The sequence below is a fragment of the Lytechinus pictus genome, chromosome 7 (assembly GCF_037042905.1).
Source record: "Lytechinus pictus isolate F3 Inbred chromosome 7, Lp3.0, whole genome shotgun sequence".
In the NCBI taxonomy this organism is placed as follows: domain Eukaryota; kingdom Metazoa; phylum Echinodermata; class Echinoidea; order Temnopleuroida; family Toxopneustidae; genus Lytechinus; species Lytechinus pictus.
The window spans coordinates 41,918,633-41,990,721 of record NC_087251.1 but is presented as its reverse complement, the minus strand read 5'-3'; the positions used below and the strand labels follow the sequence as shown (position 1 = coordinate 41,990,721).

The following is a 72,089-nucleotide window of genomic DNA, read 5'->3' as shown; positions in this document are numbered from 1 at the left end:
AAGCATAGAACACGTGCCCATTTCAAAAGGACTTAACAACTCTTGAAACTTTGTCATTATTGGCTGCTGAGCCCTGTTAAGGACCATGGTAGATGCCCTTATGACAAAGTTACAGTAGCTGTAACTCTTTATGACACTGGCCTCAGAACTTTTGTACAAAGAAAACCTGTGAATGTTTTTAACTTCTCTAACAGTTTGGATTGATTGATTAAACATCAACATCAATTGGTACTAATTACTGCAATATACAGTACATGAGCAGAAATATGCAACTGAAATACAACCGAAGAGTTGCTAAATTGAATGAAATACCCGATGGATAAATCTTGAAATGATTTAGGATGGTAAATAGAAATGAATGCACAGATGTTCGATTCAACCCTCATTTACATTTTAATCACCTTGAAGAGATTCTAAATGCCTCGACAGAGAGAGAGAGAGACACTCTTTACTGAAATCAATACTTACTGATTTGTACTATGGGTCTAATTGCCAATACCCTGAACAACAAGTAGAATATTGTCATCCTTTGCCTGCACCTAAAGACAAAAGAAAAGAAGAGATCTTTGAACTTCGATGAAATAAAATTGTTCAAATGAACATGATATATACTACCAAACTGAGCAGAAAAGGAGAATATTCCTTATATATTGCAGTAAGAAAATAGATAATGGCTTATAGCAATATATGAGCCTATAAAACTGTAAATGCTGAATCAGATATACACCTTCATGAATTGATAAGAATAAATGCAACAAAATGTAGTATTCTTTTTATGTAGCTTGTATGTCACTAACAAAAGATACTCCAATGGAATGAATACCCATTATTTTCAAATTTACTTCAGCTTGGGGTTTTCGGAACTCATTAGCATTGTAGTGGCTGTGAAAAAACATGCACGCGTCTTGCTAGATAGATTCATATCGGGCTAGTACTAGCAGCTGCGGGCACGGGGAGCTTCGACCGACCTGGCAATCTATTGCTCCTCGATCGCCGCTCCAACCGGCCGAGTAGTTCATGATGGGCACCCCATGAAACGAGACAGCAGAAATTTGAGGGCCTCCGGAATGGGAAAAAAATAAGAACTTTTACGGCTTTGTGAATCGGTGATGCTCTGGATCTAAAATTTAGACTGAAAATGGGGGTCTCAACCACGGCAAATAAGTATCATACATTTATACTAAGAGCCCCTCCCCCCATCCAATGATATCTTCAAATGGAATCCTTGATTTTGATTGGCTGATGAGCAGTTACCATGGTAGTTACTATTAGATGGCAAAGTAAAAATAAGAGTAACTTTTATCCAACACGCCCCAGAACTGTAACAGTTTCACATTCACATTCAAAGTATGAAATACTATGATGCAGGTAATCTTGAAACCGCTTTCTTGAAAACACAGTATAATCATGCTAATAAATCAAGGTATGGTTCCAAGGCTGATGACCCTGAAATGAAACATGTTTGCAAAGATGCAGGTACATGCAAATCTAGTGTGCTCCTTCAAACTAAAAAATAAAATAAATCAGAAAACACTACAGTTTGTGAGTTGAGTTAATTGTTTGTAGATACCAAAGTCTTATTATTTGTCAAAACAGACTGGATTAGAAATTATGCACAGCATGTACTAAAAGGAATATGGGGTGTAAAATGAAATTAGTCATAGTACATTCAAAGGAGTCAGCAAACAATGACATAAAGAATTACAAAAAATATATGTGAAGTTTTCAGGCCTCAACGATCAAACTGAGAAAAAATGAGGGTCTATGGTTATTTCTGATACGTTAAAAAAAGTAGCTTCAACATGATGAATATACGGTACTAGTAAATTTGATTTCAGCATAAACACGTTTTACCTAGAACTTACCCTGGGTTATAACATGGTATAGGGCTCAATATGTTTACTAACTAACTTCTCAATGTGTACAGCAGGATATTAGGGGTGGATCCAGAATTTCAAAATGAGGGAGGGGGGGGGGGCAAAATATTCTTCTTGAAAAAAAAACACACACACACACACACCCACCACCAATATTGGAAGTTATTACTTAAAATCAGCCTTCCTAAAAAAGGGATTAGAAAGGCAAAAATATAAAGGCAAATATAGTCTTATTAAAAAAAACTGCCTATTTCCATTATCACTTCATATTGGAGGAGTGCCCCTGGATCCAGCTGAGGATGATATGGACATTTCTTGGGGCAGGAAAGGAAAACATTCTTTATTTCCTTTTCAAGGTGTTTTCTAGTCACCAGCAATAGTATATAATATTCAACTAAAAGAAGGCTCATCAATTACCAGTAAGATTAATTATAAGTGTGCTGCATAAGTAAGCTGAATATACATTACATTTCTTCTGTTCTGTATACAGCTGCTTAAGAAAGTGCAGGGTAACAGAGATCTTTTACACACATACGCACACACAACCAAAACTTTTATATAAGAAGTCAGAAACATATCTTGACTTTTTTTCATTAGTTTTCCAGTGCCCATGTACTTAATTATAACTCTAATCTATAGACAGAAGTTCTTGAAATAATGACCTATTCAATTATACTGATCTACTGTCACTATAGACCTACATGTAGTTGATGTGTTCAAGAGTTTTTTTTATTCAAGATGATAATAGTTTTGTAAGTAAATGGTCAGACACATAAATTTATAGCTACTCAGTTCAGATTCTTTGTATCTTAACTTCTGATACCTTACTAATATTCTAGAGTGTATTCTATATCATATAATTTTTTAAAATATGAATCTCATATCCGTTTTCTTGCGTGCCAATTAAACTTTCTTGGACTTCGGTTGAACTTCTCTTAAAGGCTGCTATGTTGAACATTCTGGTAAATCCAGATCAATATACTGCCTGTACAGACCAATCACAACCAGTCAACTATAGCTATGCTAATTATACCAGGAGTCCATTAGACCAGGTTTAATAATCAATAGTAGGGTAAGACAATTCCACGACAGCTGTCCCCCACTTTGACACTCTTGAGCCATCCCCTCCAGAATGCTCACGACGACAAAAAAAAATTCAATAATTTTTTTGGAAGCAGATTCTCTAATGATGTTGCACTCTATTAAAGTATTAGTATCTTCATTGATTACTTGCACTCGTACGACAGACAAAAGTAGTTTTATATATGCTCTAATTTAGACCTAGTTATCATAGCTGAGATGATAATTTTGTGGAAGATTTAGCATAACATCATTCTTCAGGCACCGAGTACACCCCTAAAAATCATTGATAAATAATCTGAAATGAATAATTGAATAAACAGAGAAAAACCAAGAAAGTATAATGCTAAAAATGCATCAAAACTAGATGTAAAATACTAGTTATACAATTGTCAGTATTTGCTTATTTTGACAAGAGTGATATGCACCTCATATCAGCAGTATACTCATCTCTGCATGAACTTTTCATATCAACATACAGTAATATAATTTAAATCTATGATTATGCCAATGAAATATATCATTTATCTATGTAGGAAAAAAATATATAACTGAGAATTCTGATTTTATTTTTTTTTGTTGGATACATTATACACTGTAAGATCTCAAGTTTTTTATTCAAACTGGAGAGAAAGGAAACTAAATTGAGAAGGAAGTGAAGTCTTGGAGTTTGTGCACATATGTCAATATATTAGTGACTTTTTTTTCTCTGATCTGATATTATACTTTTATTCCCCAAGTGTAGATTAAGAAATTGCATGACAACGGTCAATGCTACATTCAGAAGAGAAAGTGAAACAGATTTTGTTTTATTTGCTTTCTTTAGGGAGACTAACAAAGCCATTAGCATTTTGTTTACAATTGGAGAAATGAACCAGAATCAAGAAAGAAAATAAACGGAAACATGCATTTGTGTCAATATGCATGCTACAGAATCTCCACTAAGTTGAATAAGGCAAGTGTTGTGTGTGGTATACTTTTAAAAGTGCACCAGGCACCTTAATATGTTGCCAAGTTAAAAATAGGTTTTTCATTAATTAGGTGATCGACAGATCAACTATTAATTTTGTACGAATTTTCTTTTTTATTTATTATTTATTTATTTATTTCTTATTTTTCCACCCTTTTCTTGTTAGCGTAAAATCTCAAAATCTACATCTTCAATTTTCTTCAAAGTATCATCAGTTATGGGGACTTATCCTGTCATCTGTATGAAACAGGTTCAAGGTCAAAAGGTCATCATGACGTCATCTAGACGCCATTTTGTAAAATCACATTATCAATCATATCTTCATTATTAATTATCAAAATTAACAATATTTACATCACATTAACTTCAGGTAAAGGGTCAACTGCCCATGTCATCAAAGGTCATGTAAAGGTCACGACGTGCGCGTATGCGCGCGTCAAAATTTTAAAATGCTCAAAATCACTTTTTGACCTAAGTAGGGTACGAATCAGGTCATTTTAAGCATTTCAAAAATTTGCGCACGCGCACGGGTACACGCGCGTTCTCGTGCGTAATGGCACTATAGAGCATAGGATCGCCATTTTCTTTATATCAATGCAATGATAATATAATTCTGAGTAATTTGATACCTTGATCAACCTTCTACGACAAGTAATAACGGAATTAGCCTCCATCAAAGTTTACAGCACGCATGCGCGCGCGCACTAACCATAGACAATATATGTGCAAAAACATGCCTATACAAAATTCATTATAGCTCTTCAGGTAGTCCGTTGACCCCCAATTTTTTTCATATTCGAATAGAGTATGGATGGGAGATATGATTTCATGCCACATTTGACCCTTAATTTCATCATGATGTCATCAAAATGGCGTCGGAACTCAAAATTTCCATTGTGCTACTTATGACGTCATCATAATTATGCAAATTTGACTCTAACTCCTTAAAAATTTGTCAATTTTCGCTCAGCTTTTTAAATGTTGTAGCTGAGGACATACTCTTTCTAATGTGATGGCTATATTTACATTTAAAGGAACGGATCATCCTGAAAAATAGCAAGTTATAGAGACATGTCAATTTCGCTCATTTTGTGTGCAATCTCTATGGGAAATGACTTTTTCTCAAAACTGGATGTTACATTCTTCTATTTCGCGAGCCATATCTCCATTTCTTTTTGTTGGTTTTCTCTGAGCTTGGAATATGTTGTAGCTGAGATTGTAAGCTATCGTTAATGTGGTCTCCATTTTCCGATCAGATGCCGGGATCATGCCCGTATTTCTCTTGCAAAATTGGATTTGAGATCCTCTTAATTTGCTTATGTGTAAAGTCTATGGGAAATAGTGCTTACGGTATGTGTAAAGTCTATGGGAAATAGTGTAGCTCAGTTGATAAGGCATCAGACTTGCGTCCTTAGGGTCCAGGGTTCGAGCCCAGGGGTGAACATGAGAATTTTGTTTCTTTTTTGTTTCTTTTCAACATTTCACAAATGGTCCTTTATGACCATTACAAGGTATATAAGTTAAAAAATTGCACAATAAAATAGTTTAAAACCCTTTTAATATAACATGTACATGTACCATGTGTATCACCTACACCTATTTCACAAAACTTCTCATTTCCCTCTTTTCAAGAGTATTCAACATGTTCTTTTCGTAATAAAAGTTCAGTTTTCAATATGATCATCGTATTGATCTCAATAAACATGGTGATTGTATTCGTGATCACGAAAATCAGAGACAGATCACCTAATTCGTCCTCATGTTCACTTTTCTGTTTGGGTTAATATCAAATTACATTTAAGGCTGAAAATCGACATTATTTAGCACACCATCTTCAACTCTCTCTCTCTCTCAATCCATCTTACCCACTCTTCCTCCCTTCACTCATCCATATCCCCCCTTTCTCTCTCCCTCTGAAACACACAGACAATAAGGTATGAATGAATAGTCCTTCGTTCTATCTATTTATCTCTCTCCTCCAGGCTCCATCTCCCATCTCTTCACTCAATGCATACACCCTAAGTAAAACTCATTTTTAATAAATACCATAGAGTATCTTATTTTGTTTTATTTCTCAGGAAACTTTAGAAGGAAGGAAACAAACAGGAATGAGTGTATGCGCTGTCAGGTAATGTATGACTGGTAATGATTCATGGTAAGACTCCCTGACCTTACACACCCTGTTCCCTCATTTCAACCAGCCCCCACCTTGATTGTAAGTAACAATCTTAACGAACTCCCTGACCCCTTTCACATCTTCACTTCATTCAAGAAACCTTGGAACCCGGGGGGGGGGGGGGGGGGGGGGGGGGGCGCACTTCCATTGACGAGTGGATACCATGCGCGATCACGGGGTCTCAAAAAGCACCCTTAACAAGTATTTTCCATATTCTAAAAATGCACCCCTTAACAAGTATTGGCGTGTGAAACCCATAGAGATATTAGTATATATGGTGAAACCTACCCTTAACAATTATTGAAAGCAAAACGATACCCTTGGAAAGTATTGCCTGCATTGAACCACTAAACAAATACAGCAATATTTTAGTTATGTGACGGACGTCGGTCGTCCAGCCTCCAAAACCTCGCGCAAATTGGACTCTAAACACGTAGTGTTGTCGGGGCAAAAAGTACATCCTTTATAAAACATTTTAGTCTTTTTTTATTCCCTCGCAAGTTTGACCCTAAACAAGTATCTTTACTAGCGAAATAGATACCCTTTTTTCATTATTTCAGTGTTTTTGACACCCTTATTACGTTACGTACGTAACGTGCCCTATCTTGAAAAAGACATCCTTTTTACATGTTTTATTTGGTCGCAGATGGTATCCACTCGTCAATGTAAGTGCCCCCCCCCCCCCGGGGCTTGGAACAGCTGCAGGGAGTCCTCACACCTCACACTACTCCACAAGAAACAATCAATTCTAAGATGACACACTTTAAACCATCTTCCCCTCTTCCACAGATGGCGAATTCATAGAGAACACCCCTCCCATTTTTCTTTTAGCTAGTCAATTATAAAATAATTCAATAATGTTGTCGAGATTAGGATAAGGTTAAGAACCATGAGAAAGTAGAATAGTCTGCAACAATAAAATCTATTTAAAGTTAAAACAAATGATCTGTCATGCTTGAAGTTAGTACAGTGTATATATAATTTCTATCCCCTCCTTTTACAGCTCAATGAATAATGATTACACATGTTAACTATATTGACTTGAGTAAATCATTAGTTGCAGAGGCTCAAACCTATTCTGAGCAGTCTGAAATTTATCACTCATTGAAGTTGAACTTCTGCTGCTGCAATATTGTGTATCTGTTGACTAAAAATTGAATTGATATTCATACATGCATTAATTTTTCATCATTTAAAATTCAAATAAATGCCTTTCCAAATTTTATTTAAGTACAATATGTTAATGGTTGAATTATGTAACTTTGTTTGTCATCAGTATCCATAGACCATAGATACTTATAGTAAAGCACGTTTCTCAACAATACAATTTTTTTTAAATCACAATTTGGTTTAAAATGTCAGATAATATAACATTATAAATTATTAGCTACATTTTCAATAAAATAAAGATTAATGTGAATCATAAAGTGAAAGATGAAATATTGATTTTTTTTTAATTTATAAACATGTTGAGCACAATAATTCTCATAAAGGACTATGATAATCACAACATAAGACAAAGAACACTTTTCTCAATAATTTGAAAAATGTTTTGTGTCATGCTCTGGCAAATACAATACCCTATTATTCGTTTTCTATATCAAGAATAAACCAATTACCACAGGCATAATACCCGTCTTGCAAAGCCATCGTTTTTTCATGGGGTTATGGGCACATAATAAATCTTTTAAAAATGCATGATTAATTCATCTCTCCTTTTTTAAATTTTGCTCCCTACCCAACCATCCTTCTATCTCTTCAGATTTGATATTAAACTTCAAACAGAGGTAAGATAATGAAAGACCCAAATAATTCTCTTACAATTACCCTTGGACAATGTAACGAAAGAGCCACTTCCTTTACTTCAATCTCAAGCAATCGAAGTAATATATATTGCCATTCTTTCTGTCTTTGTTGCATCTTGGTATTGATGAATCAAAACAAGGAATTGGGTCAGTATAGTTATCACCATTCGCTATACAGCTCACTTACATCTACACCAACCGATCCATCACGTAATTTGACAAAGTCAGGTAGTCTATGCTTCAGACATCAATTTTTAACATTGTTTCTTTGCAAACTGTAATGAAGGCTATAAGTGTTGAAGGTGTATATATATGCATTGCAAATGATATCATAGACATAAAAGAAAGTCTTGGACTTGGACATGGTTTATGATTCCTAAAAAGCAGAATTTTTATGCATTACATACTGTTGATAAATATTCAAGTATAATGTACGGGTATGGCTAATATCTCGTTACTAATGGCAATGATGTACAATTAATTGTAACTTGTACCTATACAAATGTATCCAGCAGGTCATGATAAATAAATAATTCTTTATTATTATAATATATTCTTGCTTCTGCTGTCGTTGAGCGTCTGATACTCCATCTGAAAAACATAATACCCTCATTTCTTATGCCCTTGAACGGTAGACTGTTCATTTTGGATTTTGCAATTGTTGAGACTACAGCCTTCAAGGAGGAAACGCTACTGTTGCATGAAATGCAACAATGGATAGTGAATACATGAATAGCAAAGTGGAAAATTATATAAAGGCATTCATTTATGATAGCTGCAGGAAGAGACATGGTGTGAGGAAATGCTGGTTTGAGAAGCTGATAATAAATGTGTTGGCATAAATTGGTTTAAACATGTGGAGAGAGTCCAAAGAATTGGAGAAGGGGAGGGGTAAGAGGGAGAAGCGAGGGAGGGGGAAGGAGGAGAGAGGAAAAGGACCCAGAAGAGGAGAGGGGGGTTGAAGGGGGATAAAAAGGGGTCAGGGGAAAGTGAATAGCAATGCAATCATCCAAATTCTAAGCCATTGCTGGGAAAAGTTTCATTATTAAAACGAAGAATTGTAAAGCAGAAAATTATATAAAGGCTTTCATTTAGGATAGCAGCAAAAAGAAGCACAATGTGAGGAAATGCTGGTTTGAGAAGCTGATAATAAATGTGTTGGCATAAATTGGTTTAAACATGTGGAGAGAGTCAAAATAATTGGAGAAGGGGAGGGTAAAGAGGGAGAAGCGAGGGAGGGGGAAGGAGGAGAGAGGAAAAGGACCCAGAAGAGAGGGGGGGGGGGGGTTGAAGGGGGATAGAAAGGGGTCAGGGGAAAGTGAATAGCAATGCAATCATCCAAATACTAAGCCATTGCTGGGAAAAGTTTCATTATTAAAACGAAGAATTGTAAAGCAGAAAATTATATAAAGGCTTTCATTTAGGATAGCAGCAAAAAGAAGCACAATGTGAGGAAATGCTGGTTTGAGAAGCTGATGATAAATGTGTTGGCATAAATTGGTTTATGCATCTGAAGGGAGTTCAGGAATTAGGGAAGGGGTATCAGGAAGTCTGGTAGAAGGGAGGGAGAGTGAAGGAGGAGAGAAAGAGGGATGGGAGAGGAGAAAGGCTGAGGAGAACATTGGAATAGCAGGGATAGAAAGGGGATTATATAATATTATTCCTATAATCATATGAATTCTAAATCATATCTGGGAGAAAATTCATACTTGCATATTTTGTGATTTTACAAAGCATGCATTTATTATTGTTATTTTTTTTACTTTTAAGTGAAACTAAAATAATTCAGGCATAAAAGCATTAGCTTTGATAAAAACTCAATAATTTGAATTAAATTGGAGTATCATCCAACATTTTGATCTTCAAAAAGTTTAGACCATTTTTCATCCATTGATATTGGAGGGGGGGGGGATAAAAAATTAATTTGCATTTGAAAATAACAACCCCCTCTCTCGATAATATTCTTTTAGAAAAAGGCCCCTGTAGTAAAGCACTTAATATTGAAAGTTAGTCATAATACATCAAAACACTTATTTCCTGATGATCATTACGCAATTCAATATAAAACAGCTAATGAATAATTGATCACAGAAGAAAACACTAACATGATAATAAAATATGTCTATTGACCCAAAATGACCTTTGACCCTGATCAAGTGACCTAAGACATGTGCAAAACAATTATTCATACTTGATTACCAATACGTCGATGTTTCATGAGCTAGATCCATAAACTTTCTAAGTTATGATGCCAATTCAACACATACTCCCAAAACGGCCAGACTTTTTTAGGCATTCATTATGTAATACCCTTTAAATAGTTAAACAACTAAGTTAAAAACACCAAAGATAAGAATAATTGGGCGGCACATCCGGCTCGTGTCCCCCCCCCCTTTTTGAGAGTCATAATTAAAATGTTATATGCCATTTTTACCCAAGTGTGCCCCCCCCCCCTTTTGAAACCGAGGACCTCTTTTTTTTTCTTGCTTTCCCAAACTTTGTAAATGTTTGAATCATAATTATGATTATATATACTAACAATCTTTATCTACTTGGGGATTAGCCCCCAAAGAAATTTATCCATTCCTTTCCAATAAAATGAAGAAAAAAACATGTATTCAGTTATAACAAATTAATTAACAATGCCATGAATAATATATTATAAAGACACTCGTAAACAAATGTGGTGATCTGCACAAAGGGTTAAATGTAGATCTTTGAATAGAAAAAAAAAACACTTCATGTAGGGATGTGTAAAATATATTACTACTATATCTACTGTACAATATTATACAGATATAGACTAATTGGGTGTGTAATATACTGAGGGAAAATATGATCACGAGGGAAAATATAAATCCTTTAGGAGGACCAAAGAATGTTTTTTTACACACCCCATCAGTCAATATCTGTTATATTAGATAGCTCGAATGATGAAGAAAGCTCTAAAGTTAAATCTAAACTTAAAAAAGTTAGGTCTACGGTGCGTGCAGTAGATCAGTTGTGTATGATATTCACAGTGATTGATGGAACTGGTTTATAAGTAATGTTAGTCAACGCATTGAATGCCCATTTTCTAATCAAAATCAAGTTTGTTTAGGCCTAACTTATTAGATCTAATTTAGTCCAGGTCCAGGACCCATGTCAGATCGAGAATGCATGTTGAGCCATCATGAGGTGCAGATTCTGATCTAATTGGGGATGAGATAAACATGACTAGGTAAGATCTAGATCTATGTCAGACTACTGTTGGTGATAGTCCTGATCTTTCTGTTGTCAAACCAGGGCCAGGACCAAATCTAACTGTTTTGCTAACACTAACTTACGTTGTCGTTAGCAAGATTTAGATTTCTCTAACTTTTAGACTCTAGCCTTGATCTATATCTAACACGTTAAAAAGTTAGACCTAACTTAGATCTTGGCCTAGGCCTAAATCTAGATCTAGTTACCCAATTTCATCGTCCAAAAGCTTATCCTCTTCCTCATTGCTCATCAGACATCACCACAAATTTGTTGACGTTAGACCAATTAAAAACTAAAAGTTTAAAAGTAAGCTAAGCTTCAGTCTCTATCTGCTAAACTAACTGTTAATTCATTGACTCCACTCACCAATACATATCCAGAAATTGTTAAATAAATCCCAGAATTTCAGAAATGATGGTTATTCCTGTCTACACAAATAACTGAAGAAGTCCTTAAAGGTCAAGTCTGCCCCAGAAAAGTGTTGATTCAAATAAATAGAGAAAAATCAAACAAGCATAATGCTGAAAATTTGATTAAAATCGGATATAAAATCAGAAAGTTATGACATTTTAAAGTTTCGCTTATTTTTCACAAAACAGTTACATGCACAACTCAGTGACATACAAATGAGAGAATCAATGATGTCCATCACTCACTATTTCTTTTGTTTTTTATTGTTTGAATTATACAATATTTCAATTTCTACCAATTTGACATCAAGGACCAACTTAACTGAACCATAAAATAATATAACAATGGTAATGCCACATGTTCAGGGAGGAATAAAACTTTGTATCACAGGACAATGAGGAGAAAATTAGAATATTTCATATTTCATGTAATAAAATACGAAAGAAATAGTGAGTGAGTGATGTCATCAGTCCCCTCATTTGCATACCGACCAGGATGTGCATATAACTGTTTTGTGAAATTAAGCGAAACTTAAAAATGTCATAACTTTCTTATTTTACATCCGATTTTGATGAAATTTTCAGTGTTGTACTTGTTGGATTTTTCTCTGTTTATTTAAATCAACTTTTTGTTGGGGTGGACTTGTCCTTTCTGTTAGATCTATACCTAACTTGTAGTAGGCTCGTCGTCGTCGGACTTAAATTCTGCGGTACGGTACGATCGAAGAGTGTTGATCGGTTGCAAACGATCGCTACTTTAGTCCCACGTATGTTATTTCCGTGTAATTTGTAACATCTAATCCACAAGAGGGCGCCATACAAGTAGAAAAATATATTCGTGGACCGGCTGGTCAATATATTCATCGAAGGTGGACCGGCTGGGAAAATACATTGATTTTGATCATATCACGTGATGCGCTATGGACCAAAGAATTTTTTTTTACACATCCCATCAGTCAATATCTGTTATATTAGATAGCCTTTAATGATGAAGATAAAGATAGGCCTAAAGATGCGTGCAGCCAGTTGTTTATGATAGCCACAGTGATTGATGGAACTGGTATAGATCTAGATCTAAGTAACATTATTCTACTACTCAGTGAATGACCCTTTTCTAATCAAATCAACTTTGTTTAGGCCCAGCCCTAGATCGAAGTTAGAGTCCAGTCCAGGTCCATGACCCAAGGCAGACCGAGAATGCATGTTAGGCCATGATCAGGTGCAGATTTTGATCTAGGGTCTAGGCCAAATTGGGGATGAGATAAAACATTATCTAACAGTTAGGTCTAGAAGTCTAGACCTAATGTTAGATCTAGACCTAGTGTTCTAACGTTAAGTCAGACTAACTTAGGTTGCGGCGTAGGCCTAGATCTACTGTTGGCGGTCCAGGACCAAATCTAACAAATGACTCGTTAGCACTAGATCTAAGTTAGATCTAACTCCGTTTGTCGTTAGCAAGATTTAACGTTAGATTACTCTAACTTTTAGACTCTAGCCTATAAACGTTAGATCTTACGTTAGGCCTAACATGTTAAAAAGTTAGACCTAACGTTAACTTATACTAGACTCTAGATCTAACGTTAGACCTAGATCTAGACTAGATCTAGGCCTAAATGTAGATCTAAATACCCAATTTTATCGTCCAAAAGCTTATCTTTTTCCTCATCAGACATCACCATAAATTTTGACGTTAACGTTAGATCCTAGGCCAAATCCAAAACTATAAAAGTTTCAAAACTGCTAAAAACATTGGCTCCACTATTCAATACCGGTACAAAGTCAAAGATCTATCCAGAAATTGTTATATAAATCCCCAGAATTTCAGAAATAACGGTTATTCCTGTTTAACGTTACACAATTAAGTTAGGCTCCATTTTAGTAACTGAAGAAGGCCTAACGTTGAACCTAACTCGTAGTAGGCTCCTAGTTGTCATTGTCGGACTCACTTAAATTTCGCGGTCCGGTTCGAAAAATTTATTGATATCGAGTGTTGATCAATTACAAACGATCGCTACTTTAGTCCCACATATTTTATTTCTGTGTAATTGGTAACATCTAATCCACAAGTGGGCGCCATACACGTAGATAAATATATTCATGGACCGGTTGGTCAATATATTCATCGAAGGTGGACCAGCTGGGAAAATACATTGATTTCGATCATATCACGTGACGCGCTATGGACCAATCGTGCTTGGCTATCTAATATACTGGATTATATGTACTACAAATGTAAAATTATCCCGAGTGCGGGTTTATTTATATGAAATAGACCTGCACGAGGGATAATTTAATATTTGGAGTTCATATAGTCCAGTAATATTGTATAATAGAACGTTCACTATTTATTATAGCAAATTGTACAATGCCTACTTAGATTGTTGTACGCGAGCAAATGGGAGGCTGAATGTCAAACATTCGTACCGTTGCACACGTACCATCCAAAATGTACCGTTCATAATGTACCTTGCACGGGTCAGGAAAAGGTGACGTCACTATAAAAATTAACATCCAACGCATTGCATGTGCTCAGTAAATGCAGACGCGCAGGGCTTACTGGTTATAATGCGCATTGCCATTGATCAATATTCTCCCCATTCATTTAATACGGGTTTTACCCTCCAAAATTGAAAGTTTATATATTGTGCATATGTACAATATATTTTTTTGAAGGGAGGTCACGTGGTACCAATCTAGCCAATCACAGCTCATATTTTACAACCACTATTTACTATATTGTTGTTGTTGTTCGTTTTGGGCCTGTTTCATGCCCTATAGTAGTCTCCTCAGTAGACACTTGGTGTTGAGAACTCAAAAGTAGACAAGTGGAATGCCTCTGGCGCTCTCACCTGCATCACGCGATTCAATATAGCAGCAGTGCTGACTTTGAAAACTACTATAAAATAATTATTCACAAAAAACACCATTCATATAATGATACAATACTACGTTCATTGACATTTGACCTTGATCATGTGACCTAAAAATTGTCAGTGATACTTGATTACCCCTATATCCACATTTTATACAATATATCTAGAAACTTTGAAAGTTATGACAGCTATCTTATAATTACCTCTAAAATGGCCAAAGTTCAATGACCTTAAATGACCTTTGACTTTGGTCATGTGACCTGAAACTGGCATGAGATGTTCAGTGATTCTTGACGACTCTTATGTCCAAGTTTTATGAACTAGACCAATATACTTACAGAGTTATGATGGTAATTCAACAAATACCCCCAACATGGCCAATATAAATTGACCTTTGACCTTGGTCATGTGACCTGAAACTCGCACAAGATGTTCAGTGATACTTGGTTACTCTTTTGTCCACATTTTATGATCTAGACCAATACACTTACAGAGATATGATGGTAATTCAACCAAAAAAAAACATGGCCAAAGTTCATTGACCTTACATGACCTTTGACCTTGATCATGTGACCTGAAACTCGCACAGGATGTTTAGTGATACTTGATTACTCTTATGTCCAAATTTCATGAGTCAGATCCATAACCTTTCAAAAGTTATGATGGTAATTCAACAGATACCCCCATTATGGCCAAAGTTCATTGACCTTTGACCTTAATCATGTGACTTGCACGGGATGTTCAGTGATACTTGATTACTCTTATGTTCAAGTTTCATGAATCAGTTCCATAAACTTTCGAAGTTATGATGGTAATTCAACGGATACCCCCAATTTGGCCAAAGTTCATAGACCCTAAATGACCTTTGACCTTAGTCATGTGATGTGAAACTCAAGCAGGATGTTTAGTAATACTTGATTAATCTTATGTTCAAGTTTCATGAACTAGGTCCATATATTTTCAAAGTTATGGTGACAATTCAAAAACTTAACCTTAGGTTAAGATTTTGATGTTGATTCCCCCAACATGGTCTAAGTTCATTGACCCTAAATGACCTTTGACCTTGGTCATGTGTCCTAAAACTCAGGCAGGATATTTAGTAATACTTGATTAACCTTATGGCCAAGTTTCATGAACTAGGTCCATATACTTTCTAAGTTCTGCTGTCATTTCAAAAACTTAACCTTTGGTTAAGATTTGGTGTTGACGCCGCCGTCGAAAAAGCGGCGCCTAGTCTCTGCAGGTGAGACAAGAAAATGCTCGGTAATTGTTTTGTTGGCAAGTTAGGTGGCTAGATGTTAGTGCTGGTGGATGAGACAAATACTACCACCGATGCTCTAATAATAGATTGCATTTGCTTAGTCATTGCAGGGTGGAAGCTCATATATTAAATTATAGGGGCATTTGTACACTTTTTTCACTCTTTCTTGTCTTTTTTCCATCTTATTTATCTTTTTTTTTACACTTCTTGACAAATTTTAGCATCTTCGACATTAAATGCCTCATACTTTTGTCTACTCAATTTTTCTCATATCTAATTTCATTTTTAATCTTATTCTTTGATTTACATTTTTCCCCAAGTATAAGTTTTTCTGGAGGCATGTCCGAAATTCATCCTCCTTCTAACATTGAGGAACTAGATCCTATTCATTTCTGTATAGATGGGGGGGCCTTTAATTGATCCCCTAAGTTCCATGCCCCCCCCCAAAAAAAAAAATAAATAAATAAATAACAGGGAAAAAATGAAACTTAGGAGTAAAAATAAACTTTCTCAATACTAAAGTAAGGGTCTATGTAAAATTCTTTCACAAAATTAAATTTCCATTTCTAACAGGATCAGCAATATCTTCGCTCACTTTGCCCCCCCCCCCCACAAAAAATGTAAACCCCTAGGCCCTACTCCCTAGTTACACTGGCCTCACTCTCAATTAAAAAAAAAATGTTTTTTGCTCATTTCATTTTCATCAAGACCAAGTGCATGCTGTCACTGATGATATTAGATCTATACTCTGACTCTGAGAGTGAGACGACACTAGTGTTTGGGTCTGTCTGTCTCATATTTGTCTGGGCCAGGAGCCGTTATCACGGTTATAACTTAATATAGTCGAGAGTCTAACTAAGTAATATCATTCTTAATCTTATGACGTATCACTTTCAGTATCAGGCCAGCTTCCATACAGATTACAGTCTATAGTATAGGCCTACCTAGCTAGCAGGGTCTATACATTAGAAACAAAGCAAAAAGTGACCACTGGATTAGCATTTATTTGCTTCGCCCCTGCCCTTCTCAGGGGCCGCGGAAGCGGGTATGGCGCGCCGTTTGACCAATAATTCAGATAAACAGTGTTTATCGCCGAAAAACACTGTTTATCAAGCGATAAACACTGTTTACCGAGAGAAACTATGTTTATCGACTGAAAAACACAGTTTCTCTCGATAAACAGTGTTTATCGCCGAAAAACACTGTTTATCGGCGATAAACAATGTTTATCAAGCGATAAACACTGTTTATCGAGAGAAACTGTGTTTTTCAGTCGATAAACATAGTTTCTCTCGATAAACAGTGTTTATCGCTTGATAAACAGTGTTTATCGCTCGATAAACAGTGTTTTTCGGCGATAAACACTGTTTATCGGCGATAAACAGTGTTTATCTGAATTATTGGTCAAACGGCGCGCCATAAGCGGGGGGGGGGGCTTCAGCCCCTCCCCCCCCTTTTTTCCAAAACCATGTACAAAAGCGTAAAAATGACCATACGATTGTGATTTTTTGCATGGTCAGCCCCGGCCCCCCCCCCACTTTGAAAACCTTTCCGCGGCCACTGCTTCTTCTGAATTCCTGGGCCATGACATGTCATTATGATTAGCATTACGGCCATGGGCATCGCGGCCCAGGCATCAGGAGCCGAGACGTGGTCATGAGCAGTGCCCGCGCCCCCGCTCAAGCCCCGTCTCGAGCTGTATGAAATTGCCCGTGACTCGGTGACGAAAAAGGGTGTCTGCTGCATCATTTTTTTGCGTTAATATTAGCTTTCTTAAATTATCTGTTTTCTTACTAGACATCCGGTTTCTCAGAATTCCATCTCCTTAGTCTTACATGTTCATCCATTATGACGATATATAAAGACAATACTCAGAGTCCGAGTCAGACAAAAAATAACTTAGGGAATAAACAGCTGCACCACCACGACCAGTTGAAATACCCTTCTCAAAATATCGTTAAATGCAATAATTGTACAGTATTGCACGATCGCTTTGGAAATAGTCTTAAGCTAGAATTTTTGTGTGATAAGCTACGTATACTAGTAGCATTATATTCAGCTATCACAATCATAGTATAAAAACACCTAATTTAAAGTCTACAGCCAAATTGAAAAAATCGATTCATTCACTAGATAATAAATTTAGAGGGTAAAGACACTTCTTTTTCCTCTTAATTTATCTATTTCTATATTTAAAAATATTTTTTTATTATAAATAATTTATTTTCATTACTAAAATGATTAATGTGATTTATCAGGTGAAAATATTATACTAAAGTAATATATCGGTGTCTGATTGGCAACTTGAACCTATTGAAATGGCGATGCTGTCAGCTAATCTACTGAGGAAAATTCCTCAATTTCATCTAAGAGGAGTTTCTTCTACATTAGAAAAGGTAGGTGTAGAAAAAATAATTATTTCTTCCTGAGAAATATTACACTCCTACTGTTTTCAATTCATGTATCTTGTGATATTTTACTGTAATCATGCGATGAGATGACGGATGTGAGTTGTGACATTGATCAAGTTTTGTGTGTGCGGGTTGTGTAGCATTTCTTCGCAGTGCAGCTGCAGCGCCTAGGCCTAGCCCTAGACCAAAAGGCAAAACTGCTTCAGTCTCTGACTCTGTATTTTGGTTGTTCCGCTGAACTGCGTTGGCTCCACTCACCAATACATAGACTGAAGAGTTGTTAACCCGTACGTACAGGCAATGTAATACTAATAGCAGTAACGTTAGATCTAACATTCGGCGGAAACCCGATTTTCAGATCGTTTTTTTGTATGGCAGTGAGTGACCGAGTTCAAACTTCGCGTGTCCATACTTCGCGGACGGTCATTATCTAAAAAACTAGCCAATATCTTTAAAATCTTACATCATCAACTTGAAAAGCGACCTAAAATTAGGGTGTCTGGAGAAAAATATTATTTTTCTTATTTCAAGAAAATATCACATTTTCTTTGTGAATTTGAAGAGAAATGACCTTCAGACTGACAGAAATGTAACATTTTTGAAAAAAATCTGATTATTGGCTACAAAAAAGAAGAATGAAATTAGGTCAATTTTCAGCATTTCTCTGCCATAGACTGTGTAGTTAAGAAATGGACACACACAAATCCAAATTTTTAGCTTCCGAGAGCTGTTCACTGTTATAAATTTATTATTAATGCCAAAAACTTGTCCATAAAGAGTCCAATAGGATTTTTTATGCTCTTTCTGATGGTATGATTTTTATAAAGATTTGGAAACCAGATCACAATGAAAAATTGCGACAAAGTGAAAAAAATGTGCAAAACAAAAATTTCATTTTCCCATAGAAAACGCATGGGGAAATGGCAATCTCAACACACACAAAAATAAGGGTTTGCAATTTATCTCTAAATCCTTAATTCAAATGATCATATAAACTTGTCCTTACTGTCAAAAGAAGCCCCTGAATTTTCTCTTTCCATACATGCCAAACACAAGTTAACAATCAATTCAGATCACGTTTTTCTAGTAGCCTGAACTTCCCGAAAAAAATGTGCCACATTTTCCCCTAAATCAGCCTGTCTTATGCTGACACTTTTCAGTGTGGCTTTAGACACCCTACTAAAATTACCTTTTGGTGTAAGTTTCTTTAGGATGAGTTCAGTATTCATGAAAAGATCGACAAAATTTGTCACCGTTAGCGCCCGTTCCAACGAAATCTGATAATATTCTCAACAAGCATTACGATATCAGCATTTTGTAAGCAGATATCTTTAAAAATGTGAGTTAAATGTGGTACTGACTGATTCTATAGCATTTTGTCGTCAATCTGATATAAATATCTCACCTTTTGAGCTTGAGTTTTTGTTTAAATCTCCACAAAAACTTTGGTCCGCGAAGTTGGGTCACACTTTATCAGAACGGTTTTCCAGCACAGCGCTCATTCGTCGATCGGAATTAAATTTTGAGATCGCGATACCGCCAAAACCCCTTGACCTACTTCACATTTTCGTCAATGATTTTACAGTTTAGGATCTTGCCGTCAATGTAACTATTTATTGAATTGGTTTTGTATAGATTATGAATATTTTGTGAACAAATTTAAGCCTCATGAATATTTTTAAAAGTCCGCAAAGTTTGGACACCCCATCATACATAAATTTATAAAATGTCACATTATAAAAAAGATATGACATCAAATTTACAAAAATATATATAGAATTAAGAAATATTGTACCTTATAGATCGGAGTTACTGCTAATTCCTTTCAAATGATGATAAAAACATAGTCATCTTCGATCCTTTTGTTGGTCAATGTAAGTTGCCATCTTGGATGACGTCATCATCCATACAGACGTATTTACCAGTCGCTATATATCGCGATTTGTGCCGCTGCTTTGCGCTTGTAGATGTGCGCGCATTTGGAACTTGTCGCTCGCATAAATTGGCCAGGATATCGAAAATTCTAATCGGAAAGCTTTGATAAAAGAACAACTCGTTGAACGTAGAGGGCAGCAACACACGGCTGCCATTTTTTCCTCTCCGGCAGAAAAATTAAAAAAATAAGGAATAAATCATCGGTAACGTATATTTTAGATATTTTCTTGCACTAGGTATAGTATCAAAAGAAAGATTAGAGTCTAACGAAAATAGTGGGCCTTCGTTCAAGATAATATAATGTCATTTAGAATTAAAAAAAAAAAAAATCTAGACAAAACCCGGTCGCCCGAATTGGTGGTTCTGATTACACATGCAGGCTTGCACTAACACACTACCGTCGGTGAATGGGGATGATAGTAAAATGTCTGAAATTGTTAAATAAATCCCCAGAAACGACGGTTATTCCTGTCTATGCAGCGCCTAGACAGCTGGCAGCCGTTTGTTTTTGAAAATTTTATTTTTTAAAAATTTCTCCTCGTGCACAGACGGCTCGCTATCGTGCAGCCACCATTAGGGGGTAAACAATGCAAATTCCCCCGACGGGGCTCATCAATTTTTGTCTTTCTTTCATAAAGATTTATAAAAAGAACTACCAAAATAAAGATCATTATTCCGTTTTGGCCTGAAATGCACCAAAACAGGGAAAAATAAACTTAAAAGGGGGAAAAAACAATGACTACTTCGGCTGTCGCGCAACTTCACTTCCCTGTTTTATCCGAACTTAATACATAAACATATGGCCATTGAGTCCCTGTACAGATCGAGCAAGAACTTTGGTCTCTGTATTTGGTGAGTGGAGCCAACGGAGTTCAGCGGAACAACCAACATAACAGAGACCGAAGCTTTTGGTCTATGCAGCGCCTAGCCCTAGGGTAGCTATATTACCAACCAAAAAATTACACGGGGGCGGCGGGCGAATTCGCCCCGGAAAGTCCAAAAAGAGCCCCGGAAAAGGGCTAAAAACATTCACACGAGGGCGACTGCAAAACTCATAATCGCCCCCGTCAACACTGTATATTTCACAGTGGCAAATTGTCCATAGACTGTGTACAACGAATAGACCGTCTCGGCTCAGCGAATCGGAGACTGCTGATTGGCCAATCGCGCAGATCACGTCATGACTACGTGGTCGCCAAAATAATTCCTTCGGACTGCGTGCGAAAGTATCGATAGCGATAACGATATCCGGTCACATTGTCTACGCGGGAAATGGTCTTGGTTCGTGATCGGATCGCTCCAGTATCGATCGAAAATTATCGAGACTCGGCAATTTCATGCATATTCACGCGACGCTCCGAAACCCGGAAATCAATTGACTTTGTACACGTTGCGATAGACTCTACAGACTCCAACGAACACGATGCTATATCAACGCTAATTCGTAAGATTTTGACCGAAAATCAAGAAGTAATCGAAATTCGCTTACCTGTTCGGTATCGGTGAGAAAATAGATCCTCCGAGAATACCTTTCATAATTCATATAAATTATAGGAAAGTGAAATTCTAGGTCGATTTTGGTACGAGGTGATAGAGTATTGCACACTTGTTTTGGTGGAATACTGTGTGGGGCTATGGAAGGCTTGCACTGCGCATGCTTACTATATTTTCATTCATAAATTGGCTCTAGGCAGTGGCTGGATGACGTCATGTAATAAGCAAAATATACACGCCCGCTAGCGTTGAACGCACCGCATGTACAGTACATCTTGTTAAAGCAGAGCCTGCAGCAGAGCAGCCCTGCACTGCTGACCAGCATCCCTTCAATGTGGCGCACACACACACACACACACCCCCACACAAACGCAAAAAAGCCGCGAAATAGCTCCAGAAATTGTAGCCCTGGAAAGTGGAAAAAGAGCCCTGGAAAATGAAAAAGTAGCCCTGGAAAATGTATAAGTTTCTCCAAAAAGAGCCCTGGAAAGAAAAAAAGTAATTTTTTGGTTGTATATTACCCAAAACTTAAGATTATAAGATTGGCGTATGATACATCAAATGAAAGGTCATTGCATTAGAAATGCAACAACAAAAATATTAAGAAAATTCAGCCATTCGTTAAAGTTGAATTAAGAAGACGATTCCAAATATTGAGATATTTACATTAATAGCAACCTTACAACCCCCCAAACACTAATAGGTGATTCGACCCCCCATTTTCTTTTTTCAAAATAGTGAATTTGAACGATTTATCCCTACCCATTTTCCCTGAGTTCGCTCCTGCAATGCCTACCGAGACGGGTGTTCTTTGAGTGTGACGTCACCGGGGGGTATTCGGTCCCGGTGTCGTAAACAAGGCAGTGCCGTTTTGTGTACTATGCACGTACTCCTTCATATGGAATAACTGCAGTTGAAGTTGTATCTGCGAGCCATAGAACTTGCAAAGAGGAAATGATTAAAATATTTGTGGCCGTACTATTATTCCAAATATGTGAATTCCCTCAGAATGATACCATAGACCCTAAAGGAATAATTTCAAGGTGAATAATATGAAATTTGATCGAGATCTTCTCACCAGTCGATAACGTAGCAGACGTGTTATCATGACATATTTATCCGCGTGTGACGCGGCTCTTGCAAAAAAACACAGTTGGTTGCGGAATTGCTTTGTGCCGACCGGCCGCCCGCTCCGGCGCAGCTAGCTGTCGAGCTACCGTACCGTTCTTGTTGTCTTCAACCATAGAGATGTATACTAATTACTATATATCTTTCTGTCTTCAACTCACTTCCGAATTGCGTTTGTATGTGTGACGGTGACCCCTAGCGTAAGTAATATAGAAAACAACTCAGAAGGCCGAGAAAGAATACTATACGTTTGGTTCAAGATTGTTCTGTGGAATGAGCTATGAGTGGAAATGATCCAGAGGATATAAAAGTGGAGTCAAAGACAAAAGAAAAGAAGAAAAAACGCCAGGGGATCGCTGCACGGCCATGAACTAAGTCGACATACCAGACCATAACAGTACACTCAATGCCTGGGTGTTGTGTGTACTAGTATTATGCGTTCAGCGCGCGCTGAGCTAGCCGCCGGAATTACTTTCCAGCTACTCACTTGATTGAACATCGTGATAAAATAAATGAGAAATAGTGAAAATATCATTCAATAACTCACTGTTTGCTATCTTACATCATGATTGAAGAGTTCATGGTGGTTATTCATACTGTTTTTTATACAGGGAAAGTAAAGATTTGTACATATCAGTCCTATTTGTTTGATTTGAGTTGCTTTGAAAAAAAATTGTAAAATATCTTTCTCTCTCTGCTTAGCATTTCTGTATGACATTCAGGCACCTCTTATACTAAATTCCCCCCGGTGACGTCACACTCCGAGTGACTTTTCTGTACACTCGTCTCTCGGGCTCTGACAGGTGGCTAATTTCATAGACTTTCAAAGCAAAATATCGAGAAGGCAGAGGATTATTGTGACATGCTATGTGTTTGAACAACTTATATATACTATATATTGTATGTAGAACCTATATTTATGGAAACTCACCCCCTTCTTAATTCAACTTTAAGGAGTTATGGGTAATTAAAGATCAAATTTTTAAAACCCATTCTGCCGCATAATGTGATGCCTCAAATTTTTTTGCGATAAACATTTCATGTTTGAAAACTGCTCCACGTCATTCCAAGAATATTTTCCCTCAAGTCTTGCACAACATTTAAGTCCAAATTTACGATGCTCGGGTATGTGGTTTTAAAATAATGCAACATTTAGTAGTGCATGTCAGCCCCCAAAATGCTGAAATACGTGATTTAATTTTCAAAAGCGAAAAAATGTGTAAGAAAACGTTTTTGGTTTCAGTTGTTTTTTAAGAAAAGTTGTTAGAAATGCCATGAAGAATATGTACAGCAAAAATTAACACTCTACAAGCTTTAATTACTGAATTAGAACAGGATATACGATTTTATGAATAAATTAGCATATAATTAGTTCATATAAAATGAAGTATATACATGTAAATATATATATTCAGTGAAGTTTAGCTCTACAATCAAGTAGTTAATGTCATTTTTCTACCATCTTGTAAATATTTGTTGCCATATCTTGATCTTTGGTCGAGAAAGAAATTTGGCAAAAAAAATGTTTTGGCTCACACTACTCCCAACACTCATTTGCAAGTTGCACTATACACGTACCTTTATGACTCTAGCAATGCTGAATGATATGTGTATATGCTGTGTGTGCATGTGTCATGTGATCACGAGAGTGGCTGAATTGCTGCAAGTGGGGAGAAGTGGGGAGATTCAGGCTTATTAGGAGGGGGGGAGAGCAAAAGATATGAAGTGAGGTCATGTGTATGACTGTGTATTACAAGCTGTGTAAGCTTTTCTGTTCAAAGGCTGCAAAGTAGAGGCGGGTCCAGGATATACCTGCATGAAGGGGGGAGAAGTAAAAAAAAAAGAAATTGTTGAAAGGGTCAAGAGCAGGTCAACAGCTCTTTCTGAGCTTCTCCCTAATGTCGATCTTGGGGGTGGGGGGTGCATGCCCAGGCCGTTCCTCCATCCTTGGATCTGTGTCTGATAATTGTACTATTAAGAATAAGATTGAGAATTTTTACATGGTCATGTGCAGGGGCGTATCCAGGATTTTCTAAGGGGGGGGGGGCACATTTTCCTTTTGGAAAGAAAATTTGACAAGCAAAAATTTTTTTAAAATTCACCGAAAAATGCATTTCATTTCGTCCAGGTAAAATTTGAAAAGCAAAAAAAAAAAATATATCCCTATTAAAAACATATGCTGTGACTTTCAAAAGGGGGGAGGGTACAAGTGTAAAGGCAGCATTTTACATTAAAAATGTAAAAATGCTGTTAAAACTTAAAACAAAAGTGTGCCCCCCCCCCTTTGAGAGGCACAATTAAAATATGTAATGTAAAAATGCTGTTAAAACTTAAAACGAAAATGTGCCCCCCCTCTACCGTACCGGTGACCACTGCACTAGCGAGAGACACACAGAGCTCGATCCATGCATTCACCTCACTGCACAAGTTGAATGCAACATTTGTTATTCATTAGATGTACGAATTGTTATTTATATCAAACAAAAATTTCAAAAGGGTCATTACTAATGCCAGTTCACCTCGCTCAAACTCGAGAAAAATTATGACTCATTAGTCCGACATCGCCTTGCGTTTAGGCTTTGAGGGCGATATGCGACACATTTGTGAAGTCGGAAAATGACCATCGCCCGAAGAAAAAACCTGCTTTCACCGATATATTAATTCATATATCGGTGTCAAGAAAACGTCGCCTGAGAAATAAAAGATAAATAAAGGCCCAACAAAAATTGATAATCAGGGATTATGCAAACAAAAAATCACTTTAAAAAACACAATTTTGCTCACCCGTTTCATATTTCCAGCATCAAAAGAACTTTTCAAATTCGAAATCATGCTCGCAAAGAAAGAAATTTGATGTTTCATCGAATGGCGATGATATGAGAGAGAAAATAAAACCCGAAAGTCTAATCTCGCGAAACTCGATATTTTCAAGATGGCAACTTTTTCGGGGATGTACGAGTGACCATATCGTCTCTGTAAAATGGATTTTTATGGACCTCAAAGTACACAATGTAAGTTTTAAATGTTATAATTTTGTATATCATACTATTATTTTACCGTGTAGGTCATTTTTGTCTCACCTGCATAGCAGAGTGAGACTATAGGCGCCGCTTTTCCGACGGCGGCGGCGGCGTCAACACCAAATCTTAACCTGAGGTTAAGTTTTTGAAATGACAGCATAACTTAGAAAGTATATGGACCTAGTTCATGAAACTTGGCCATAAGGTTAATCAAGTATTACTGAACATCCTGCCTGAGTTTCATGTCACATGACCAAGGTCAAAGGTCATTTAGGGTCAATGAACTTAGACCATGTTGGGGGAATCAACATCAAAATCTTAACCTAAGGTTAAGTTTTTGAAATGTCATCATAACTTAGAAAATATATGGACCTAGTTCATGAAACTTATACATAAGGTTAATCAAGTATCACTGAACATCCTGCATGAGTTTCACGTCACATGACCAAGGTCAAAGGTCATTTAGGGTCAATGAACTTTGGCCGAATTGGGGGTATCTGTTGAATTACCATCATAACTTTGAAAGTTTATGGATCTGATTCATGAAACTTGGACATAATAGTAATCAAGTATTACTGAACGTCCTGTGCAAGTTTCAGGTCACATGATCAAGGTCAAAGGTCATTTAGGGTCAATGAACTTTGGTCAAATTGGGGTATTTGTTGAATTACCGCCATAACTTTGAAAGTGTGTTGGTCTAGTTCATAAAACTTGGACATAATAGTAATCAAGTATCACTGAACATCCTGTGCGAGTTTCAGGTCACATGATCAAGGTCAAAGGTCATGTAAGGTCAAAGAACTTTGGCCACGTTGGGGGTATTTGTTGAATTGCCATCATATCTCTATAAGTGTATTGGTCTAGTTCATAAAACGTGGAAATAAGAGTAACCAAGTATCACTGAACATCTTGTGCGAGTTATAGTAGTTTTCAAAATCAGCACTGCTGCTATATTGAATCGCGTGATGCAGGTGAGACGGCCAGAGGCATTCCACTTGTTATTTAAAAAAAAGTGTTTGTAGAAATTATGTTATTGATCTCACCAATTTAACACGGTGACAGATACGAGAGTGTCGTAAAGTCAAACCGGCTGTGATATCTACCTAGGGCCCTAGCCTGCAAGTTGAGTGCAAGTACGACTGGCCGGGCCGTGGGCGTGGTGGCCGGGCCTTAAAAGGAACTGTACCAAAATAAAGATTATTATTCCATATTGATCTGAAATGCACCAAAACGGGGAAAAATAAACTTAAAAGGGGAAAAAACAGTGACTTCGGCTGTTGTGCAACCTTTCTTCCCTGTTTTATCCGAACTTAATAAATAACAATATGGCCATTGAGTCCCTGTACAGATCGAACTAGAATTTCTGTCTCTGTATTTGGTGTGTGGAGCCAACGGAGTTCAGCGGAACAGCCAACATAACAGAGATCGAAGCTTTTGGTCTAAAACTAAACCCAGGGAGCTCACGGGCTGGAGCCCAGGACTCGTCCGTGAAATACAAATAGACCTTATCGCAAATAGATTCACGCAAAGGATCATGGGATCAAAAAGGGAGCAATAGTGCCGCTATTGTCTGGATGCGATCATGCGAACGCAAGCAGCCGACAATAAAGTGTACGATTTCCATAGTGTATTAAAATACGATCAACGCCCGCAGCCAACTTTTTGCTTTCTTCAAGTAAACGTCTTGTCATATTTGTTTCAGAAACTAACATCACTTTTCTTCTTAATTATGGGTGGTGGAGATAGATGTGCTTTCTACAGCTGCAAGAATCACCACAAATTTAATGAAGACAAGTGCAATTTTGTTTCCTTTTTGCGCACTGTCTGTGCGTATTCTGAGCTGTGCAGCTATGACTGTGCAAAGTGCGCTTGTATGCACGGACCTCTGGCACGGACTGCAGGCACTCTCGGCCCAGGGACAGTGTATGTCCGCCACGCAGTGATGAAACTGGTCCCGGCATTCCAAGGAATTAATAAAATGATGATTAATAAAACAAACTCTGCAGTAGATTTGATTACTTCATTCTAGTTATTGTCTCGCCTGCATAGCAGAGCGAGACTATAGGCGCCACTTTTCCGACGGCAACGGCGGCGTCGTCAACATTGAAATCTTAACCAAGGTCATCATAACCTGGAAAGTATATGGACCTAGTTCATGAAAGTTGGACATAAGGGTAATCAAGTATTACTGAACATCCTGCCTGAGTTTCAGGTCACATGACCAAGGTCAAAGGTCATTTAGGGTCAATGAACTTAGACCATGTTGGGGGAATCAATATCGAAATCTTAACCAAGGTTAAGTTTTTTAAATGTCATAACTTCGAAAGTATATGGACCTAGTTCATGAAACTGAGACATTAGGGTAATAATGTATCACTGGAGATCCTGCCTGAGTTTCAGGTCACATGATTAAGGTCAAAGGTCACTTAGGGTCAACAAACTTTGGCCATGTTAGGGTTTTTTGTCTCACCTGCATAGCAGAGTGAGACTATAGGCGCCGCTTTTCCGACGGCGACGGCGGCGGCGGCGTCAACACCAAATCTTAACCTGAGGTTAAGTTTTTGAAATGACAGCATAACTTAGAAAGTATATGGACCTAGTTCATGAAACTTGGCCATAAGGTTAATCAAGTATTACTGAACATCCTGCCTGAGTTTCATGTCACATGACCATGGTCAATGGTCATTTAGGGTCAATGAACTTAGACCATGTTGGGGGAATCAACATCAAAATCTTAACCTAAGGTTAAGTTTTTGAAATGTCATCATAACTTAGAAAATATATGGACCTAGTTCATGAAACTTATACATAAGGTTAATCAAGTAACACTGAACATCCTGCATGAGTTTCACGTCACATGACCAAGGTCAATGGTCATTTAGGGTCAATGAACTTTGGCCGAATTGGGGGTATCTGTAGATTTACCATCATAACTTTAAAAGTTTATGGATCTGATTCATGAAACTTGGACATAATAGTAATCAAGTATTACTGAACATCCTGTGCAAGTTTCAGGTCACATGATCAAGGTCAAAGGTCATTTAGGGTCAATGAACTTTGGTCAAATTGGGGTATTTGTTGAATTACCGCCATAACTTTGAAAGTGTGTTGGTCTAGTTCATAAAACTTGGACATAAGAGTAATGAAGTATCACTGAACATCCTTTGCGCATTTTAGGTCACATGACCAAGGTCAAAGGTCAATGAACTTTGGCCATAATGGGGGTATCTGTTGAATTACCATCATAACTTGGAAAGTTGATGGATCTTTCTCTTGAAACTTGGACATAAGAGTAATCAAGTATCACTGAACATCCTGTGCGAGTTTCAGGTCACATGATCAAGGTCAAAGGTCATGTAAGGTCAATGAACTTTGGCCACGTTGGGGGTATTTGTTGAATTACCATCATATCTCTATAAGTGTATGGGTCTAGTTCATAAAACGTGGAAATAAGAGTAACCAAGTATCACTGAACATCTTGTGCGAGTTATAGTAGTTTTCAAAATCAGCACTGCTGCTATATTGAATCGCGTGATGCAGGTGAGACGGCCAGAGGCATTCCACTTGTTTAGGGATTGTCATAACTTTAAAAGTTTATGGATCTAGTTCATGAAACTTCGACATAAGAGCAACCATGTATCCCTGAATATCATATGCGAGTTTCAGTTCACATGACCAAGGTCAAAGGTCACTTGGGGTCAACAAACTTTAGCCATGTTAGGGGTATTTGAGGAATTGTCATCATAACTTTAAAAGTTTATGGATCTAGTTCATGAAACTTGGACATAAGAGCAGCAATGTATCTCTGAATACCCTTTCAGGAGCATGGCCAAGATCAAAGGTCATTTAAAGGTTAATGACCTCTGGCATTTTGGGAGTATGTGTTGAATTGACATCATAACTTAGAAAGATTATGGATCTAGCTCATGAAACATCGACATAAGGGTAATCAAGTAGGTCATATGATCATGGTCAAAGTTCATTTCGGGTGAATGGACATATTTTATTATTATATTAGTGTTTTCTTCTATGAATAATTATTCATTAGCTGTTTTCAGAGGCAGCACTGCTGCTATATCGAATTGCGTAATGCAGGCGAGACTGCCAGAGGCATATTTGTATATTTTAGTAATGCAATCAATTTTCAAGAATAGGATACGTTTCATAAATAATTATCTCAATCATGATTTTATTCAGATATTAAGCGAGCTGTGTTTTATTTTTCTCTCCACAGATACATAATATTATTGCATGTAATTCAGGATCATGGCCGGACATTCTGAAGTTTTATTAGTGGCCTGGTCCCAAGATTTTATAATACTGCAAAGACAAAATAATGAATTAAATAGAACAAAAAATGTGAGAATAGATAAAAGTATTGAGAAAAATAAGTAAAAAAAAAAGAAATGAAATGAGGAAGGTGACCTGTGAGAGTAGTAATCTGCGATGAAATTAATTGAAGATGCAAATTTTTGAATAATATTTGTTTTATTAAAAAAAGGAATATATATCATTTATATGAATTAAATATCCACCAGCTGCTTAATTTTCAGACAAAATAAAATTACAGAGAGGTTAGAGGGAGACCATGAAGAATAATAGGTCCTATACTGCATCAATATACTGTGAATATCATATAGTTAATCATTTTTGTCTGAAATTATCTTTTTAATACTCTTTATTTATGATTCATGCCAAAAATGCTAGCATATTATGTTTATTATGTTATGAAAAATGTATTATACGAATGTTATGGATGCAGAAGAAAACAATAAATCAAATCAAATCAAATCAAATAAAAAAGTTTTCATGATTTATCTAATCTCATTTTATTCTGCATGTCATAGGCCTATTTATATGTATTTCTTAATATATATATGTGTGAAGAGTAGAGTAGAATCAAGGATGAAGCAAAGTATACACTATGTTGTAAAGCTCTCGCCTCTCGTTTTATATATATATATATTGTGTGAAAGAAATAGATGAAGAGAAATATGGTATGCGTAGCTTAAATCAAGGTTCCCCAGAGCTATCTACCCTTTGGAAAATTTGGTGATGCCGAAAAAATGTCTCTGCCGGGAATCAAACCCGGGCCCCCAGCTTTGAACAGTGCCTTAACCACTAGACCACAGAGACGGGTTAAGGCACCGGCGTTCAAAGCTGGGGGCCCGGGTTCGATTCCCGGCAGAGACATTTTTTCGGCATCACCAAATTTTCCAAAGGGTAGATAGCTCTGGGGAACCTTGATTTAAGCTACGCCTATCATATTTCTCTTCATCCATTTCTTTCACACAATATTTAAATAAAAGAGTTGCCAAAGCTGTTGTACACGTATAATTTCACACATTTATATATATATACACACTAGCTTATTTTTAAAGTAGAAATATATTGCAAATCCTAAAAATGGAGAATTATATATCAAATTAAAGGAGAAAATAAGAACACGATGGTGTAAATCATTTATCATGGAGACCGATGAAACTCAGTTATTTGATAGTATACAGTTCTCTCTCTGAATGCTTCAAACACGCAGAATTATGTCCGCGAAATTGGGGATTTTTGATGACATGCATGAGTGTACGAGAGACGTGATTGGCTCTCCCATGTCGAGCTCCACTTGCATGCAAAACCTGTTGCGAGGGTACGTTTCTCCACACTGTCACTGAATACTTCGATCACGAAATGAAAGAAAACCCAGAAGTTTATCTAGATTTGGATTTTCAAATTGATGATTTTGAAGATGAAGAGAATGATGATGAAGTTTCTAGCTCTAGTGAACAACAGAGTGACGTGGATGGAGGTAAATTAGGGGAATTACACAGGTGATGATGAGTCGGAAAATTCAACTTGCATGCCGAATCGCTACCAACTGACTTACTCACCAAAAATCCCCACTGAAAATCCTAATTTCGGTCTTAAAATTCCAGGATCTGTGCCAAATATCCAGAGCACCAAGTGAATTAGTTCAGATTTCAAAAGTGTAGTCGCAGAAAAGTACTCAGAAAAAAAAAATTGATTTTCTTCAGAGTTTACGATCTTATTTTCTTGCAAATTTAGGATGGTATCTTCAAAATTAATCCAATAAAAAGGGAAAAATTTTCTATCAAAGGTACAGCATGACCTGCTGGTGCCGCGCAGCGTTTTGAAAAATAGTACCCACTACCCAGGATATCGAGAGTTTGAAAATCAATACGCATTTTTCTGAAGCGCCGTGCCCGTGATTCTAAAAAATCCACTCAGTTACACGTCAGAACTCGACGATCCATGAAAGTAAAAACTGCTGTTTCGCTGGCCTGGCTGTCTGACTACTATGCAGTCATAAGTGGGAGACTGGACGGGCGCTGACGGGAGCGATCTTCATGTTGGGAGTCGCTCAGTACTATAGCAGTTTTAGGCAGTTGCGAGAGCGATTCCAAAGCACACGAGGGCGGAATCGCTCGTTGCTCCCGTCTATTTTCAACTCAGGTTAGATGTCAGATTCCAAGATGGATTCTCTCATGAAAAAAATTGATTTCAAGTGACATTTCTGATAATTTTCCCTTTATTTGGGTAACTCTATATGGTCATCAACTGTCACAAAATAGGGAAATATTGACGGGTACATGTAATCATATCCTAAATAGTATCAATCGTACGGGGAGCAGGGAGTAAGTATGATCGGATAGATAAGATTCTGAACAAAATAGTGGTTTGTGTCATTTCCAGTTCAGTATGTTGTATTATTTCTAAATAAAGGCCATACTCATTCATATTACTGTCTAATTATCAATACAATGAAAAAAATAATAAATAACCATTTATCTTTGGCAGGGACAGAACTAGATTTGAATCTCTGGAATACCTTTTCTATTTCCCTACATATATTTTATATTCTAATTAACTTTAGCAAAATATTGACTCTCGATATATCCATATTTATTTGTCTTACATATTTTTGTAAGTGGTGAGTAATTTTTGTTGCTGATTTTTTTGGGTAAAAACAGATCTTTATTTTTGCTTAATGTGTAGTAAAGATTTAAAACCTCTTTTCGTTTTTATTATGAAATAGTAATTATTTGTATTTATCCATATCTTTGTAGGTATGCATATCAAGGAACATCAAGTTGAATATAGGTAAGAAAATAGAACTTGCTTATCACCCAATCAAAATTTAGGTGTCCTTAGTAGTCGGGAATAGTACTGCGAGGGGGCAGTTAGGTGACCACCCCTATTTGATTTTTCAAGTAGCGATGGAAAGATGAAGAAAAGGAAAGAAAGGGGAAGGATGACTATAAAAAAAAGAAATGTCCAAGAATATAATGCCCTATTAAAGGGAAAATTCACAAAGAAAGTTTGTTGTAAAAATGATAGAAAAAAAAATAAAAATATTGTAAAAGGTTTGAGAAAAATCCACCCAAGAATACAAAATTAAATAGAATTTCAGTTATTTGATTTGTGACGTCATATGCGAGCAGCTTTCCTAAATATCGAATGGTATAACAAATCAATGAAATGTAATTTACTTCGAAAATTGAAAATAGTTTTGTTGTGACATTCAGTATATCAATAGACAAATCATTTCACACACCTTCCTAAAAAGAAAACAAAAATTAGTCGTCACAAACAATTGAAAATTTGAAATTTATGCATTTTATATTACATAACATATGGGCATTGTGGCATGTGCCTGTAATCCAAGCTGTGGGGAAGTTACAAATGGATGCAGAGGTTCGAGGTTCGAGCCCTTGTCACGTCTTTCAGATGGTGACGTTAAAGGTCTGTCCCAGACGTAAATAATCATATCTGATTGATGCACATCTGACAAAACTCAAATACACACACACATACACACACACAGCTGCTCATTTATGATGTCAGAAATACAAAACTTGAAATTCTTATAACTTCCTTAATCTTTAATGGATTTTCCTCAAACCTTCACCAGTATTTTTTATCATTTTTTCTGCTATTTTTACAACAAACTTTTCTTCAGGGTGAACTTCTCCTTTAAAGTATTATTCAATTGAGGAAAAGGCCATTGTTTTAAGCAGGGACGCGAGTGCCCTGTTTTAAGTTTGTGCTGTCCCCCAATAAAAACACCCTATCACTGCTCCTGATGGTAGGTACATGTGGTAAGTTAAAGTTCCTCAAGAAACGTAACCCTGACAAACCCATTTCCCCTCTTTTCCTCTTTTCAGAATTAATTCATATCTAGGCTTTTTGCATAAAACCTTAAATGTATGGTTCATAATTGTATTTACCTTGTTAACCATTTGCTCACCAGGCAAAAAACAACCAATTAAGAAGGTGTAAGGGAGTAGCGGCCTGTTATTATCAGGGCTTATTTAATAGTAAGCTGTGAATACCCTTCTGGTCAAGGAGGGTTCCCTGCAAAAGCAGGGGGTCCCGGCAAAAGGCCTTGAAAACATTGCTCGGTTTCAACATGTATCTCCAAACATTTGTAAATATCCCGTGTATATGTAAGTTCTTGTGTAATTTTCTTTGATTGTATTTTAACACTGTAAGTTGAAGTATAAGGGATACATTAATTAAACTGATCCTTGATTTTTTTATACAACTTATTAGCCTTTATCTTAATCTCTGTGAAAATGGTTTTATTTTTCAAGCTTCATCGGAGGGATGTCAGTGGAGGGCATATAATCAGCTTTCAAAGTATCAACAAGCTCTGAGGTATACATTTACTTCATCTCACCATCTCTCTCATCCATTCATCTTTACATTCCACCTCTTTAATTTCATCCCTGAGTAACCACACTAAAAGTCCCCAAGGCAGACTTGTTGCTTTTCATTTAACTTCCTCCCTTTTTCCAATGTTGAAAGCATTATTGATTGCAAGAGAGGGGGAAAACTTAGACCTTGATATATTTCTCTTGTAATCATATTTGCATCCATGGATCATTAATAACAGAAGAAGGCCGCAGCAGGGGCTCAGAAATTCCCTCGTGTGAGACAGATCATGAATAATTCACACCCAACTTTATAGATGCATTAAGAAGAGCAACAAGATGAAAATACATCCAAGGGTTCACCTCCATCACAGCCAGTTTAGGCAGATAATACAGCATGTTATTAATTTTCCATCTCTGTATGCCGTTATGCAATGAAGCATGGACCAGCAATGGCCAATGATCTGTAGAATAGTGGATAAGGTATAATGCTAATCTTTCAAGTGGTTTGAACAAAGCAGCGTGGAGAATGCAATGCAAATATTATACCACCCATAAACGATATACAATTCAGCCATCAGTGAGGACAATTGTCAGGGGAAATGGATATATTGACAGTAGAGAAATTGCATTGAGAGGGGTGATATATGTTTTTCATTTAAAATCTTGGGAAGGAACCCTTTCCATCAAATGCAGCTCTGACCCATTTTTTGTTGTTGTAAAGTAGCCTCAAATGATCCTTCGTCCCCTTGGTTAGGTATAGTAGTGCTGTGTTTGATTAGAAAAGAAAGTCTCCCCATTCTGGGTAAATGCACTCTGGAAGTGTGTGCTCATGCTATCGGTTATTCAAGTGAAATCATTTGGAATTAACAAAGACTATGGATGCTGTACCAACAGGTTCCTCTGAAGCAAACAGTAATGTGTGAGAATTAGCCCCCTAATGTGTGTATCATTCATTATCTACCCTCATAGGATAAAGCAGTGGTCATTGAGGATAGATTTTAGACATGGTTAGATATTTTGATATTCACCAATTTTTTGTTTAGAGGGGAAATGGAGAAAATCATTTCATTTTGGTTTCACTCGAGCATTCAAATCAATTATATTTAGATGGGATGATTTTCATTTAAGACATCTTGGTCTTGTAATGCTATAGAATGATAGATTGCAAGTACATAATTATTGTGTTTTTATGTTCATCTTTGAATTTACCCACTCTCATATCCTAAACATTTAAAATGCTTTCTCTGCACTAAATAATTTTTTTCTTTGGGTCCATGTTGTAGGAAATCAGAAGGGAATTCTCTGTATAATATGTTTTAATTCTCTGCTCAAACAACTTCTTTCTAGAAGTACATTGTACATTTTAACTTGAACAGTTGAAGTGTTATTCCTAATTAAATTATATTTGGGATCCATATTGTGGAAAATTAAAAGGGAATTCTTTTTTAAGGATGTTTCTATGTTACTTCTCTGCTCAAACAACTTCTTTGTAGATTGATTGCATAGTTATTTTGTCTTCCTAGACATATTTAACTTCACTTATTTCACTTATTTCTGAACAGTTGAAATATTGTTCCTAACTAAATCATTTTTGGAGGATCCATTTTGTAGAAAATTAAAAAGGATTTTTAAAAATTACATATTCCTTTTTTCCTCTCTGCTCAACCAACTTCTATAAAGTACAAGGATACAGCCAGCAATAGGAAGCTACCAGTCACAACCAATCTGGGATCTAAAAGGAATCCATACTTCACATTATTATAGTAAGTATAATAGTAAAAGATAGTACCCCTACATCTCACACTACCAGAATACCATGTACCTTCAAGGGAAATTCCAGATGAGTCCAATGTCCAATTCAGTGGAATGTTCCAATTGTATAAGCAAAATATCATCATGGCAAAGCCAGACTTTTTGTTATTATGTTGTCTAATTCAGGCAAGTATTGAGTTAGACTTACTGTATAGAACACCTTCCTAATAATCATTAAATATGTTCTTGGTTTAGAAGGGATAGAATAGTCATTTTTAGCTCATCCGGCCCGAAGGGCCAGATGAGCTTATGCCGTGGCGTCTGTCGTCCGTCCACAATTTCAAAATGCTTCTTCTTTGCCATTTCAAGTCCGATTTCAATTCTGTTTGCTTTATATGATAGCACTTGGTGGGGGATTCTAAACTTTTACACAGAATTTTGAAACTCTTAAATATGCTAATTTATGCACATTTTTCAAAATTCACAAAAAATGCTTATTTGTTGACCGATTTTGATTTTTTTGCTTCCATCTGGTAGAGCTTCATGAGGTTCACCAAACTTCTACACAGAATTTTGAAATTTTGACTAGAACAATTTTAATGCTTAGTTATGCGAAATTAATTTATGCATATTTTTAAAAATTCACATAAAATGCTTCTTCTTTATTCGTTGACCGATTTTGATTTTTTTTTTCTTCCATCTGGTAGAGCTTCATGAGGTTCACCAAACTTCTACACAGAATTTTTAAATTTGGAGTAGAAAATTATTTATGCTAATTAATGCAAAATTCATAAATCACAGAAAATGCCTCTTTATTTGTTGACTGAATTTCAAAATGCTTCTTCTTCATAATTTCAAGTCTGATTTCAATTATGTTTGCTTTATATGATAGCATTAGATGGGGGATTCAAAACTTCTACACAGAATTTTGAAACTCATTAAAGGTCAAGTCCACCCCAGGAAAATGCTAACTTGAATAAATAGAGAAAAATCAAACTAACATAGTGCTGAAAATTTCATCAAAATCAGATGTAAAATCAGAAAGTTATGACATTTTAAAATTTCGCTTATTTTTCACAAAACAGTGATATGTACAACTAGGTGAGTCAGTCGATGATGTCCATCACTCACTATTTCTTTTGTTTTTTATTGTTTGAATTATACAATATTTCATTTTTTATAGATTTGACAAAAAGGACCAACTTGACTGAACCATATATTATTAAACAATGCTAATTCCACATGTTCAGGGAGGAATTAATTGTTGTATCACTTGACAATGAGGAGAAAATTAGAATATTTAATATTTCATATAATAAAATACGAAAGAAATAGTGAGTGGATGACGTCATCAGTCTCCTCATTTGCATACCAACCAGGATGTGCATATAACTTTTTTGTGAAATTAAGCGAAACTTTATAATGTCATAACTTTCTTATTTTACATCCGATTTTGATGAAATTTTTAGTGTTATGCTTGTTGGATTTTTCTCTTTTTTATTAAATCAACTTTTTGTTGGGGTGGACTTGTCCTTTAAATATGCTAATTTATGCATATTTTTAAAAATTAACATAAAATGCTCCTTCTTTGATTGTTGATCGATTTTTATTTTTCTTCCATCTGGTAGAACTTCATGAGGGTCACTAAACTTCTACACAGAATTTTGAAATTTTCAGTAGAAAATTATTTACGATAATTCATGCAAAATTTATACATAAATCACAGAAAATGCCTCTTCTTTATTTGTTGACCAATTTTGATTTTTTTTTCTTCCATCTGGTAGAGCTGCATGAGGTTCACCAAACTTGTACACTAAATTTTGAATTTTTTTCTAGGAAATTATTTATGCTAATTTATGCAAAATTTATTCATATATCACAAAAATGTTTTTTCTTCTTCATTTGTAAATCAATTTTAATTTTGTTTGCTTTATATGATAGCTCGAGGTGGTGATACAAAATTTCAACACAGAATTTTGAAACTCATTAAATATACTCATTTATTCATATTTTTTAAAAACTCACAAAAATACTTTTTTATTTCTTGATTGATTTTGATTATTTTTGTTCCATCTGAGAGCTACATTGTACATGAGGTTTACCAAGGTTCTACACAGAGTTGAGAAATTTTGACTAGAAAATTATTTATGCTTAATTTATATGAAATTTATTCATAGATCACAAAAATGCTTCTATGTCATTTTTTCATCAATTTCAATTCTATATCCTCAATTTATGTCACCAATGTAATTCACTACAGTGTCAACTTGGCTAAAATTAAATGTGTTAAATTTCGTTGCGAGATGCCCGATGAGCTCCACATCATTGATGTGCTAGTTTTGTTTTATTTTGTGTTTCAGATGATGAAGTTAAAGTGGTAGAAACACCTCCTTTTGCCGAGTCGGTGTCAGAGGGCGATGTAAGGTGGGATAAAGGTAAGATGATTCAACTTTATATTATTCCTAAGATACACCATTGATCCATGTGTTACTCCAGTAATTTGTTCTTCTTTGTCTTGGTTCTTCTTGTTATTTTGCAATTATCGCTTTCTTTTGAAACAACTCTTGTAGGAATTCAGCAACTCAGCTTTCCATCGCATTAACATATTATACTGTTTATTTAGCGCCATATTATCCTTGTAAAAATTGTTCATATACTCAACCAGTGATTTTTGTTTTACTTGATAGTAAATACTTATCATCTGTCACTGCAAAATTAATTTTCCACTGTAAACAAAATTTTATTATAATTTGTCATTTTTATTATTTTAGTTCAATACTACACATCAATACACTTCTCCTAACCATTTTCAGGTAAAATTTTTGTCAGCTTTTTTTTGCTAGGTAAAGCATGCATCACATCACCCCTCCCAAGTTTCAACATTGCTCAGTGTTTCCTCCCCCCCCCCCATGTTATGGTGTTCGACCCACATGTTATCTTAGTAGAGAGCTACAAAATTGGTTCAAATAGAAGAAAACTCTGTAAACCTGTAAATTGCTTATATGCAATATACATTGGATACATATACATTATACTATGGAATATACATTAATTTGAGACCAGGGTCTTACGAAGACTTACGATTGATCCAATCAATCGTAACTCTGGAAATCCATCAGTGTCATAATTTTTTTCTTCAGGAAATTTGCAAAATGTCTTTTGTAAACAAAGGAGATCACACCAAATTGTCAAGAAATCAATGAATTTATAGATATACATTCATATCTAGAATTTTTTAAAAAAATAAACATGCATTTTGTATGCTGACTTTGCTGGCCGTCCATAGTTGCGATTGATCGGATAAATCGTAACTCTTTGTAAGATGACCCTGTTGTTGGTGATTCCCTTGTATGCACTTTTTTTGTTAAGTGAATATGTGTTAAAGGCTATACTAGGTCAAGTGCAGATAAAGGTAACTTCCCTTTCTGCTTCTGTGACTATCATCTAAAAGGCAAAGAGAGTTGAAGGAGGATAAGAGAAATGATTTAAAGGTTAAATGTAATACAGATCAATAGGAATGGTTAGTAAAGCTTACCCCCTCCCCACGCAAAAGAAGAAACGGCTGCGCTTTTCTGTTCATTGAGAAAATAGATAATTATGGAGTATGTGTACAAATGAATTTCATGATTTCCTTTTAAGAAAATACCCACCAGCTGGATTGTACTTTAAATTGACACTGGAGCTTCTAACTTTATTATCAATATTCTCACTTATTGATCCTTTCAGTAGATCATGTTCATTTAATATATGGCTTTATATCTGTTATGTAAATATACACGATTGATTGCCATGGAGGACTACATCTGTGAGTCTAGGCCTACTACTTGTATTTACAAAAATATTTATTGCTTACGACTTTGCAGAATAGATTGGAGCTACATAGGTGATGCAACCATTTGCACACACCTATTGTTCAAGGTGACGTTAGCATAGAGATTGTACGGTTGTAGCCCGCAGCATGCATTTTAGAAATCTAATTTGGGGACTACCTGTATTAAGAGTTTAGATTCTATTCTTTATCATCAAAAAAAAAAATGATGGAAATATTTACGGAAATGAGAAAGACTTGTTAACACGGTATGGTGCCATTAGTTACCAGAATGTGACCATTTTCCATCGGGGCTGTGTCCCTCTCCCCCTCCCCCGCCTTCAGGAAATGAATGTACAGTGTAGTCACATTAATTTTACTGCATGTATAATAGTTCCAAACTCTCTAGGCCTTCAGTATAATTCTTTTTACTGCTGTATTATAAATTATTCTAATAAATTTGTTTTATATTGAATAAATCAGAATGATGATATTTAATCACCATTCTGAACTATCAAATGACATTTTCTGAATGAAGTCATCTTTAAATGCATCCATGTTCATGGGGAGAAATGGATTTATTTCGGAATGATGATTATAATCTTTAATTTTCTTTTGTTATCTTTTGCCTTTTTGATGAGGCATCAACTCGTTTCTGACTTCTTTCTCTGATGGAAATGTTAGTTTTTCAGAGTTTTTATTTTTCTTTTAATTGAAAGATGATTAATATCCAGTAGTAAATGTATTTGAATAATGAATATAGCTTTATTTTTCAGTCCAATTAAGCAGCATTTATTGCAAATGCCTCAACATTAAAAAATACAAAAAAATCATATGAATGTCCATAATTGAAATTGGCCTAGTCTTTAATTATTGTTTATACATGTATTTGTTATATTTTTGTTTGTCCTACAAACATTTACCCCCCCCCCAAAAAAAAAAAATGGATCTCTAATGTTGTAAGTTTGGTGTTAGTGGTATTTGATAGTTGCATTGAATATGTTTTAGTTCGAAGATCACTTTCATTTTAGAAGTTATTTTCCTTGGTCCTGTACTGTAAATACGTTGAGCACTTACGTGAAAGTGGGTGCACTTTGTCATTTAACTGATGGAGTTGTTGACGGTTTTCTATACCTACATTATGTATGATTTGTTAGCGAGGGAGGTAAAGCCAAGCCTGTTATGACTGTGTGATCATTAAAAGAATCCGACTCTACTGAGGGCAATGCACAATTGGAAGTGTCAATGTCCCTGTCTTAATCCTATTCTTATTGACATCGTGTTAAAGGGTGTCGGTCATTGATTTTAATATCGGCAAGGAATTACCAGAGATCTCTTCTATTCTACCCAAACAAACCTCCTGCTGTAAACACCATGTCCAATCCCGCGTGCACGTGCCAAAGCACAGCTGCCCTCCTTTCACCATTACTACAAGATTTCCTCTGCGAGATCAAAAGAAATATTGACGCGGGGCCGAGATGGCTTTTGGAGAAGATGCGGAATGAAAGGGAAGAGAATGTTTGGAAGGATATGAGTAGGAATGAGACAAGTCATGGGGTGTGAAGGGTTGCCGGGAATCCAGATGCCTCACACCTACAGGTTGCCCAAGTGTTGGCATTTTCAACTTTGATATCACTCCAGATGGTCTTCAATTGTCAAGAAGAGGTTAAGAGATTGGTTTACAAGTGGCTTTTGAAGTGAATTTAATGCATTGGGTAGGTGTTGGGTTTTACAAATCACATATATAGAGATGAAGTTTTTAATTTATTGCTTGCTGTTGTATAAAATGAACCAAAGTTGGGTGTAGGAGCTCTTTATCATGCAAGATGCCATGTACTTGTTTAACCTGATTTTTTCATGTTTTTTTTTTATCTGCAGTCCTCCTTTTTTGTTGAAAGGGGGGGGGTGGTCAAGGTATTTGAAGCATCCTTTATTTTCAGGAACTCTTTATCATGTCAAAGTCATGTATTTGTAGAAGTTGATTCTTTCTTGTTTTTGTCAGCAATCCTCTCTTTTTTTGTATTGTAGGTCGGGGTGTCGGGTCAAAATATAATGAAATGAAGCGGTCTTATCTTCTTCATTGAAATACATCATGCCATCTGTAATTACATCCCTCTTTGGGAAAGCTGGAATCTCCATCTCTTCACAGTTCTTTTTCTATTTTTTTAAATCATGATTTTTAATACCAGCACCAAGATATATAAAATCAATGTTATTTCTGACCCTGCATATCTGATGAATGCATATCAATACAAGTCTTATCGTAGACTTCTCTATGCAGTTTATGAGATTTTGTAGTTTACATGCATCTGGTACTATTCTGGGTTATCCAATAAAGATATTAACTTGGCAAATATCATAAAATCTTTACATCTTTATATGAATGTACTTGGGTTTATCTTTGCCAGCGTATTGCTATATTCAATTTTAACTACTTGCACTTGTTCGATCAATACAGTATTTTCTCTTGTACATACATGTATATTTCCTGATTCACAATTTTCTTGACATGCTCTAGCACTCAACCTTATAAAGTGACTCATTTACTTGTTACGCAGCATCTCGTCTTTCTACCAACATATTAAATATTTATCTTCGCTGTGGTTTAAACTATGAAAACCATGTCCTTTATAAATGAAACAAAACATCTCCACTTTGTCTTTCTACATGTAAATTATATTCTTTTGAAAATGAAGATTTTTTTAAATTTTCATTCCATCTTTCCAAAAAAAAAGACTTATGACTATGAATAGCTTGCTTGGTACAGTAACTAGAGCATAGCAATGAAATGAATTGAAACATATTTCTTAAGAATAGGGGAGAAAGGCAGACGTTGACAGTTTCTATTTATGAAGTCATGCATAAGAGCTTGGCACTATTGTGGTAAACGTTCTATTGTCTTCAAGTCATGAGTCTTCATCGTAGCTAAGAAGTTGTTATTCAATTGTCAGTCATTCTGTCTCAGTCGTCTGCAAAGAGCTCTTTATTTTCACAAAGTCACTCCGGAGAAATACAGAATAATGGTACCATCAATAATGTATTGCAATCAAGTAAATTGACATTTGCTGGGAATATAAATTTTCAATATAAGTTCATCATTCATTCATTTTTTCTCTTACATTTTCTTTTACAACCCCTTTGATTTTTTTTTTAATTCATGTGCAAAATGTTAACAAGAACTTACTATATGTACTGTGCAAATAGATTTGCATATAAATGTATCAAGATTAAATAAAATTGCCAGTTGGGTAAAAAATACAGGAAAATATTTTATTTTATGATAAGGGTTGAAATAATGTTATAGAGGAACTGTACTGTAAATTTTGAAAATAGATTGATAAATACGGCCTTCACAAAGATCAAGCTTGAATATAGCTTATCTTGTAAATTTGAATCATTTCAAAGCTCTTTGCTTTGCATAGTTGAAGGTGGATTGTTTATTTGTAACAAGAACAGGCGATTTGATGAACAAATAAATTGAAATGAGAAAAGATAGATTGAGAGAAAACGTGAAAGAAAGAAATTAAGAGAAACCTACTTCATCCTAATGGCCTTGGAGTAATAATGACATTTTCATTTCAATCCCGTCTCGCAAGCCAAAAAAATAATTGGTATATTGAAGGGATGCGTTTCGTCTGGCAAGCCCAAGCCATGTCCATTTAAAAGTCTTTCCGACACCTCAATCCAAAGACGAGACTAATTGAGCTATCCAAAGATGAATGGCAAATTAGATAAAGTGCTCATCTTTCTTGTCTGAAAACTAATCATCTTTTAGCTTGGGTGATGCGATGCGTGGTCGCTCATCGTTATGGCAAGGCCCCATTACTATCCTCTGGGGTCTCGTCGTATTCTCATTTTCAAATGCTTCATTTATTCTCCTAAATAATTGATGACATCTTGCCTCCTCCTCCTCTACAATCATCCCTCTCTTCAAACTGTTGCTCTTTTTATCATCACTTCAGGGTATGCAAGAAAAATAGGCGTTCTTATTTATAAATGTATTTGTTTTACTCAAGCTGTTCAGAAAAATATATATGTATTTTACATCTGGAAAGTGGAAATATGATACAATAGTTTTGGGGTGTATTTTAAAAGGTACATGTAACAGGAGTTATTGGAAATAAAAGCCCTGATATATATTAAATTTTGTTTGGTTGTTGATTTAATTAACTTAAGATATTTGTATTGTATTGATGTGCATACATGTACATATCATAATACAATTTCATTTGGAATTTTTAAAATGAATATTAATTCTTTATATAAAAGCATTGCCTCTGTAATAAAAAAAATTGATGGAGAATAGAAAGTGACTTGTGTAAAAAGGCATGTGTTTTGATAGATAAGGACACACAAGTACATGTAGTGGTGACATACATGAATGTCTTAAACTGAAAATCATTTTGCTATGCCAGTAGCATACTTGGTCTAGCATTGTTAGAAAGCTTACATGTACAGTAGTTCTTTCTGAATTCTTTTGTATTCTCTAACATATCTGTACTTTTCTGAACTTACAATAAACTATTGTTTTGGCTATCAAATTTCTTAGCTTTCAAAGCAAAGATAAGGCAGTCCAAGGATGAACTTTCAAGAAGTACCTAGTAAACCAGGATATAACTACTTGTATTTCCAAGAAATTATATCTCAGGCTCTCTTGCATTAATTATCTACAAAATAGTTGGGTCAATTTACACCTTACATGTAAGTGCTAGAGTTTTATCCTTGAATTCCCGAAACTTGCTCATAAGTCATAAACTTGGCCTGAAATTCAGAATAATTTGGTCTAGAACGTAGTTTCCTGAATTGTTTGCAGGTCTTGTTTTACTTAGTTATAGTGAGCATTTTGCATGCTTATTCTTCATACAGTGATTCTACATACTGCTGGTACTTGTATATGTTTTGTCCTTGACGGTGAAATTCTGCCTTAAATTCCTACTGTAGATGTTCCCAGAAGTCCTTGAATTTCAACCACGCAGACGTTGCTAAATTAAATTTTGGGATTTTTTTTTAATACAGAAAATCAGAAATTTCACGAGATACCTGTATTTGTGTTTGAGATGGTGGTATTGATTAATTTTCTTCAGCTTTATGATATTTGTCTCTTTTTGTTTTGGGTGGGGGTGGGATTCAGGTTGGTATATGTTTATGGATTATGAAGTTGTCCAAATGCAATTTCAAATGAATTTCAAATAATCATATTCAGGTGAGTGAAAAGTGGACTGTTAGCACCAATATCCATGTGAAATTGTTTTGAATAATCTATTACATACTTTGAGCAAAACATCTGTTTAAAAGTAAAGTATGAATGAGTTTCATATGTTTTGTTTTGTATCCATTCTTCACTATGATTTGCAGGTGTAGGGGACTTTGTAGAGGAAGATGAAGTTATTGGAGAGATCGAAACAGACAAGGTATTGACAATCATATCCAATGTTCCCATTTCAGTTGCCCTTGTATATGATCCCCTTGAGCTTAGGTGTAACTCGTAACACAAAGCTTAGCAATGATTGTAAGAGCATTTTTTTCTGTGATTGATTCCAACGACAATGTACAATCAATCGTGAAAATCAAGCGTACGAGTAATCACTAACCTTTGTGTTACGGGATCCTGAAGCGCTTGTTAAAGTATGTGTATGTACTTCATACAGGTATGTCGGGACCACGAGTCACATTATCAAGTGCAGTCATTGTTGGGTCATTTCCTGTAAATCTCACTTTCCCTTCCATTCTTCTCTTTATAAAATCCCTGGATAACATTACCAGATGTTTAGTTGGTCCTCAATGTTACAGTATGTATACCCCTCCAATTAGTCTGTTTGTTATTGTTGGTCATATGCACTTTTTGTCCGTAGAATCGGGTTACTGGTTTTCTTTTCTATTGTGTTTCAAACAGAATATTGAATCACCTTGTGAGGAGGCTTCCGTGACATTGTTTGTGTACATTAGTGAGTGTTTGTGGTGGTAAAAATAGATGTTAAGGAGTTAAAATGGGATAAATATAAAGTGCGTGTTGTGAGTAAACAAGGGAGGATGTAGTAAATTTCAACTTTGATTTCCAATGGAGACGTGAATGTAGCATGAACAAAGAGTGCTAAAGATCTAAAGATCTGGATGTAGCTCTACTTGAGCTGTTATTTAAGCTGTCTGGCATGCAGTCTACTCTAGGTTAGCTGTATTCAAACAACATGGAGAAGAAGCTCCATGAATGTTATACTTTCGATACTATTGTGTAATAAATGGAGTTTCTTTCCATATTTGTACACAGCTAACATGAAGAAGGCTGCAAGGGCCAAGGCTTGAATAAAGCTGAAGTACAACTATGTCAAGTTGTCTCAGCTCTATTCTGTCTTCACATATACGGTAAAGAGAGAAAGGGGGTTGTATTTGAAAGAGGCAAAGATGCTGTTTATGAAAATGTCCATTGCTTTGTATTACTAAGTCGATTTCACGATGCGCAACATCTAGTTCAGGGAATAATTTTACCTTTCAAATTTGCTTTTACTGGTTGTTAGATACATGTAATATCTTGCAACTATTGTTTTTGCCACCCCGTGTAAAAAAAAATAATGCACAAAGGAAACTTAGTGTAGCACTCATACAAAACTGTGGAGCAAATTTGAGATGCGATTCCCGGACATTTCACGAGTCCTGTTATTTTTAACTCAGTGTACACTGAAATGGACATAAGTATGTGAGGAAGAAATCATTTAGCTCTTGAAAATTTCATCTGTGGTGCTTCGTTTCTCCCCTTCATCTCTCCCTCTTTCTCTTTTTTTCTTTCTCTCTTTGTCTGTCTGTCTCTCTAGATCTTCCTCTGAATTAATTATTCTAATTGATTCATGCAATGATGGAGAAATTTATTTCTTTAAAAAATGATTTTTGTTGTTGAAGCATCTCTGTTGGTACTGTTCACCGGTGAAGCTCAATACGCCCATCAATATGTTGTATTAAGTCTCTTGTACATTATCTGTCCAACCATGCAAACCATCAAAGATCATCATCCTATATACATTGTCTTGACAGACTTCTATCCCAGTACCAGCACCATGTAGTGGAGTCATCCTTGAGTTGTTGACACCAGATGGAGAGAAGGTTGTAGCAGGTCAAGAGCTTCTCAAGATACAAGTCTCAGGTATGGTCCCTCTTCCTAGTTTGAAAACAAAATATAATTCAAAGATCTCTTGCGCTGCAGCCACACGCAACGAAACCGACTCCAAACCAACAGATTGTATTCAAAGATACTATATGGGGAAGATTGGACACTTCGGCGATTTTTTTTGAAACGCTCCCAAACGCCCGAAAAATGCTCCGGGGGAAGGACACCCACTGGCGTTGAGTTAGTAAACCATCGCACATCGGCGCGCAGCTGTGTATAAAACATCAGGGGTAAATGAGAGAGGGGACTTTGGAAAGGGCTCAAGGGTGGTCCTTGGGAATGATTTCACCTTTTATTATTCAGAAACCTTTGAAATATATTCATCTTTAATACAAGCAACAACAAAAAATTGAATGAAAAAAATTTTAAGATGTAAAAATCGTCTATTCCTTCACCGTTTCTCTCATATGTTTTGTACACAACGATCTCACGATACGCAAAGGTAAAAAAAGGTTGTTACTTCTGTGGGGCGCTCTTCCTGACCGTTTCATTACGCGGTCTTTGTACTGTCTGATCTTCCCCTTGTAGTATCTTTGTTGTATGTCATTGGAAATAACTTTACAGATTTGGTTGGTTTGGACTCAGTATCACCGGTGTGACTGTCACATATTATTATGATGAATGTGTGTTTTCCAATTTCAGGAAAGTTTTGAAGGATGGTATTTATCGCAGATTTCATTTGGGATTCCTGGAAGAATGTAGGATCAGTGATGATAGATAGCTGCAAATTGTATTAGTTGATGTGTAATATGTTTTCCCTATTTGATAAGTACAGAAATATTGGTATGGCCAGATAGTTTGTCCGAGAAAATATTTAGATATCCTTACCCATATTTTTGTTGCCTTGTGCTAAAATGACAAGGAAATATTGCAGATGACCTGATTGAAATGCAATTGAAAATTTCGTAGAAACACCATAGGTAGTTGCATGGTTCAATTGAAAATGACTACACACTTTTAGAGACCCTGACATAATACATACTTGATGATATGCTGTTTAATCCCTACATTGTTTGCGATGCCCTTCATTCTGTTATTGGTATAATCAGGAAATCGGTTGATTTGAATCAAGAATAAATCTGTGTGTATGTCTGCAGGAAATCAAGTTAAATAGGAAATTCATTGATATGATATATGGTCAAAGTAGGTCAACTTCTAAAAAAAAAAATATCTCGTACTTATGAATTGACCCGGCATATTAAATGTGATAATACCGAGATCAACAAAGTATTTGTTGGTGTAGGGACTTTGTTTGTGATTATAGATTTATTTCAAGACTATAGAAATGTACCTATAATAACCCTGTGTGCATTTATGATAATGATAATTATTTCTAGTGCACACTTTCAGAGTAATCACCACTCAACCTGCTGTATAAACTAGAATAAAAGCAAGAAACATAATCATAGTCATTAACATAACATCAGGAAAGTGATATTACTTCTCTAATATTCTATTACAGGAGATGCACCTAAGAAAGCTGCCCCAGAAGCTGCAGCCCCTCCTCCTACCCCTCCACCACCTGCTGCTGCCCCAGCCTCGCCCCCTCCAGGAGCATCAGCTGGGCCCATACCATCAACTCCACCACTACCGCCCTCTATACCTACAGCTCCTATCACATCTAAACCAGGTATTGACTCATTTCTAACCCATAGTGTGAGGAGTTATCAAAATGATATGACGTTGATGTTTTGAAGTAAAATGGTTGTGAGAATGGCGTAGATGTCTGACTCTCGCCTTGTAATCAGAGTGTGGTGTGTTCGAATCCTTTGGCAAGGTATTGGTCCATGCTTTGTCACTCTCCACCTTGTGAAAATCAATGCTGTATGCATAGCAGTTGAGTTTGGAAACTTGTACTACAATGTTCCCCAGTGAGCGGAGAAAGTGCATATAGTGTGTGCAGGCAAGTCAGTATCCAATGACCAGGGAGGATCTATAAAGCACTATGAATGCCCTTGTAATATCATCCAAAATCTTATAATAGAACATTATTACAAAAATGGCCAGTGATACCATTGGAAATATGACTACCAATTACAAAAATCACAAAATTTGTAAATATAGAGTTAAAATAAAATAAAAATAATTCAAGAGTTTAGTTTTGAACATGAGTTGTTTTTTAAAGTATTATATATATTAGTAATTCTTCTTTGAATGAAAAGTAAGACAACTCCTTGTTTCATTGTAACTATCAACTATTATATCCAGTATTAAAGGGAACTGACCTCTGAGTATTTTGCCTGAGTATATGTATATCAAGTGCATGATGTTCAATCTGAATGCTGAATGCTGTTGAAATCTTGACATTATTTGATCTATCTTCATCTGTGATTTTATTTAATAAAGAAATACCATTTACAATTATCATATTATGTAATAGATATTAGGTATGTTGGTCTTACCATGGGCACCTTCAAGAAGGAAGGTCACTTTACTCTAGATGGTCCTTGTAGAAGACGAAGTGTAACTAGTCTTAAGCTATAAAGACCCATGAGGAAAGCTTTGAAAGTTTTCTAGGTCTGCTTTATAGAAAAAGAAATTTACAGGCATGGCCGGCGGGGCAGGCGAGCGGTGCAGCTGAGCTATAGCGCTCGGGCTGCGTTTCAACTGGGACAAGCACATTTTTTATAGTGACTTTGACACTACGAATGCAATTTTTTCATCTGTATTATACTACATCACCTATGAAAATGGAGATTTGAAGATTCACTGGTGTGAACAATAAATTTGATGGCTTGAATTAGAATCTAAAATGAGCTTATAGATTTTATGAGCCTCGTTCTTATCCTTTTTTTACTTTAATTCAAAATATTTTAGATATAGATCTACTCATAAAATATGGTTAAATTTGAGGAGGAAAGACCCCTCAAATATGCTCAGATTGCAAGAGAGCATCTAGAGCTTGCACTTTTCAAGGGACCCCAGAAGACTTATTTGTGCTTGCATTTTGGGCTTGTGTCGTGCACAACGCTCACATAATCTTCTAAAAAATTCAGGCCATGGAGCCATATGCCACTGGCATCCTTGCATTTAAGCCCTGAGGTAGGTTTTGTAATCATCAAAGTGGAAATCTTAACTGTAAGGTCTGAAGTTCTTTGGACTTACTATACTATAGTACAACTGTACAAGTGCATTATGTAATACTCTTATCATTAATATGGGACGGTGCTGTCTTTTGTAATCAAGATGAAAGCAGAAATCTTAGTTTTGAAGAACTTTCGATTGACTGTACTCTAGTACAAGTGCATTATGTAATATTAGATATAATGATATTCTTATCGAATAATAGAGGACATTTTGAAGTACGCTTACGACCCCACTGCTTCCTGAAAATGAAAGGGTATTGTCCTAACCAGTCAAGATCATAGTTGGGAGTCTTGATAAGGGCTAAATTCTCTAATTTTACTTTGCTGCACTATAGTACATGTACTATTATGTAATATAAGATTCAAACCTATCTTAGTGCAATGGCAAGTCTATGACCTGTGTGCGATTAAGGTGGAGATGAAAGGGTAATATCCTCTGCCTCTGCAATCAAGATTGTTGTCAAAATCCGGCTCTGGATCTCATGTTGCTATTATAGCTATTTATAATTAATGAAAGAAGTACAACAATTGAGACTATACAATACATTTGGTTAGAGGTCACTGATCTACTGCGATGCGTTTTCTGTAACAATCAAATATCGGTGACACAACATGTGCTCCTGCAACATATGCTCCGGGCTTAATTTCGTCTAAGATGTAGGGTTAGCATTAGGGTTGCAATATGGTTTTACGTTCTAGTTAGGGTAGGGTATAGAATTAAACCCAGGGTTGAAGTTGTTCATTTTAAAGTGTGTGAAATTTACAGCGTAGCATATGTCATGGAACCCAAAGATAAACTCTTATTAAGACTCAACACTGAAATGATAATGAACAAATAGAAACATAAAATTTAACACAGAAATTCAACTTCATTCATGTAAGTTTTGAAAGCAAATTGTTGGCATTCCAGAGAATCTGCCTCTGCTCACATACTTGATGCTAGATTTTGATACAATCTACATAAAGTCATGGTATCTTCGGGCGTCTAACAAGTTACAAATAGCCTTTAATACGTTTAGAGCCATTTGAACATTTTGTTTTCTTTGTGCCCACCATTGCTCTCTTTATTCTTGCATATGTGTATACATAATACATTTGATTGGCCATCTTAAAAAAACTAAAAAGAAAAAATAGATGAAAATAGGGTGATTCAGGTCTATCAATAGTCTCCTACCAGGCAAACGCTGATGTTAAAAATTGCCACTGGGTTCCGTAACACAAAGGTTAGCGATTGATCGTACGTTTGATTTTCACGATTGATTGTACATTGTAGTCAATGGAATCAATCATAGAAAAATGTTCTACCATCATTGCTTACTATGCTTAGTCTTGTGTTACGGGCCCCTGGTGTAAAAAGGGCTTTATAATTTGCAGAGCAATCATTGAACTTGAAGAAAATATTCTGAAATATTTGCGAACGTTAAGCTATGTAAGGCACTACTTAATAGACAGAGGTTAAATGTCCTCTATGATCAAGGTTTGGACCACAGTATATAAGAACTTAAAGTGATAAGCTTGAATACAATAAATACACCATTTCCTGAAGGTCTGGAATCCTATTTATCAGATTCTAGTATAGATATAAATGTAGTTCACCAGTGTGGTTCATTGCACTTTAAAATCAAATCTCTAGTAATACATCTGGAGATGTATAACTCCTGATATAAGTATCGCTACTTAAGGAAGTGATACCTTTATTTATGTGAACACCATTAAGCCTGTATACCAGGATAGTAAAGTAATAGTTCACATGATATTATTGCATAATCAGATAGTTGAAGTTTCAAGCTGCAAAATATATGTTTTTCTGTTCTTAAAATTTTTGAGTTCTATAAATATATTTTGTTGAAAAATTATACTTACCGGTGTATGATTATGAACTAAGTCACAGATATTTGTGGATTTACAGAAGTGTTAAAGTTATAGGCTTCTAGCTTAAATCTGAAACATATAGATGAAGAATAAGAATTTAGATTTATTTCAATTCCTTGAACCTTTTGTTGCTGGTAATCAATCATAGATTAGGTGAATTATTCATTTCATGGATTTTTTTCCATTTTGAGAATGATTTAGTATATTTCAAGTTGATAAATAATATAGCATTTTTTTAAATATAACTACATTGTAGTAGTGTTGTAATTTTTCTATTTTTCTTTTCTTAGTTGAAGATAACTATTAATTAGATTTGATTTACATGTATTATTACACTGTTAAGTACCTAAAATATGTTTTATAATGAGTCATTATGCAGTATACCAGTTAGGCCTATATATTGTCTTTCTGATTTCTTTAAACCAAGCTGAACACACCAACATTTTGTGTACATATAGGAAAGTGGAAATAAAAGTCAAACAGTATTCCAGAATCTGTATTATTTGTTTGTGCAATAAAGAGGTATGAAATATTCATTGTGTATGAGGTTGGCATCATCTGTATTGTTCTTATATACATATGAGGCGCCATTCGGACCCCCTCCAATTTCAAGAAATACAGGTGTGAGATTTTGTTTCAACCATGATCTGTTTACTGCCAACTTAGCTTTTTTCATGGTATTACTAAGATTAATGCATTTCCTGTGACCCATGGCATGTCTGAGCCGTTTGATCATCTTGGTGGATGGCTAGAACCTGAGACAAATCTTGGTTTATCTGTGAGTGAGAGTACTTGCACCCCACTCCCTTTTATTTTATTATTAAAAAAAATATTGTTTGTTGTAAGATATGTTTAGATTGATGGTCATATTTAAGTCATTGTTTGCCTGAACGAATACCATTGCATGTTGTGTGGTTAAAGCGAGACTGAGCCTGATTTACTTGTAGATTAGTGGAAAGACCATTGGTTTGAGTAGACAGGACTTTAGGTCCTAGGGACTACGCCTGTGTGTAGGTATTACCGGAGGACTTACAGTTTGACTTGGCATTGATACCATGATATAAAAGCATGACTCAACCAAGAAAGATTAGATGTAATGGGATAATTTGATAATTAGAGATAATAACCCCAGGTCTCGGGCAATTTCTACAATTGTCGGATGATATCAGAGCTTTTGTTCTGTTCAAATCTTGATGATTACTAGTATCCTGTGGGGGATAGCATGTCTCACTGTCTTAGATGTCTGAGGATTGGTTAGCTGCAGACTCGGCATGCCTGCCCCAGCTCTAATCCACACAGAGTTTGTTAGATTGGAGTTAAAGAAAGTACTCGGTTGGGTCAAACAATTGTCATGAGGTGGCAGAAATCACGTAACAGTTGTGAAATTGTTGCACACTTCCCCGTATATGTCATCTTACTTTGCCCGCGGAACCCCTCTCTAATCCTCCCGATTGTACTTCTGTCAGTACCAAATCACATTATATCAGAGCAGGGAAGTCAAAAATCAACTGTTCAGGGGATCTATGTCACAGAGATTTGCTTAATCTCATTTGCATTTTATTCTGACAGTCACTGCTTGTAAGTGTCAGAAAATCTTTGAAGGTATCAAAATACATCCCTGACTCACACAGCCCCGAAACAATAGTCTTATTGGGAACCGGATATTCCTTGTTTTGCTCCAAAGATTGCATATTCCACAAATGTCACATCCAATTCTCCAAGCGGTTTAGACCATCGTCGGTAATCTTCCCTGACAGAAATAACCCCGGTATTTGCAATCCTGCCGCTCTGTAAAATCAACAGTATTGCATGAAAAGGGATTATCCGGGTAATTTGAAATTAATTTTGTAGATTAAACCTGTTGCTTGTAATTTGACACCTGATTATTGTGATTTAAATTGTCAAAGGTATGCCTGTAATAGAGAAAAGGAATGATAGGGGATGGCAAATTTCCTGTTCTAAAACGGACCACATGATGGGCCGTTAGATTAATACAAGTGTATTAGATGATTGGAACAGAAAGCCTTTATCTGGATGTAATCTTATTTTTATTTTGTCATGCTACTTATGTTGGCTTTTTTTGTTGTTGTTGTTGGTTTGTGGAATTCCCTTAACATAAGAAAATCCAATTATTTTTTTACAGAATTTGTTATTGTTGTTGAAGTTGATGTTGGCCTGTAATGAGAATAGATTTTTTGTATATGAAAGGCGATTTTTGAAATAATTTATTATGTATATTGTCAGACAGATATGTTGAGTATTATAATCATATAAAGTAAAAACAAGTTGAAACTCAGTAAAGTAGGCCTATAGATTTTTCAAAAACAATCTCAATCTATTGATTTGATTATCCTTTTTAATCAATTGTATGATGTACCTTTGAATCGGAAGTAAAGATTCAATATTTGTTTTTAAAACATTTTAAAGATTTTTTTTAGTGATTCTGTATTCATCATTAATATACCGGTAGTTAAAACAAATTTCCTTAGTGTGTTAAATTCCGTCTAAAACATCTATTTATAGTTCCATATCATGACTAATTGTCCATTTCAGAAAGGGTTGGTGTTTGTCTGTTTTGTTATTGTTTTACATAAAATATACATGATCTCCTTTCAGACTGATTTTCACATTTCAGATTTTAGTGTGACAATGCCTTTTAATTTCATTTTTTCATGTTGATATGGGATTCTGATTTTTACAGTGTATGAGTTAATGCTATATTGCATTAATTATTAAATTTCCAAGATTTTCCTTTGCAAATGGATAATTGAAAATATCTGCAAACACTCTTTTCTAATCAAACAAATCCACTACTTTCCTGTTTTCATAGCAAGTTTGTATCACATATATTAGGTCTGAAATATATCATGATAGTTTTCTCAAGGCTGTACTTGATGTTTTTCTTGTCTTTTTCTGACATTAATGAGAGACATACTTATTTGTACAAGCAACTTTAGAAAATAATTCCACGTCATTCATGTTCCTTACCTTCTTCTTAAAATTCATGCAAAGAGTCTAACCCAAACCCTATATCCATTTCTGATCTGAAATAGACCCTTGACATTCTTTTGATCTTATCACTAGCCTATTACTTTAAATACTTCATTTGATAGTATTATCCTAGTTTATCCTTGACTAAGAATTGTGATACCTCACAGCCCTTTCTCTCTTTTAGAGTCTATTCTTCGAGAGCAAATCAGAGACGCATCCCTCTATCTTCAATCTCTCGTTAATCACTTAGCCCTCATTATTCTTTCACAAGAGACATGTCTTTGAGGGAGAACCACTACCTTACAAACGGAATCGTTTGCTTTTAGTCTGAATAAAAGATGAGCACTGCATGATCTAAGAGCATATATCATCTGCTTCTTGGCTTGGATCTGTGCTTCTTGATTAATCTTTCATGATTTCATACTGCAATCAAGATTTGGAGATTCAAGTGTATTTACTGAAGATTCGACGAAGAGAAATGTTTTGCTTTTAGCCTGAATTAAAGATGAGTGCTGCTAAAATGAAAGTGATGTTTTGTTTGTTATTTGGCTTGTCTTGGATACAAATTGGACAGTGATGGTTACTCTCAGTTGAAAGTTATTTCAGAATGCTATTTTTTTTTGTCACTGAAATGATCATATAATACATTTATGAAGCTGCAATATTGGAAATGAAATTGCAAGCTCATGGTGTGTTTTTTGTGCTTTATACTTATATTTGTGATGGATTCGCCAAATCTTGATTTGGCACAACTGATATGATTGAAGGCACTTGTGATAATGAGATTTATCGCCAAAAAAGTATATTTAATTTATGAACTTGCAATAGTTTAGATCAAGTGGTGAAGTGTAGATTTGCAAATTTTCTGTAAAGTCTAATGTTCACACTTCAAACTACACTGTATATACCCTTTCACCTGCTGATTCCATAATGTGTTTTTTTTATAATTGATATGGGTACTCAAGGTATATGTATGCTGATATTATCAAACAGTCTCACAACAGGCGAAAAATGGGGGGGGGGGGGCTACTTCTGACAACATACTGCGTAGATCTGCTACATTGGATAAGCTTTAACTATGTAGTACACAATGAATGGGGATTTTTCAAGGCTCCTTTTTTATAGTACATACAACTGTATGAGCTATTTATTCATTCATTATACTGTATGTTGATTTTTGTGCTCCCTGTTTGAGGAGGTATTTTCAAGAATTTCACTATTTAAGAGCAGTAAGAATGTTCAATTTGTGACAAACATGCAATGTAAACACACTGTCAAAGAACTTTTGTGATTTATGGTTGTGCCATTACCCCCAGCTCTGTCTTGAGCTGCCAGTTCCCAGGGCTGAGTGCATTTCAAGGAATTAATTCTGCCATGTACCCATTCCCCTCACCTGGGTTGAGTGCAGCACAATGTGGGTAAATTTCTTGCTGATGGGAAACATGCTTTGTTGGGGATTTGAACCCACAACCCTCTGTTACAAGGGCGAGAGTCAAAACCTCTAGACCTCAACATCCCTGTATACTGTATGCAGGCAATGTATTTGCTATGCACATCGAGATGTCATGTCATTTCAATGTGGTATTAAGGCAGATTATTGTTATTTATAATGATATCAATCCTCGCCACTGTCATCAGTTTTCTATGTTTTTTTCTACAGCATCATCAGTCCCTATCCAGCCTGCTGCAGTATCCCAGTCAGAACCTATTGGCTTTGGAGCAAGATCGGAACAAAGGGTAAGATCACTCAATGACTGAACTCAATTGTTATTTATAATTCAGTACTGGCATGATACTGAAAATGACAGCAAAATTTGTAGTTTGGTTATGCTAAACTCAAGAAAATAGATTCCTGAATGTAATGACTACATAAAGGAGATGAGAAAGGCTGTCTTTATTTTTATGAGCAGTTTTCTACCGAGGTTTATTTTAGTGGTGGCCGCTTTTTCACAGCATTACAATTTTTTTTTTCAGGCCAAGTTAGTGGTCTTAAAGCCCAAATTGAAGGAATATCAATGTAATCACAATAAAATCATATCAAATTTCAGAATGTTTAATGTAATTTACGCTAATAAAACAAGATTAAAGATGGAAATGAAAGCAAGTGCACTTCCTCTTTGCAAAGAGTTAGTTTTGAAACACTTTTCATTTGAAATTAGTGGAAGATGGAAGCAGTGTTTTCGATGATGATAGGTGGTCAGAAATCATCTGTGCTGTCAGGGCCCAACCACTGCTGTCCACTGTAGCTATAACACTGTTTACGAACAGGTGGTCTTTATAGAGAGGTTCCTTGAATACGTGTTTCAATGGAGAGGGGGGGGGGGGGGTGTTCCAGGGGAAACCAAACTCGTGGTCTTCTTAGGCAGGTGGTCCTTTCCTTTACAGGTTGTTAAAGGGGTTCTTCAAGCTGAAAATAATATGGTTTGAACAGATAAAAGGAAAATCAGGCGAACAAAAAACTGAAAATTTGTTCAAAATCCGACAAGGAATAACAAAGTTATGTCATTTTGAAGGAGTATTATTTCGGTGAAGCAGTTTTATGCATGTCTTTATGAATATTCAGTGAGCAAATTCATTATGTCATATCCCCACTTGTTTTTTGTATTTTATAATATAGAATTATGTTTATTCAAATTTTGTCCAAGAATTAAAAAAGATTGGATTGATAACTAATTTAATGCTTTGGATATTCATTGCCACAACTTATTTCACTAGAAGGGAGACATATCATACACACATGTATGAAAATATGAAATAATTATGATTTCATGTAATAACATAAGAAAAAAGAAAGTCGGGACAGCACATCATCAGCCCACCTAATGAATATTCACGATGATGTGCATATAACTGTTTTCACGTAATACTGCTAAACTTCAAAATTCAATAAATTTGTTATTTGTTCTCAAATTTTGAAGAAATTATTTGTATATTGTTTCCCTTTTTACTACAAACTTTGATTTATCACAGGTCAAGATGTCCAGGATGAGACAGAGGATAGCACAAAGACTCAAGGATGCCCAGAATACTGCTGCAATGCTTACTACATTCAATGAAATAGATATGAGGTGAGAACCATTCCAGGGGCACCTTGGTCCGGTTTCATAAAGGCTTGTTATAACAAATGCACAACTTCAATAACAAATTTACAATTAGCCAATATGATTGAAGGATTTCCGTAGCTCTTCATTGCTATTGTAAATTTGTTATTATATTGTTATAACAATTTTTAGGAAACAGGCATTAGGGGAGTGTTTCATCAACATTGTTCTCCAACAAGTTGTCAGCTCTGACATCTTTCCTTGATTTTGATTGGCTGAGAAGCACTGTTCCTATGGCAACTGTCAGATAAAACTTGACTTGTCTGATAAAACGTCCGACAAGTTCTTTCGTAAAAAAATCCCCTGATCTCTGTCTCTCAATCTGTTTATTCCTGTTTCCATTCTTGCATTGGCTTAAGAACCATTTGATAACTGTGTGCTGATTGCCCACCAGAGGGCTCACTGTAATTACACTTTCTTGATGCTTTGGAGTGATAGATAGAGATTTGTATAACATTGCATGCATATTAACTGAAAGATCATATTCATTAATGAATCCAATATAAATTTACATTGATTGCTGTTTAATCATTTTCATGTTTTCTGATTCTTTACTTGAATTTTCATGTAATTTTAATAAAATTATGAAGATTCTCTTGCTTGCAATTTATCATCATGATAGATATTAGAATATTCAGCTGATTGGGCATTTCACAGGGATGGAATGTACTCTTGTGACTAGGGGGACAACTAGTCTGGGTGTGCAGACTGCATTACACATTTATTACAGAGTGTCTTCATGTGCAACCACCATCTTTGAGGCACTGGTTTACAGTTTGTTTTAAGTGCACCCTTAAGGTATTCAACAAGGTTTGGATAATATCAAGGAAGATTCACTATTCCAGTCCTTCATTTTTATTGGGAAAAGTGAAAGTATGCATATTTATCTGTCCTATCTTTGTCACTATCAATTGTTGGTCGTGGCCCCATCTCTATCCACTATGGCCCGTATTCTGGAGTCGGGTTCAACTTAGATCATGGTCTAACTCTGTGCTAAAATTATGGGAAGCCAAACGTTTCAAAATTTTGTTTACAGAGAATGCTTCTCAAGTTAACTATGCTCTTCACTAATTATTTAATGGTGAAGACAATTGTCATACTTATCCTTCCCAGGCAGTTAATAATGTTTTGGGAGTCAAATGAGCTGATACATTGAACCTCTACTGTTAGAGATTTATGTAACAACTGGCTTTCCATAGTTAAACCACAACTGAAAACCAGAGTTTAAATTAAACCTGACTTCAGAATACGGGTCTATGTATTTATAAGCAGGCCTCACAGGACTTCTGACCTTCTTCCTGGAGATGGATCCAGCCCGTCGAATCTTTCAAGGCAGTGACTCTTTTGATCCTTGAATGAGTGTAATTGGCAAATCTAACTGCTTTTCTCTAGACTTTTTCATGGCTGCAAATGTTGTTAGTTGTATACGGATCCCAAGTTGATGATGCTTTATTTAAGATAGCGTTTAACCATCATAGAATACCGTTTCTCCTTGGATTATCACTTTCATTAACTTACTTTTGGAGAGTGTTTCATTAACATTTTCAGCCTGACAAGTTGTTTGATCTGACATGTTTCCTCGAATTTGATTAGCTGAGAAGCACACATCTGACAGTTACTCTGGTAACTGTCAAATAAAACCAACTTTTGTCAGATAAACATCTGACTTTCCTATCCTTAATTACTCCCCTGGACTATGCAACCTGATTATTCAATTTCACATCCTGTCGTAGTATTAAATCCAGGTATTTTGTGTGGGGTGTTTCTTTGGCTCTTGTACTAGTGTGTTAGTAGAGCGTCCGTCTCTCAACCGGGAGTCCAAACCCCGGCTGCATCAGACCAAACGACGTTAATAAATGTGAGTTGCTGCTACCCTGTTTGGCATTCAATAAGACAAGGGATAGAGCTACGTCCATCTGGCGTTGATTAGTGCCCACAATTAATTGGGCAAAACATTTTTTCGGAGGATTTCTTTTTTAAACAATCAGGGTTGGCACGTTTTAAACGGTGTGTTTTAAAACATGTTTTAAAACGCGTTTTAAAACACCCGTTTTTTTTTACAAAAAAAACGTGTTTTAAAACGCCTCATAGACTTGTGTGTTATAAATATGCATGGTCATGGATGTGATTTTAGATGAATATTTTTTTTTATTCTTTTATTTCTTAAGTGGTATATCATTTTCTTCTAACTAAATCTCTTTTTCAACACCACTCTTTCCTTCTTAATCCCCCTTTCTCCATCACTTTGTCATGTTCCTTGAAATCCTCTTGTTCAATTGTGCACATCAATCTATAGAATATTCTCATTATAACAAACATCTGAGTGTTGTGCTCACTTTTTAGACAGGGAAAGAAACACTATTTAAAATAAGCTCAAATGTGTAATAGTAGTACTTGAATGAATGGAGGAGTTGCAAAAGCATAAAATACTTTACAAATAGACTGAAAAAATTGACATTGTATTCTTGAGGTACATACAAAAGCAGGTGAAACATTGCGCTTCGTAAAGATGAAGAAAAGTAGTTTAATTCAGTATAAGATTGTCAGCTAGCAAACCTTAAAGGACAGTCCACCCCAAGAAAAATACATGTATATGCTGAAAATTTCTTTAAAATCGGATGTAAAATGATAAAGTTATGACATTTTAAAGTTTTGCTTAATTATGCAAAACAATTAGATATCTTGGTCGGTATGCAAATGAGGGGACTAATGACATCACTCACTCACTACTTATTTTGTATTTCGTTATTTTATCATTGTCATGTGAAATAAAGTTTTATTCCTCCCTGAACATGTGGAACTACCATTGTTTTTAACATTTTTTGGGTCAGTCAAGTAGGTCATTATTATCAAATCTGTAAAAATTGAAATTGTATTGTTCAAACAATAAAAAACAAAATAAATAGTGAGGAACATCATCGACTCTTTCATTTGCATATCACTGAGATGGTTGGTATTACTGTTTTGTGAAAAATAAGCGAAACTTTAAAGTGTCATACATGTAACTTATTTCACATTTGATTTTGATGAAATTTTCAGCATTATGCTTGTTTGAATTTTCTCTACTGATTAAAATCAACATTTTTCTGGGGTGGACCTGACCTTTAACCCTAACAATCCCAGGGGACCGTAATGGCCCCCTAAAAATTTTCTATGATGAATCCATGAGCAGGACAGGGCCACGCCATATTGTTCAAGACTATTTTTGGGATGCATGCATCGGTATGTGATTATGATATTACACAAGTGCATGTCAGACCCCGAATTGCTCAATAACGTGATTTCATGTATAAAGCCAATGTGAATTTTTTGCCAACATTCGTACCTGTACCAATATTTGTACATGATTGGAAAATTATCGCCAATAATTTCCATTAAAAAAAAACCTAACCAAAAAAACTGTTCATAAGAAATATTAAAAAAAAAGTTAAAACAAACACTAAAAAACATTTTGATTAAAAATCTTCAATTAAAGAAATAAGGGCTTTATTTATAGATTTAAACCCAAACTTGTATTTCATGCTCTAAAATTGGTTTAATTTATTAAAATGAAATGAAGAATATTGATTAAATGATATCAAGCTTTGAAAGCCCATAGTCTTTAGATTATGTCATTTTCTTACATTGTGCAAATTCTTCTCACCCCCTAGATTGACAAGACTCAAATGTATGTACATGTATGAGGAATAAACTTATAAAATGTCAATGTACTTTTTTGCATTCAATTTCAATGATTTAGTAATTTTTGGGAAAATATGAACTTTTCTTTTGGAAATTCAGTGAGAAAAATTGTAGTTTTCTCTTACTTACTCAAAAAATGTATTTAAAACATCAAGAGCTTAAATAATACAGTATTAAATGTATAGTTTAATTGATTTACAGAAAATTTCATCGTTCGTTGGGGGAAAAATACGTTTTAAAACGATTTAAAACGTTTTAAAACAATAAAAAACGTTTTATTTGTTTTTTTTTATAAAAAACGTTTTTTATTACAACCCTGTAAACAATAAAACATGGATTTTTCTATTTTTCTAATTTTAATCTTGTATGATGTTCTGCTCGGTTTTCGGTCAATGCAAATGCCTGCGTAGACAAAAACAATGGGAATTCTGGAAAGCCACTGAAACCTCCCATGTAGGGAAGACACGGACATGACTATTGTTATAGTTCTATTACATTAAGAATCTGTACATTTGTTGCAACATAGTCACATGACGTGTGTATTATATTTCTTCTTATCTATAGCAATATAATAGGGGTAAGGAATAAACACAAAGATGCTTTCATCAAGAAGCATGGAGTCAAGTTGGGCTTTATGTCGGCTTTCGTCAAAGCATCATCTTATGCTCTCAAGGAAATGCCCGTTGTTAATGCAGGTATGTAGTCATAACCCACCCAACATAGCAGTTGTAATAGCAACAAACTCAAATGTATTTAGAGAGGTTGCACTGCCAATCATCCATTTGATGCAGCCTCATGCCGAGTCTCTTAATAACCAAGATATATATTAACTTACACAGTACATTCTTACCTTAACTGTATAAACCTAAAACTTGAATGTACAGATAGAGACAGTATATCTTCATCTTGTTCACAAATCAGTATTCTGAGAACTGGCTGACAACTTTTATGCCATCAGTGCCTATCCACAAAAATAACTTAATCCAATCGTTTTACATGTCCAGTGCATAAGTAGTTTCAAGGGACGACTTTTTTTGTCTATCCCTGTGGCTCAGTGTCATACAAGAATTGGAAATCATTGTGTGGTTACATCCCGTTACTTGATATTTTTTTGCACAGAAGCCACTTGAAAGATCCAGTATTGTATCATTCTTAAATGCATGAATATGCATTGTGTGCTTATTCATGCTTATTTTAGCTGCTTAAATGTGGGATATTAAACTCCTGATTTAAATCCCTGTATTGAATTATTTATCATATTTTTCTGTCAAATCCTACATTACACATACCTAGCAGCATTTAGTTATAAATTCTCTACTGCTCGTTACGCAGGGATTTAAAATGGATTTTCATGTGTATTTGTATGATAGCTATAAGTATTTATAGGTATAATTTAGCTTTATACAGTCATTTGAAATCATCTCCAATATTTGTCACCATATGGTGCCAGCAGTGATGCACATCCACTTGATGCTTGCATTCAAACATTTTCACCTTTCACTTGAAATCAGGACAATAATAAATAGTCAATTTCTATGACACATAGTCAAAACAGTATGTTCAGATCATTGTCAGCTTGAGGGATGTTTCCAACTATTTGCAAATGTTTTTTAACTCCTCTTTGAAGACATATTTCCATCTAAATCTTGTTCATTCTAGCTATCTCCAGTTTACCTTAATTTTCTATTTTGTCTGTCACTCCTTTGTTATCACAGTTATTGATGAAAATGAAATAGTGTATCGTGACTACGTTGACATCAGCGTGGCTGTGGCTACTCCTAAGGTATGATTGAAATGATTTTCCCATTTATTCTATGAATTATGAGATCTCTGGCTCTGAAAGTTGAGATTCAGCCAGATAATGTAGAATTCAAATGCTCTCTTCCAGTTCAATATGATATAATGAATTTGTAATTCTTTTCAAATATGGTTTGTTTTATTTTCATTTCTCCATTTACATACAATGTGCATATCATCAAAACGGACTTTTATTCGCAGACTGAGACTTTCTATCATTTACATTACAGCAGAATGAGTCTAGATTGTTGCCCCCCCCCCCTTTCATTTCAATGCCTCCATCAATTTCAAGCTCCAAGCTAAACATGGCAGTCTTCCCCATTTCATTTGTTGATGTTTATACTTTACCTTTTTTTTTCAATAATTAAAAACAGGTAAAAATTTTCCAATTATATATTAATTAGAATAATATGTATGTTAATCATTATGTTGGAAAATATTTGTTTGTTTTTATGTAATGTAATGTTGATAAATGATTATACATGTACTTGTATATACTTTTGTTACTGAGATGTGGAAATGAAATGCAGTCAAATCGAAACAATATTTTTTGAATTTCTCTCTCTTCCTTTAGGGTCTAGTAGTTCCTGTTCTTCGTAATGCTGATGGTATGAGCTTTGCGGACGTTGAGAAGGGGCTGAATGAGCTTGGTGAAAAGGTATTTTCTCTTCTTCCAACACCTCCCCCCCCCCCCAATATTCTGCCAAGCATCCAGAGAAAAGGGGTGCAACAAACAGCAATAGATTTATCAGGGTTTTTTTTTTTTTGGGGGGGGGTGGTATTTATGCTGGCCTAAATTTTCTGAATAAAAGAAAGTGTCAACAATTTCAGCTGTACTTTTTCAGAAAAGATTCAAATCTGCAAATACTTTACAAAAAAGGTTTTTATAAAATGTTTATAGAAGGTAAAGTATGATAGTGAATTGATTATTGTTGGAATGTATTGATCACAGAGAAAAGTGATACAGCATGAAGTGGGAACCAGAAAGGTTCAGAAATGGTTTTCTTTTTATAAAAAATGAAGATCAAAGTGTCAACAATTTTAAGTGTATTTTTTCAAAGATTTAAAAAGATTCAAATCTTCAAAGATTCAAGTTTAGAAGGTTAAGTTTGATATTGAATTGATTATTGTTAGAATGTATTCATTACAGAGGAAAGGTTATATGGCATGAAGTGGGAGCCAGTATGTTATATAGCATATATAGTTTTATTTTATTAAATGACGATCAAAGTTCATTTCAAGTCAATTAAATTCGATAAATCCTATTACATGCTTAGATCATAAAATCTTCGGATTTCAAATGTGTGCAAACTTGATTCAACTTCAACAGTTTTTATTAAAAAAGAAGAAGTGATATTTTCTTGTTACAAAGACAAGGACAATGCTGTACTTAATTCAAAATGCAGACAAATTAGTAATGTTCTATAATTTTGATCTATATAATCTCCATCCATCGTTTTTCTCAGACAAAAGGTTCACTTTCTCTTCTTCCACATCTTCTTTGTCTATCCAGGCCAGATCAGGAACACTAGCAGTTGAAGACATGGATGGAGGTACCTTTACAATAAGTAATGGAGGTGTATTTGGTTCTATGTTTGGTACCCCTATCATCAACCCACCTCAGTCAGCAATCCTGGGAATGCACGCCTCGTTTGATAGACCCGTTGCTATAAATGGAAAGGTGAGCTCCTCAAATATCATCATCATCGCTGCTACCACTACTGTAATCATTATCACCATCATCATAATCATCGTCACCATCATTATCATCATCACCATCATTATCATCATCACTGATTATTACCATTATCACCATCATCATCATCACCATCATCATCATCACCATCATCATCTCCACCATCATCATCATTACCATCATTATCATTATCATCATCATTATCATGATCATCACCACTATCACTACTGTCATCACCATCATCATCATTATCATCATCATCACCATCATTATCACTAATTATTACCATTATCACCATCATCACCATCATCATCATCACTGATTATTACCATTATCACCATCATCATCACCATCATCCTCATCATCACCATCATCATCATGATGATCATCACCATCATCATCGTCACCACTACCACTACTGTCATCATAATCATAATCATTATCATCCATCATCACCATATCATCATTATCATCATCATGGTCACTGTCAGTGTTTGCCGTTGATGTCATCATCCTTCACCACCGTCATCAAACTCAGAATTATCATCAACATCACTAACATCATCATTTATTTCAGTTCTCATTTTTTTTGTCTTGCCTGAACAAAGTTCAGCAGAGACGTAGTAATCACTTTTCCTGTTAGTCCGTTGGTCTGTTTAAAAAAGTGTTAATTTTTATTTAACTTTTCTTAACGTTTCTTTCTTTCTGCATCAATTGTTTTCACACTTGGCATAAATGATCATTGGGTAATACCACATGTGACCTCATGAGAATGATGGGGTTAAAGGTCATCTACGAGTGAAAAGATCATGTTGCCTGTTTTATTGATTGTAAAATCAGGTGAGACTCTTGGTTCGCGAACCACCTTGTTTCCAAATGTAGACCAGCTGAAAGATTTTTTTTCTGTTAGATGAATATATATCGATGCAACAATAGGGACCCATGACTGATATATATATTTTTTGGGGGGTGTATTTGTTTCTTATACAGGTTGAGATACGGCCTATGATGTACATTGCCTTGACGTACGACCACAGACTCATCGATGGTAGGGAAGCCGTTACCTTCCTTCGTAAAATCAAAGCCGGTGTCGAAGACCCCAGCATCTACTTACTAGAAATGTGAATTACTCAGAGTTATAGATCTAGATATATTTAAGAAGATCCATTGAAGTAGCGGTGAAGCTGGACTTGTGATTGTAATATTCTGCAATGAGGAAATTGAAGTGGAAGATAGGTGAAAAGTAAGATCAGTTTTTATTTGGAGTCAGATTTTGATGAACTTGACTGACAGCTATTCTTTGTTGAAATAGGTTTTGTTGATGGGTATGTTTAGTTTGTACCATTCACCATCCTTATCCCCTACACATTTGATGAATATTATTTATTTTTATTTCTGTAATATCCATTGGAATTTTTCTGAAAATTAATTTTACAAAATTGCCAAATTCAAATAAGTGAGTGGTATTCATACAGTACATACTCATCAAGATTGATAAGCATTTTGTTCTTTATTTGTTAAATTTTACAATTCATTGCTGAGTTACATTTTTTGATAGGTCATCCAGATTTGCGTCTTTTGAAAAATTTTCAATGTTTTAGATGAAATGTATATATTATATAACATTTACAAAAATATGTGAATCAAATATCTTGGGGTCTAACAATGAAATGTTAGGCATGTTTTGCCCACTGTGAAGGCATATCAGTTGATGCAAATGACTTGATACAAATATAATATACACTTGAATATTCAGTCAGTGGCTAAACAGAGTCAATTTTGAATGCTATGGCATGTCTCATTGTCTAGAAATATGAGTAATAATCAATAAGTTTGTTTTCTTCATTGTAAGGACATTAATACATACTATCTTTGAATGTGTCACACTACTGTCATTCATCTAAAATTAAGGTGGTAAGCGCTTACTACGATTGTGCTTCATATTCTTTAAAAAGAAAACATTTCTGAAGCTTCTAACAAAATGTCAGTCGTTTGTTAAGCTGTCAATTGGTAGTGAGAAACTAAATTGATATGTATATGAATTCATATAAAGACAAATGGCCATTTTGTTATAAATCATATGGGATATATGCATCATTTGTGAAGTACCTCAATACAAATGATTCCAGAGTCACTTGTTAAGAATAAAGTATTCTGAAGAATGTTTGCTGTCTGACTTTGTATTTGAAATAAGTGACTGGTAAGTGGCTGTTACTTTGCATGACAGCTAAGAAAGCAAGGAGGCTTTGTCATTAAGCAACCTGAGGACCAATGGCTGAAGGTCCTCTTTGATAGACCTGGGGTGTTTCATAAAGATTTAAGTGTGACTTAAAGTCCCAGTTGCTGGCGGAATTGCAGGCATCACCGCATCGGTCAAATTGTGCTAAAAGGATGCGCACTCCTGCTTTATTAATCAATAAGATTGCACATTACATCAAACGGTCTGTCAACATTTAAGCATGTCTCTATATGTCACACTTAACTCTTTGTGAAACCCCACCCTGGTTATGAAGATAAATGCCTTACCATAGGCCACTAGGCACTGACCTGGTTTTGAAACCAGGGGCCAGTAACACAAAACTTAGCAATGATCGTAGAACATTTTTCTATGATTGATTCCATTGACCACAATGTACAATCAATCGTGAAAATCAAGCGAATGATTGATCGCTAACCTTTGTGTTACGGAACCCAGGACCCGTCTTACAAAGAGTTGCGATTGATCCAATCAACCACAACTATGGACGGCCAGCAACGTCAACATGTAAAATACATGTTTGTTCAAAATATTTTCTAGATATGATATATATTCATACATTCATAGCTTTCTTTACAATTCACTGTGCTTCTCTTTGTTTTCAAAGGACATTGTGCAAATTTCCTAAAGAAAATAATATGACATTGATGGATTTTCATATACTTGAGTTTGATTGGTTTAAATCCTAAATCTTTATAAGACGGGGTCCTGGTGTTCAGATTACAAGACCAAGTGATCTGTCTCAACTCACAACTGGAATCATTCATGATGAAGTATGCATTCTGTTTAATTGCATTTCTTCTTTCACAAAGATTTCATGTTGGCCTGCATTTGTTTGTATAATATATCTATTCAGATGTGAAATGTAAGAGGATAATTTATTGTTACAGTTAAAACCCTTTTATGGCCGTTCATTCTTTTTCAACTGTTTTGTAAAGCAATTGAGGGCTTTTGTAATGATGAACACATCATTGTAATGAAATGAATTCCCGGAAACTAGATCTTATACAGTAGATTGGGGCATACCATTAATTGATAGAAAATCTTGTTATTGCCATCAAAACATTTAAATGCTCTGGGGCCTGTTGCAGAAAGAGTTGCAATCAATCGCAACTCTAAAAATCTTGCGCAACTTGATTTTCAACCGATCAACAGCGCGCATTTGGGACTTGCGATTGATTTTTTGACTTGCGTGTAAACCCAACTCTTTCTGCAACGGACCCCAGAAGTAGTATCATCATTGAAGGACCAAGAAGTTCTATTTCATCCCAAATGGAGCATTGTACTACTGATTCATTAATGAAGTTCATAATGCATGTTGCTTTGAAAAAAAAAACCCAGTGATTACAAAGCATGGGAATAGGAGAAGAATTTATACTTTAGTATCTACTATCTATATGAATGCCTTGAATACATCGTACTGTGCTTTGCTGTGGTCCTTATTTCTAGTAACATCCTGTCTAGAGTATACACATGCTTTACATCAATGCTGGTGTAAATACATTTTGAGAGACGATGTTTGCATCATTATGTATCATAATGGATATGAAAAACTTCAGTTGTTCAGTTGTGATATATTTTCAATATGGTAAAGAACAAAACAAAGTGACACCATTTTTATTATGAATGTTTATTGATACTTGAGATGTGTTGTGTAAGACAATCCAGGACCCTGTGATGTAAGACTTAACCATTCATGTTATCTCTGCCATCAAAGGTAACTAACATGGTAACTCTACTTGAGAGTCAATCAGAATCAAATCAGGATTTAGGGAAGTTATAATTGAAAGTTCTATGTAAAAATGGTCCAATTGCTTCATTGCTTCCCTCGATGATACAATTTTGCATACTTTTAATTGTGATGGATTGACTGTAGTGTCTCAATCTAGTGACAGAATAGATACTCAAAATAACTTTTCCTATAAAATAATTGATTATTACTTGAGATAGATATTTGTAAAGAAGTTTTGGCTTGCAAGATTTATGCAATGAATGAATGCACAAAAGGGTTACGTAGTTGATATTTGGGAAACACATGCTTCTATTTATTATGATATCTTTTCTAAAGTAGGTAATGCTTTATTTATCATTGAGGGGTTTTTTCCCCTTGTTTCAACCTGATCTTTCAAGAAGTTATTATTGGTGAATGTGATCCATTTCAAAGAGTAAACATTCTAGACATCTAAAGGCGACCGCACACCTTACGACTGGTCTGCGACCCGATTTTAGAATATAATGTAGTAGAATTTGATGCTAATATTAAGACTTGGAATATCTTACTGTGTAATGTTCTAAATCATCGTATAGATACCTATGTTCAAATCTGTGACTATGCTATCATCCTTCCTCGAATAAAAGCGAATTTAATATCTAGTCGTAATGACGTCATTGCAGTCGTCCGATTGGCTACGATTTGAAACCAATTTGGCCTTTATTCCAAAATAAAGGCTTGCAATCTTTCAAAATTGTTATGTTAGTATACTTTCAATTAATTTTAACTTTAAATAAAATGATTTATTCCATTCACATTTTCAGAAAATGAGCAAAGTACGATTTGTTCCAAAATCGGATCGCGAACAGTCGTAAGGTGTGCGGTGGCCTTTAGAAGAGTTAACTTGCATCTTTTCCTCGATTCAGAGCTTTTAATTCTCCAGCAGTTGTCTTATTGCCTCCTAGGAGAGTGTATATGATAACACCCAATAAATCTCAAGGAATAAATACATGATATATTGGATAGTTTGGTGTTAATGCCGGTCCTGGTGTTGGGAGCTTCACACCTACATGTAGTGAGATTCATTCTTGGATCGGCTTCATTTTAAAGCTAAATGAAAGTAGTTGCAGTAAAACACTGATTTTGTGAGAAAGTCTGTAAAACCAAGGTTAAGTAATACTATATAATCGTGGATCTAGATCTGGTACAGTTACATATACTTAACTTTGTGAAATCATAAAATCTAAGCTGAAAAACGATCACTCTGAAGATCGCCAACACAGATAGGCACACGTGGGAGAGTGTATATTATTTCTGCTGAAATAAAGACCCGACGGAAGTGCCCAAATCCGCGCTTATTTTGCTTATTTTTTCAGCAATTACACAATTTCTTCCAGAATCCTTTGGCACATATTTTTATTCATACAGACACTTGGGTGGTCATATTGGATTCTGTAAAAAGTCATTTTGAGATCGTTACCACAACTGGCATTTATCTTTAAGTAAGGTGCTGACATATAAATTGACCTAACACCAATACCAAGATGTTAGCGTTGAACATGAGATCACTAGTCATGATATAATAAGAATAATTTGATTATGAATTGGTATAGCCCAGCCACTATATATTGTAGATATACTCTACTGTGCTTTAATTTGATACATGATACATATTCTCTATTATTTCCGCCGTATTTATGTTGGTCTATGCAACGTAATCGCGTGTATTCAGACATCTCTTTATATCTAGACTGCAGAGACCGATCATTCATGCATTGTTCAAACACATACGCTGTCTGAGTAATAATCATTTAAGAACAAACATAGACATGTACTGTACATGGAAGTTGAAAGGTTATCTTCCAACTGGGTGCTAGGGTATGTCTCGAAGTGATGAGCCAAATATCCACTCCCTTCATTTGCATCAACTTCCATGAATGTTTTCATTGCAGCTAACTTGGAAAGGAGGAATTTTGGGGATGTGTTTTGGGGTGATTCAAAAGAAAGAATGAGAATGTGTAATATGTATTATAAAGGATCTTGATGATTCTATGAATATGAAATAAAATGATGAATTGTCCTTGCATGCTCCGACCATAGAGCTTTATTAGGACCTTGATGTGGTGAATATATTGAAGCTATCTGTTGCTTCGATACCATGGCAACTGTATCAATTAAAAGTTTAACATTGTTTTAACATTTGACAACACAGAGCTTGGCTGTTTTTATTGTTTGTACCAAGTTATTCAGAAAAAAAACTTTACATACAGAACTATAGTATATGTCTTTAAAAATATATTCTCCCCAAAAAACAATTCTTATTAGTATTACTGCTTGGATAATGAGGTGAATTTCATATTTGTCAAAGTAAGGCATGACTGCAATGAAAGAAATCATAATACTTCATGAGCTTCCCTGAACATCATTGCAAAATACCTTTTCAATTAACCCTAACTAGGGCCCTGCCCCCCTTCGGCTTTTCACCTGGTAAGTCCAAATTGCACAGAGATTTTGCCCTGACTTTTTTCTTTGAAGTCTCGCGCAACTTTTGACACCAAATTTGCTACATCCTGATACGAAGTCTGAAAGTTCCAAACTTACATATGCACATCAGACCCAAAATTGCTCAAAAACGGATGTCATGTACAAGGGGCGACTGAAAAGTTTTGAGCCTAGCATAGATAGATTAAGAACATATGAAGATCAAATTTGGGCCATTAAAATTTTACACAATACTTAATCCTACCAACCTAATGTCATGGTCATAGCGATATCTAGTCATATTTTAGAAGTTCCTATATAGGTGTGTGATGAAAAATGGACAAA

At 35.4% G+C, this 72,089-nt stretch overlaps 1 protein-coding gene across 1 annotated transcript; it reads left to right on the top strand.

The window, feature by feature from the left end:
• The first annotated feature begins 31,426 nt into the window (after nucleotides 1–31,426).
• On the top strand, nucleotides 31,427–71,470 carry LOC129264204 (dihydrolipoyllysine-residue succinyltransferase component of 2-oxoglutarate dehydrogenase complex, mitochondrial-like). Its single transcript, XM_064101513.1, has 16 exons — nucleotides 31,427–31,486; nucleotides 32,766–32,799; nucleotides 34,293–34,356; nucleotides 36,036–36,118; nucleotides 38,468–38,542; nucleotides 45,271–45,326; nucleotides 46,939–47,047; nucleotides 48,534–48,701; nucleotides 56,681–56,757; nucleotides 57,991–58,088; nucleotides 62,367–62,497; nucleotides 63,518–63,585; nucleotides 64,174–64,257; nucleotides 65,113–65,280; nucleotides 66,286–69,204; nucleotides 70,140–71,470. The coding sequence occupies exons 1-15, from the start codon at nucleotides 31,427–31,429 to the stop codon at nucleotides 66,418–66,420; spliced, it is 1,410 nt and encodes a 469-aa protein (XP_063957583.1). The 3' UTR covers nucleotides 66,421–69,204; nucleotides 70,140–71,470.
• Nucleotides 71,471–72,089: the final 619 nt, after the last annotated feature.

Bases quoted from the DNA above. Each gene is read 5' to 3' on its own strand.
- LOC129264204 (XM_064101513.1), top strand. From the start codon at position 31,427: ATGAAGAGAATGATGATGAAGTTTCTAGCTCTAGTGAACAACAGAGTG. The intron at 56,758-57,990 runs GTAAGATCACTC...GATTTATCACAG, and splicing joins GAGCAAGATCGGAACAAAGG to GTCAAGATGTCCAGGATGAG. The intron at 65,281-66,285 runs GTGAGCTCCTCA...TTTCTTATACAG, and splicing joins CCGTTGCTATAAATGGAAAG to GTTGAGATACGGCCTATGAT.